The sequence below is a fragment of the Pelophylax lessonae genome (assembly GCF_965119305.1).
Source record: "Pelophylax lessonae genome assembly, chromosome: 7".
In the NCBI taxonomy this organism is placed as follows: Eukaryota; Metazoa; Chordata; class Amphibia; order Anura; family Ranidae; genus Pelophylax; species Pelophylax lessonae.
Genome location: NC_138774.1, coordinates 97,477,318 through 97,549,406, shown reverse-complemented (window position 1 = coordinate 97,549,406; position 72,089 = coordinate 97,477,318). Strand labels below are relative to the sequence as shown.

Below are 72,089 nucleotides of genomic sequence, written 5' to 3'. Positions count from 1 at the left end.
CCAAGGCATCTACTCCAACTGTGAGTGGATCCCTGGTCCTAGACACAAATTTGTCCAACTTGTTGTTGAACCTGGATACCAACAGATCTACGTCCTGAATCCCCCCCCAGCGTTGTCAAATCAATGCAAAGATCATGGGGTGTAAGGACCATTCCCCTGGAAACATATGCTGGGGACTCAGAAAGTCTGCCTGCCAGTTCTCTATTCCCGGAATAAAAACTGCCAACAGGCACTGAACAAATTCACCTCCTTCTGGGCTGACTGACTCTTAAGTGCCCCCCTGATGGTTGATATAGGCCACAACCGTGGCATTGTTGGATTGGACCCTGACAGGGCAACCCTGTAGTCTCCTAGTTCAAAACCTTAAAGCCAGAAAAACTGCTTGAATTTCCAGGATATTAATGGGGAAGCTCCTTTCTAATGAGGACCATTTTCCTTGAACAGTGGCTTCCTCCAGAACTGCTCCCCAGCCGGAGAGACTGGCAACTGTAGTCACCACTTTCCAGACTACTGTAAGAAAGGATTTCTCGCTCTCCAAATTCCTGGCTACCAACCACCAACCTGGACTCAGATGTACTCTTGGTGATAGAGACATGCAACAATCTGGATCTTTTTGCTCCAGGTTGACAGAATGTTGTTCTGTAATGGTCTGGCATGGAATTGGGCATAAGGAACTGCTTCGAATGAGGACACCATCTTCCCTAGCAACCTCATGCATAGACGTACAGAAGGATACTTCTTCCCTCTTACAATCCGGACCAGATCCTTCAGGGCTACGACCTTTCTTGGTGGCAAAAAAAACCTTTGCCTGTACTGTGTCCACAAGGAGACCCAGATACTCTAGACTCTGACCTGGCTGCAATGCTGACTTTGCTCAATTCAGAATCCAACCCAGATGTTCTAAGAGCTGAACTACCGGTAAAACATTCTGGCTTAAAGTAGAAGCCGAGTAATCTATCAGTAATAGATCGTGCAGGTATCCTACAACTGCTATCCCTTGGGATCTGTAATGTTCTGGTACCTTTGGGTACCCTAATTACTCTTTCATAAGTGTATGCGCCCCACCATTCTCTTTTGGTAAGGTGCGCATACACCTTTAAGACTGATGCTGTCATCACTGAGCGCCGGACTGGATGGCTATTTAGATCGCTAGCTCTCACTCACATGTGTTCGTTCAAACTGCTTTGTGCCTTGATGCTAACCTGTCTTGAAGCTCACATGCTTGCAAGCATACCTCACTGTCGGAACCACGCTGCGCTGATCCCTGTATCCCGCTACCGGATCATCCGCTCTTGCCGAACCTCTCCTCTGCTACATTGCTATTAGTGATAAGTACCCCACAGGGGAAACCTCTATAACCTTTATACTAAAGCTTACACTATCTAGCTCTGCATACTAAGGACTATTACTACATCTGCATTATCTAAGATTGCTAGCTCTTGAGCCTACTACCACCTGTTCTTGCACTGGGTTGATCTCTCTTGTATGTCCACCTGCTACTCTGTCATATACTACCATACATGATTGCTAAACCTATCTGCATCCCATCTGCTACTATCTTACTTTCAAGAACATTTCCTTTCAAGTGTCTGTCATCTACCATCTCTACCCAACCTGTCTCTTCAGCCTATCTTTACTGTGTTACTATATACATAAGTCACTCTAGGAAACATCTTATTGAGTGTGTGTATTTACTTGCTGAATTGAGATCATCCACACATGATGAGTCATTGAGAGTTGGGAATGGTGTCTCAGCGTTTCTCTACATGACTACTGAAGTGGAATATTTCTGCAGCTGAAAATCCACATCATACGTAAAACGCAGGAGCGTTACAGATTGAACGAACCACAAATGGATTCAGCAGAAATAACCACTCAGATGACACAATTAGAACAGCAAGTACCTGCGTTAATACACGCACTTGCTGAATTAAAAGAAGACAATCAGGCTCTGTCGCAGCAGGTAATTAGACTGACACAACTTACCACTGCTCAGTTCCCTGAACCCAAAATAAATCCTCCTTTGGTATTTACAGGCGATCGCAAAAAATTTCGCGAATTTAAAAACGCATGTGAGTTACTTTTCTTGCTAAAACCCCGTACCTACCTTACTGATCACATTAAGGTTTGTACTATTATTTCTTACCTAACAGGCAATCCTTGGGCCTGGGCAGACTCTCTTTTTGAGAAAAGCGACCAGCTTCTCAACTCCTATGCCTTGTTCCTAGCAGAACTCACTAGCCTATATGATGATACCAATAGGCAGAGTACTGCGATCTTCAATTAAGATCCTTGAAACAAGGTGGGAGACCTGTAGAAGACTTTGTCGCAGAATTCAAGAGATGGACCCTTGATTCAGAATGGAATGATGCATCTCTGAAATCCCAATTTAGGCTTGGCCTATCAGAGGCCGTTAAAGACGAGCTCGCCCGAGTGGATCTGCCAAAAACCCTGGATGCATTGATACAACTCAGTATCACCATAGATAGAAGACTACGAGAAAGAAAGGCTGAGAAAATGGGAATGCCATTATCCAGTTCTTCTCGGATTTTGGCCGTTTACCCCGTTCCTATGGAGGTAGGAACCATACGCCCACCTCTATCAACTATGGAAAGAGCCAGAAGACGATCTGGTAATCTCTGCTTGTACTGTGCATCCCCGGATCACAAGATAAACGTCTGTCCCCTAGTCTACAAAAAGAAGGGTGAGTGTTCACATGTCCTCCTAGGGGGATTGACAACTTCAATCACTAACCCTTACCTTTCTGTTTGCTTAACATTACAGTGGGACCAGAACAGGATTACTACTAAGGCCATGATTGACACAGGATCTTGTGGAAATTATATTGACATACGTTTTGCTGCTTTAAATAAAGTTCCTATTATTTCTAAACTTAAACCTGTCTCAGTGAGTCTTATTAACGGTGTTCCTTTATCTTCTGGTCCGATCACTGATCAGACACAGGCACTCCTAGTCACTACTAACGGGTCTCATATGGAGACCACTACCTTCGATCTAATACCTTCACCCCACTTTCCCATTGTTTTGGGACTTCCCTGGTTGCACACACATCAACCAACCATAGATTGGAAGGAACGGACCCTGACCTTCCTCTCTTGCTATTGCGAGGGTACGTGTTACCTCCCGTCTTTCGGGAAGATCCTGTCTGTGGTGACAGATGAGATTGCACCACTATGTTATCAGGATCTCTCTGAGGTTTTTCTTGAAAAAAATGCTCAAGCACTACCTCCCCATCGAGACTATGATTGTAGCATTGATCTACTCCCAAATAGCAAATTGCCGTTCGGTCATGTTTATCCTCTTTCACAGGATGAACTTTCCCATCTCAAAGACTATTTGGATGAGAATTTGGAAAAAGGTTTTATTAGACCTTCCACTTCTTCCACAGCAGCAGGACTCTTTTTTGTCCGCAATAAGGACTCAAGTCTCAGGCCTATCATCGACTATAGGCAATTGAATGCTATTACAATAAAAGATCGCTATCCTCTACCGCTTATCCCTGAGCTCATTGAGCAGGTGCGTGGAGCTACCTATTTTTCAAAATTGGACCTGAAAGGAGCATACAATCTCATTCGAATCCGTGATAGACACGAGTGGAAGACTGCATTGAAAACCAGATACGGATTGTTCGAATATCTTGTAATGCCATTCGGGCTATGCAACGCCCCTGCAGTTTTTCAACGATTTATAAACGATATTTTCAGAGACTTACTAGATGTCTGTGTTGTGGTATATCTGGACGATATACTTATATATTCACGATCCCTGTCTGAACACATAAGACATGTAAGACTAGTATTATTGAGATTGCTTGCACACAACCTTTATGTGAAACTGAAAAAATGCTTGTTTCATAAAGAAGAGGTACTGTTTCTAGGCTACATCATATCCAAAACAGGAATCGAGATGGACATGAGTAAGATATCCTGCATTCAGGATTGGCCTACACCAACCACACGCAAGGCGCTACAGCGATTCCTTGGATTTTCGAATTTCTACAGGAAGTTCATTAGAAACTTCTCTGCCATTGTGAGACCCCTCACACAGCTCACTAGCATTAAAAAACCATTCAAATGGTCAGATGAAGCAAATAAAGCTTTTCACCTGTTAAAGACAAGGTTTACTTCTGCTCCCATACTACGCCATCCAGACCCATCCCTCCAATACATTCTGGAAGTAGATGCGTCAAACATGGCAGTAGGAGCAATACTCTCCCAACGACCAACTCACACTTCACCACTTCATCCAGTCGCCTTTTTTTCTAAATCCCTAAGCAGTCCAGAGATAAATTACCCCGTGGGTGAAAAGGAACTGCTTGCTATAAAATTGGCTCTGGAGAATTGGCGACATCTACTCGAAGGCACCCAATTACCAATACTTATATACACGGACCATAAAAATCTCCAATATCTTCAGACTAACAAAACTCTCTAGCACCGACAGGTACGATGGTCACTATTCTTTCTAAGGTTTAACTTCCTAGTGACCTACTCACCTGCAGATAAGAACAAAAAGGCGGATGCACTATCACGACTAACTGAAGAAAACTACTTCAAAATCCCTTCCGTTCCTATAATACCTCACAAACGCATTATTGGAGTTGTCCGTTCCTTGAAGGAAGAGGTTTTGCATGGTATAAGTTTGGATTCACCCCCACCACAACTAAATACTGATGCAGAAGGCTTCCTCTACTACAACGACAAACTTTACATACCACCTACCATACGCACCAAGATCTTGGAATTATCGCATGATGTGCCTATGGCAGGACATATGGGTATGACAAAGACTCTTAATCTGATTACCAGGCAATTCTGGTGGCCTGACATGAAAACATCTATACAAAAATTCGTCTCTTCATGCAATGTCTGTGCCAGGTCCAAAATTGACACTACGAGACCATCCGGTCTACTATGCAGTCTACCAATACCCCAAACTCCATGGGAAGTTGTGTCCTTGGACTTTATAGTGGAATTGCCTCCTTCCAAAGGATTTAATACCATCTTAGTGTCAGTGGACCATCTGACAAAAATGGCACATTTCATTGCTATTCGCAGACTACCTTCGTCCAAACAAACGGCAGAACTCCTGATGAAACATGTCTTTAAGTTACATGGTATCCCAAAAACTCTTCTGTCTGACCGTGGATCACAATTTATTTCCAAGTTCTGGCAAGAACTATGTCACATACTACGGATCGAGCGGAAGCTCACTTCTCCTTACCATCCGCAGACCAACGGACAGACTGAAAGAGTCAACCAATGCATCGAGCAATATTTACGTTGTTACACTTCTTACCAACAGGATGATTGGGTGGATCTTCTCCCTCTGGCAGAATTTGCCTACAACAACGCAACCCACAGTACGACCAAGCAGAGTCCGTTCTACTTGAACTATGGGTTTCATCCCTCTATTCTTCCACCACGCATCCTTCCTTCAAATAACCCAGTAGCTTCAGACTATCTTACCCAAATAAAGGACTCTCTGGGTTTGCTTAATACTTCCATTGCACACGCTCATAGTCAACAAAAGAAGTACTATGATCTTCGCAGAAGACCTTCTCCTCAGTACGCTATCGGGGACCTCGTTTGGCTCTCAACAAAAAATTTAAGACTGAAAATCCCTAGCAAAAAGCTTGGACCTCTGTTCTTGGGACCTTTCCCAATCAAGAAACTTATTGGAAAAGCTGCAGTACAGCTTACATTGCCAATAGACCTCAAAATACATCCCATTTTCCATGTGTCGCTACTGAAGCCCCATGTTCCTGACCAAGGAATAAGGCCTACTATCCCTCCTCCTCCTCCTGTACAAGTTGAAGGTGGAGAAGAATATGAGATAAAAGAGATTCTGGATTCTCGTATCCACAGAGGAAGACTTCAGTACTTGGTTCGATGGAAGAACTATGGGCCCCAAGACGACACCTGGCTAAACACCTCTGACATACATGCCTCTAGATTAATCCGCAATTTTCATGCGAAGTACCCAGACAAACCAGCTCCAGAGGCCTTCAGGAGCCGGCCTTAAGGGGGGGGTACTGTAATGTTCTGGTACCTTTGGGTACCCTAATTACTCTTTCATAAGTGTATGCGCCCCACCATTCTCTTTTGGTAAGGTGCGCATACACCTTTAAGACTGATGCTGTCATCACTGAGCGCCGGACTGGATGGCTATTTAGATCGCCGGCTCTCACTCACATGTGTTCGTTCAAACTGCTTTGTGCCTTGATGCTAACCTGTCTTGAAGCTCACATGCTTGCAAGCATACCTCGCTGTCGGAACCACGCTGCGCTGATCCCTGTATCCCGCTACCGGATCATCCGCTCTTGCCGAACCTCTCCTCTGCTACATTGCTATTAGTGATAAGTACCCCACAGGGAAAACCTCTATAACCTTTATACTAAAGCTTACACTATCTAGCTCTGCATACTAAGGACTATTACTACATCTGCATTATCTAAGATTGCTAGCTCTTGAGCCTACTACCACCTGTTCTTGCACTGGGTTGATCTCTCTTGTATGTCCACCTGCTACTCTGTCATCTACTACCATACATGATTGCTAAACCTATCTGCATCCCATCTGCTACTATCTTACTTTCAAGAACATTTCCTTTCAAGTGTCTGTCATCTACCATCTCTACCCAACCTGTCTCTTCAGCCTATCATCACTGTGTTACTATATACATAAGTCACTCTAGGAAACATCTTATTGAGTGTGTGTACTTACTTGCTGAATTGAGATCATCCACACATGATGAGTCATTGAGAGTTGGGAATGGTGTCTCAGCGTTTCTCTACATGACTACTGAAGTGGAATATTTCTGCAGCTGAAAATCCACATCATACGTAAAACGCAGGAGCGTTACAGGATCTTAGAACCGCCAATACTGGAGCAGGGGTTTTTGTGAACACTCGTGGAGCCGTGGCAAGCCCGAAGGGCAAAGCCACAAACTGAAAATGACGGTCTTCCACCTCAAACTGCAGAAAGATGGACCTGAAAAATTGACATGTGAAGGTATGCATCTTTGATGTCTATGGATGCTAGAAATTCTCCACCTTGCAGAGAAGCCCTCACTGAGCGAATTTACTCCATTCAAAATGTGCGAATGTTTAAAAACCTGGTTCAGGCCTTTGAGATCCAGAATAGGTCTCACATCTCCGTTTGGACTCCCCAAGGACTACAAAAAGGTTTGAGTAGAAGCCCCTGAATTTCTCGTCTTCTGGAACCTCTGTAATCACTGTTTGTGACCTCAGATGGTCCAGAGACAGAAAAAAGGATCTTCTTTTTAAAGGATCTGCAGGTATGTTTGACCTTACAAACCGAGAATGAGGAAGCAACCCAGCTGTCCTGAATCACTTCTACCCAGGCATAGCCTTCGCCCCACCCAACTGGGAGGGCGTCCCTTCATAAGGTAGATTTAAAGCTAGGCTTGGTAGTCCTCTAGATCCAGGGTTTCGTCTGTCCTTGCCCTGGGAGGTTTGGCTCTAGATCCAGATGGCTGAGGCTGTCAAAACTGCCTGGGTTTAGAAGTACTGGGAACTTGAGCATTAGACACCTTAAAAGAAGGATGCTTACTTCTCCTCCTAACTGGTAAAAGCGCACTCTTCCCCCGCCCCCCCCCCCCCAAATATTTTGGATAGATTTATCCAGATCATTACCAAATAGGCGTTCCCCATGAAAGGGAAAGCCAGCTAGTGACTTTTTACACTGCAATTCCGCCGACCATCTCTTTAGCCACAAGATTCTGTGCATATGAACTGACAGAAGAGCAAAATGTGACATCTGCTGTATGGAGTCCTTAAGACTATTACTGCAAAACACAAAGCACGAGGTAAATCTGGTAAATCTTTAGCAGACTCCCCCTGAGTAGGAACACTCCTGGTCAATCGCTTAACCCTCCTCTTTTGTTAGGGTCAGAACCGACCCGTTTTCAGATTTTGAATGTCTATAAGTATCACATAAATTTGTTTATTGCATCAAGATTTTTTTACTTTGTCAGGAACCTCTATTTAAACAATGTAATAGAAAAAGAATCCTTTTCACTAAATTATAAAATACTGTGGTGAAAATTAAGACGTTCATGGTGTTAGGGTCAATTCTGACCCAGTTATAATATAGGATTTTAGGACACTAATAAGTTCCAAAACTGAAATCATAAACACTCTCTCTGCTTAGTAACACTGACAGCCAGGGAGGGGCCTATCTCTTTTCCTGCTTGTCTGCTTCTCTAAATAAAGTAAAGAAACATAGGACCAATACATTTCAGAGTTGCTGACTTTATTTTACCATTTTTTAAATTTGAAAATGAGAGGTATGCTATCAAAAGAAAGGTCTAAGGGGTCACACCAAAAATATTAAAACCAATCTTTTCAAGGATAAAGAAGCCTAACAAGGTAACCAAGAGGTAAGAAACAAATTTGATGATAAATAATTATTCAGAGGGTATTTTATGGCTGATTTAAAACACGGGTCAAAACTGACCCGTTAACATCATGGATAGTAACAGAATTCTAACATAAGAGGAGGGTTAATATGGTCTTTCAAAGAGACCACAGTGGGTCTGCTAGAAGTCTTACCAGATTGGTGTAACCAAATTTACCAGAGAAAATACAGAACAATGAGGAATACCAGAATTCCCTCCATTTGCACCTGTGGAGCAGGATAGGAAAATGTTTTGGGGGACAAAAGGCATAGAACAGAGTGTATTGCTCACACAGGCCCATCAGCAAATCCACTGCTTCCACAATTGGATCCCTGCACCCGGAAACAAACCTGTCTAATTGGATGCAAAACTTGGAGGCTAATAGCTGGCATCCCCCACCTGTGAGGGGACTGTTCCTCTTAGTCCAAATGCAGCCAGCTAAGGAAATATGCCTGGCAATTTTCTATGTCATAATTGTACATATCTGACAAGGTTGGAATGTGCAGTTTTTCTCAGGAACAGATTTACTCTTACCGCAGTGAAATCAGTCCAGAGAAATGACTGATTTGTTTTACAAAAACAGAATATTGTGTTAGAGATGTCTGCAGTAATATTGGGCAAAGGGAATTGCCTTGAAGGAGGCTACCTTCAACCCCAAGAATGTCATGTTAAAGCTGAGAGTTGGACAGCTTCTGTATTGAAGAGTTCAAACCGAAGCTTTTCCTGACGAAGGAACACTTTGGCCTGAGACATGTCCAGGACTAGACCTAGATATTCCAAGAAATACATTTGTTTCAGCGATAATTTCAGGATACACCTGAAACATTGTCTGAAATTCCTGGAAATCCAGGGACCTGTGTACCAACACACTCACCCCCCTAGAAAAGGATGTATGAGTTGAGTGGTACACACGGCCTACCCAGGAGTATCTCAAACAGCATGACAAGTCCCCTGTAAGATGGGTTTCTTGTAAGCCTATAATGGCCGGATGGTATTTGCGTAGAATGGATTGCACCGTTGCTCATCTATAATAAAGTAAATAATGTAGGTGGACCCTCACATGATATACATTCTCTAGCAAGGCAATACCGACAAGTCTTACCGAGGTTAACTGTAAGTGTGTGACATCCTGAACCTTTGTAATGTCTGGAAAGTAACAGAACGGTTGTCCAACACAGCCCTTGCCAACTGTTCTCTCAACAGTTTGAAACAGGTAAGTATAACATGTTTGTTATAAAAAAAAAAATAACCCGTATAACCACTTCATATGAATTTTGGTCCCTTTAAAAAGAAATATTATTGTACAGTGCAAGCATAAAGTATTCCCTATGGTATGCCATAATGACAAAATGAAAACAGACTTTCAGAAATGTTTGCAAATGTATGAAAAAGAAAAAACTAAAATATCACATTGGCATAAGTATTCAGACCCTTTGCAAAAACATTTGAAATGTACCTCGCATTTCTCTTTATTGTTGCTGAGATGTATCTACACCTTGATTGGAGACCACCTGTGGTAAATTAAATTGAATGGACATCATTTAGAAAGTTACACGCCTCTCTATAAAAGGCCTCACAGCTGACAATGCATACTGTATCAGAGCAAAAGCCATGAGGTCAAAAGGAACTGCCTTAAGAGCTCAGAGACAGAATTATTGTAAGGCACAGATCTGGGGAAGGCTACAATTTTTTTTTTTTTTTTTACTGCACTGAAAGATCCCAAGAGCACAGTAGCCTCCATAATTCTCAAATGGAAGACATTTGGCACAACCAGGACTCCTTCAAGTGCTGGTTGCCCAACCAAACTGAGCAATCGGGGGAGAAGGCCTTAGCAAGAGGTGACCAAAAACACAATAGCCACTCTGAGCTCTAGAGATTCTGTGTTGAGATGGGACAAAGTTCCAGAAGGACAACCATCACTGCAGCCCTCGATCGATCTGGTCTTTATGGCAGAGTGACTAGATGGAAGCCTCTCCTTTCCTACAACAGGTAGTGCAAAACACATAAAAGCCCACTTGGGGTTTGCAAAAAAAGCACCTGAAGGACTCAAACACTATGAGGAACAAGATTCTCTGGTCTGAAGTAACCAGGCACCGCTCATCACCTGCCCAATACCATCCCAACAGTGAAACATGGTGGTGGTAGCATCATGCTGTGGGGTGTTTTGCAGCAGTGGGGACTGGGAGACTGGTCAGGGTTTAGGGAAAGATGAATGGAGAAGAGTACAGAGATATCCTCAATGAAAACCTGTTCCACAGTGCTCAGGACCTCAGACTGGGCTGAAGGTTCACCTTCCAACATGACATCAATCCTAAGAATACAGCCAAGACAACACAGGAGTGGTTTAGGGACAACTTTCTGAATGTTCTAGAGTGGTTCCAGCCAGAGCCCTGACTTGAACCCTATTGAACATCTCCGGAGAGACCCCGAAAATGTCTGTCTACCGACGGTTCCCATTCACCCAGACTGAGCTTGAGAGGATTTGCAAAGAAGAATCACAGAAAATCCCCAAATCCAGGTGTGCAAAGCTTGTCACATCAAACCCAAAAAGACTTGAGGCTGTAATTGCTGCCAAAGGTGCTTCGAGAAGTACATGTGATATTTCAGTTTTTTATTTTTAATAAATTCAGTCATTTCTAAAATTCTGTTTTTACTTTGTCATTATAGGGTACTGAGTGTAGATTAATGAGAAAAACATGAAGGGGGTCTGCATACTTTATGAATGTACTGTATTCGGTAGATGCCAAGTTCTTAATGTTCCCTGATTTTAGACAAACAAAATTCAAACACCATATTTTCTGACAACCAAGTTAAATGTGCAGCTGAACATTTTTTTTTATCAGAACAGGCAGTTCAATGCAGCTAGCTGGTATAGAACACAATGTACTAAAAAGGTACAAATGTATTCTATAAAAGCTTAAGAAAAAGGAAACCAGTTATATTTTCTTTACATTTTTTAAACCTTCTATAATAGAGTTTAGTTGGTTGCCATTGCCAAAATCTCCACTTGTGCTTGATTAGAGAAAGTTTGATCTCGAACAAGATATTCTAAATGTCAGCGGTATCTTACTTTGTTTTAATCTGCTTTAATTCATTTAACCAGAATTGATACTATCAGTAAGTCTACACTGTGTAGGGCCAGGCAGTAGATAGTAAGCAACTTTCAAACCCTGGGAGACCTATTGTTCCTGATACTATTGCTTAAAGCAGGGTACACACTAGTAGAAAATCTGCCGAAAATTCCTGCCCGATGTGAAATCGTCCGATTTTCGCCTAGTGTGTACACAACTTTCAGCAGCCGATGCCGACATTTTCAACGAAAAAAAACAGAGGGACAAACACCAAAATGTTTTTCGTCCGTCCCCAGACGACCGTTTTTCGTTTAATGTGTATGCAGTACGTCCGTGAAAAATCGGATACGAAAGACCGCGCATGATCTGAAGTTGCTGACAACCCGGAAGTCTAGGAACAAATGTGCCAAAAAAAAAGAAAAATCGGACTAGAAATTTCATGAACATTTATGCACTGTCGACTAAAAACGGTAATGAGAAGACAGAGAAAAATCGGAGGATATTTCGTCCGATTTTCGTCAAGTGTGTACGGCCCTTTAGTGTCAGCTCAGATAAAATAACTAAACATCTGAGCAAGATGGTATTCATTCTGTATAATTAAGCCGTCACATTACAAAAATTAAGTACTTAAAGTGATTGTAAACAATCACTTTTTAAAAACAACCCATTCAGTTTAAAACAGAACTGAAAGGCAAAACATTTTTGTATAAATATAAAAAAAATAAATCCTAAATACCTTTTTCCCCCTTTTTTTTTATAAGTGATCACATTCCCTCTGCTGTCAGCTGCATAAGAGCTGGGGGAGAAGAATCAGCAGCACACTGAGCTTGCCAGTAAATGGCTGTGCAGTGGGGGTGTGCAAGGGCAAGTCTCATCATTGGAGGAGAGTACACAGAGTACTCAGCATAGCTGGAGAACTTACCACAGTGAGCTCTCCTGTTTAGTGTGGTCAGTTTTTAATAGGAAAACAAGGGGACTGTCAGGAACACCAGGGATTTCACACAAAGGAAGCAAAACAAAGAGAACAGGATACTTTCTCATACAAGTACATTGTACAGCAGGCACATATCAGGAATATGAAGTGTTGAGGTAACAAACACTTTAATATTTGGAATTTTGCATAAACCCAGCCATGACTGGTTTACTTAAGGTTGTAGCAAATTGAGGATGTGCGATATGCTCAGGAACATGTGTACATCTGGGATAGTCTAGGTATGTCTCCACAAAACCGATCCGCAAAATATCCTGTTTGGAAAGGGCAGCTCTAATGCAAGACAAGATTGTCTAACATCCCACAGTGATGTTCTTTGGAAATGAACATTATGCTCTGCTTCAAAAGCTGAAGTGAAAAAAAAGCAGAGAGGAGAGTTAAAGTTCTGTGACCGGCCTCGTCTCCAATCACAGAGTTTTGTCTCTGTGTAAGCAGCGAAAACGATATAAGTCACTACAAGCTCCACACCGCAGCCTGCATTTTATAAATGGGTTGTAAATTCAAACTGCAATAATGTGGAGTAACTTGCTGTGCATACAGTAGCAGATAGTGGAATATGCTCTCCGCTATAAATACAGTGGGATTTGTTCCAGCATATGGCAAACAAACCGGTAACAATTATCCTTTTTATCTACATAAAATGCAAAAAACGACTTTACAGTGACAAGTGGTTATTGCCAGATAAATCAGGTAGAAGCCTTGAAATGTCATTGAGATGGGCAGAATTCTCAATACTCAATGCTCTCTGCTAAAATCAGTTAAATGGTGGAGTATCCAGTACAAGGGTTAGATACATGACACTGCTAGATTAAATCATGAGGTTTAGAGATGAGTGTAAAAAATGTTTTATTTTAAGAACAATGCTAGAAATCAGATAATAAAGTGTATCCAAAGTCCAAGTCTTTTTTTTTTGGTTTTGAATATATTTGGGGATGATTAAAACCCCTGATCAGGTTTCTACCAATGTGTCTCTACTGGGAAGATACCCCTTCCTCTCTGTTTGTCCTGGTGACCACCAAGACAGAAATTGTTGGGGAAAAATTGTAATTGTTGACTGAACAGGAATAGGGAGGACACTTCTCATAGCAAAACTTTTTCAGATGACACCTGTTTAACTTCTTCATATCCGCGCTATAGCCGAAGTACGGCTACAGCGCGGACTCTAATTTCCGGGAGGCCGTCTTTAAACGGCCTCCCAGAGACAGGCTCCCCGCGCGCTCCCGCGAGCGCGCATTGGGGAAAATCTGTGTCGGCCGTGTCCCTTGGACACAGCCAATCACAGACCGTGGTAAATGGCCAATCACAGCGGCCATTTACCACGTGATCGGCCCATGCAATGAGAGATGATCTCATATGATAACATATGAGATCATCTCTCATCGCCAGCGCTCCTTCCTCACACAGAGACTGCAGTGTGAGGAAGGAGAGAGCCGATCAGCCGTTCGGGCACACAGAGGAATGTAATCAGGGCACTGATCACCAGCATGACCGCGCAATTGTCATTCAAAGTGTGAGAGCGCTGAAAGCTGAAAATTGGCCTGGATGGGAAGGGGGTGAAAGTGCACGGTAGGCAAGTAGTTAAAAGGGGAAAACCCCCTCACCTTGGAGAAATTTTATCTTAACTCTGGTTCCTGGGAAAGCAAGTGAAGGTAAATCGACCTAATAGGACACAGATAGCAAAAAAAAAAATAGGATTTTTATACCCATCGTAAAATCCTTTTTTTGCAGTCCATTGCAGGACATAGGAAGGCATTCATCTTCGGTTATACTACCAACTTATAGGAGGACTGGAGCTTTGTAGCAAACAGAAACGAGAGCATGATCATAAACACAGAAGGGTAGGACTTGTGTCCCTCAAAGGATTTTGCAGTGAATACAGAAATCCTAATTTTCTTTCTCATCCATTGCGGGAAATGAGAAGCCTTTATTTTTGGGATGTCTGTACTCATTGTAAATTCCATTTTATGCAATCCATTGACGGACATAAGTTCTACCCTTCTATGTTTATGATCGTATACTCGTTACTGCTTGCTACAAAACTGAGGCATGATGATGGTAGGAGGGGGTTATCCTGGGTTGGCCTACCATTTTTTTATAGTCTCTAATTTTCCTGTAGGTGGCAGTATAACCAGGAAAGTGAAAGACTTCCTGTGTCCCTCATTGGAAGAGAAAGAAAAATCCTAACAGAGGTTTTAGCCATTCTATCCAAAACAAAATGATAGTTTCGATATTAGATGAACTTTAATTTACACATCAAGGTTACTATACACAGCAAAAAATTTTAAAGGAATGTATCATCATACCACCATGTACGTTACAGAAATCTATAATACAAGTTGATATACATATTTAAATTGTACCATTAACTTGTCAGTATTGAAAGTTTAGAAGGACATGCTATACTATTTTAGTCTATAAAGAAACTTAAAAAAGAACTCTGGTCCAACCTGTTCAAAAATGTGTCTCTGTTTTTGAAGCAGAGATGTTTTTAATATGCAAATGATCTGATCTTTTAAGTCAGACACCAAGAATAATTTCTTGCGTTCATCTGTCCGGCTGTCTAAGGACTGCCATGTTCAGGATTCTTCATGATGTGTATGACGACTGTTAGAAATCCCTAATAGTAAAGGTCTTCATCACAGGCCTGAGGCTTTTCTGAAACTGCAACACAGGTTTATTATCATTAGCAGAGTTCTTTTTTAAACTTTGAACATTGTTAATTGAAACATGTTTGAATTAGGATGTGATTGGGTCACACAAAGACTAAATTATCTTCTTCCTAAATTCAGACTCAGAAATGAATATCTTCTACCTTCTGTAAATGTGATTGTCTAAAATTTATTCCCATATTGCATCAACTTATATTGCAGGTTAAATGATCATTTCAAACCACTATGGGTTTATTAACCAATATATTTATTGCTTATTCATGCAAAAAAAGTGCTAGGTAAATTTAAGGCTGATCAGTAAATTTCGGCTGCTGAAAGAAATTCTCTTTATAACTGAAGAGCACCTGTCTGTGCCTCATAAAAGTTTGACTTTAAGACTTGCTTTAACAAACTCCTCACCATCAACCGACTAAGTATAAGTGGTGAGCCTTGTTTACATTGCAAAGCCAATGGTCCAGTTGAAGATCCATTCTTTACAGCCTCTGACTTTGCACCAATCCATTTCTATGTTCAGCTTTAGCACTGAATGACACTTTGGTTTGCTCTAGCACAGTGGTTTCCAAACTGCGGCCCTGGGGCCAGATGCAGCCCTTTGCTTGCTTTATCTGACCATTGAGGCATTATTCCTGCCCCTGAAACCAACAATGGGGCATAATTCCTTCCACTGACACAAGTGACGGGCATAATTCCTTCCACTGACACAAGCGACGGGGCATAATTCCTTCCACTGACACAAGCGAATGGGCATAATTCCCTCCATTGACAACAAAAACGGGGCACTATTCCACCCACTGTCACTAACTAGTTTTCCCCCTTTTACCAAAGATCAGGCATTGTTTACATCCTTTAGCCACAGTATGGCCCCCCTAAAGTCTAAAGAACAGTAAACTGGCCCTTTATTTATAAAGTTTGGAGACCCTTGCTCTAGCACTTAAGTATTAAGTGTCAAAGATGTGCTCAAAGTACACTAAACATTTAAAGCTTAACTGAAGTGTAATTATACTGTACATTCTGAACAGGCATTACAATGACTTCCCTTATTCACCTCTGCAGCTAAGGGCATTGTGGAGAAATTATTCTTTATAATTCACAACAAAGGCTTTGAAATCTCATCTCTTTTTCCCTTTTCCTTCTATGGGGAGCAGAATCTTGAGAAACTGACAGCCTTTTATTGTAAAGGTGTTTTTAGTAGTCAGAAACTGACTGAAACCAGACTTTGGAGTCTTTGTTGTAAATGTAGAGAATCCTTGAGGATTTAACAGCTAGAGAGGTCACTGATCACTCCTTGAGCAAGTTATACTCATCTATCCACGCTCCCTCCCCACTCTGTTGGAGTTCTTGCTCTCTTTCTCTAAAGGAGGGTCTTCTGGGTATGGGGGGGGGGAGCAAGTGACCTTCCAAATGTGACAGTGCTCTGCCCTGAATGGGTAATTGTCAGACCCAAATGCTTTCATGTGGGGAGCAGTGATGGCATCCAACTTGGTAAGCACCATCACTATCCGACACCAGAACTTACCTGGGTTTGACTCCTACAGCAGGGAGGCAATGGGGGAGCATGAATTGGTGGGCACACCTTGTTAGGGAGGGGTTTTGTAGTGACAGTGATTCCTTAAAGCGCATTTAAACTCCACCCCCTTAAAAAAATATGAATACATATACGGTGTATATATATATATATATATATATATATATATATATATATATATATATATATATATGATTTTTTTTTTTTTTTTGCAGCTTACCAATCCTTGGATGTGAAACTTGCCTTAGTTTTATTTCTTCTGTTTTTTTTTTTTCCTTTTATATTCACCTGGTTTTGCTAAAGATAATTGTATCTATGGAGTGAACCATGTTGTCCCACAGGCTGGACTTTAAACAGGTTTGCCATTGTTCATCTCCATTATATGGTGGACTGATGGGATTGGTAATTTACAAAATAGTGGTAGCATTTTATACGTTTTTAGCTTATCGGAAGTGACAAGGACACTGCATTTCTGGCAAGATCAACAGTAATTTTCTTCTTATGAAAAAAACAAACCACTAAAGCCACCACATCTAGGGATTTGTAAGCAGCAATAGATTACATTTTTTTTTTGGGTGGGGGTTTAAGTACACTTTAAGAAGCATATTGCTGATTCAAGCAGACAAATCTGAAATATCAGTTTTCAGTGGAGTTTTCTTTAAATATATTTAGCAACATGAAGGTGGAAGCAACAGCAAATCTACCACTCCAGTCATTCATATACTGAGAATCTCTTTGCTTTAGGTCAGGTGTGATTATTACAGAGTGTCCTCATGCTCTGCAAGCCCAAGAGTGTTTTCACCTATGTTAGTGAAAAGCTCCAGTCATGATTTCTAAGCACCAGAAACAGTTTTTAAAATGTCTCCTGATCGCCATCACCTCCTCTTGTTCCCAGTCGTCAGGACTAAAGTTAGTGTCCTCTTCACAACTCTTCCTTTTTCAGGCTGCAGGTCTTACACACTCGCACTGGGTGATGCCACCCCCGTGAGGGGACCGGACGCTGATATTCAGAGCAAAGCTGGCAGAAGCCCTGGCCACAAGATCTGCAGTGATGTTTGTACATTTTAGGGGTGAATTGTATTTTACAGCTGTGGCAGTTGGTGATCTCCTGGTCTGGCACCCAGTAGCTGGGACGTGCTGCTTCCTTTACAAAATCTGTAAAATAGTGAGAGATTTCATTAGAGAATGACATAAGGGCTTTAAATATATGCTATGTTTGTGCTCTATATCAGTGTCTCTCAACCTTTTTTCAGTCAAGGCACCCTTTAAGAATAATGGACAATCTCGAGGCACTCCATTCTAAAATGTAAAAATGATTCCAATAGTGTTACATAATGCAGCAACATTCACAAGTCCAAGTAGGACGCCCAACATTAGAGGTGATTTATTCTTCCAAAGCAAACACACTTTTGCAAACTGGTACTGGTATTCCAATGTTTCTCTTCTCCCTCAGTTTTTTCTTCATCACTCAGCTAATGTGATCCCAGTGCTCATGGCGAGGGGCAGGGGAGGGACAAACAAGGATGCTTTGCAGATGACTGACATCCTCCTTATCAACTGATTATGCCAATGGTTGTTAGGATGCTGGCAGCTAGAAGATTGTAATGGTGCACAATGAAAACCTGTGCCTTGGTGCAACTAAACAGCAGGCTTTATCTACATGATGGTTTGTATACAATTTTTGAGCAATTTTTAGGCATTCTGCCAAGGCACCCCTGAAGAAACCTCAAGGCACCCCTGGTTGAAAAAGGCTGCTCTATATATACAGTCCTGCATGGTAAAGTGAATCTGTGCCAGGCTATGGTCATTTAGGTATTTACATATTCTTAACAAGAAGAAAACAAGCTTTAAAGTGGTTGTAAACTGCAGACATGAAATATGAACAAAGCATGTCCCTCTATGTATCAAACACAAGGCTCATGGGCCATTTTATGTGGCACTCACACCTCTCCTGCAGCTCTTCATTTCCGCTCCCACCGTGTCTCAACAGATGGCAGCAGAGAGTAGGGCAGAACTCCTCCTATGGATCCTGTGCCTCTCTGTGGAGCGGCAGCACACGCTCATCTCCACTTCCCCTGGTCTCAGCATTCAGCAGACCCCAGCCATTGCTTCCAGCCCTCCTCTAGTCCTCCTCCAGACCCTGCACTTTCTGCTTCCCAGCCCCACCAACAGCTTTTACCTGGCAGCAGCGCAAGGTAAGGGTACTGTGATGTAAGGGAGGGTGAGGGACTCTTGACTTCTGATGGTGGAGGGGCTCTTGACATCTGATGTAAGGAGGGGGGCGGTGTGCTCTGGACATCTGGTGTACAGATACAACTGGCCCTTTGAGGGGCAACCATAATGCTGATGCGGCCCGCATTGAAATCAAGATTGACACCCCTGCTCTATAGTATGTACCTGCATCAATCAAGAGCATTAAGTGTTGTTTCTATGTGCTGCCCCATTCTGTTATATGCTATATGCATGAGTCACTTCTGACAAGTTTTTTGGACACCAAGAGATAAAAAGCGGAGGGATCTCCAGCATACAGCCTGTGATTGAAAGCCTCAGCTCTGTTACTGTGTGAGGAGGGGTGTGTTCATTCCCTCCAAACAACTATTCTAGTTCTTCTCACTGAACTCTGCAGTGTGTAATATCAGTTCTCTGCCTCCTGTTTTCGGACAGCACAGACAAGCTTTATAAATTCTGAACTTTGAATGGATATAGAGAACAGAGGACTGCAGATAACCAGGTAACACTTATATAGGAGGATTTATTCAACTTCTGTGTATCTCCTGAGGCCAGTGACTCCACTGGGTATATGTAAAGATTTACAACCACTTTAAAACAAGCCCAAACATGCTAACAGCAGAAGCATTGTCAGGATTGTTCATTTTTCTCCCCTCATCATCTGTACAATGTAGCCGTGAGAATGGAAGCTGCAACACATCTGGTGAGTCCATGTCTGACAGGTGTAGATCTCGCACTGAATCAAATTCTAGAAGCGTTATCTTCCTTTTTATTGCCAGTAGCACAGCCGCCAAGGGCACAGTTTTATTTCAAGTGTACTGGCTCCAGAGCAAAATTATCTTTACATCATATCTCATAGGTTAAAAATATTACCCAAAGGATACTTCATTGCAGAAGACATCATGTCCAATGAGTTCTGAGCAATCTCTGTCACCTTGCGAGGTAACAAACTTTTGCCAACATCCTGAGTAGTACTTTGACCTGAAAATAAAATCAGGACATTAATGCTAGAAAACCATTGCATAAAAATCTACAAATTCTCCAAATCATTCAATGTCGATTTTGAGAGGTGAAAAATAGTAGGTTTAATATTTAACATTTGTAGTTATTCATTGTAACTTTCAAGAGTATCTAAAGCCAAAAGACGAATTAAAGTGTATCTAAGCCCAGTGGCTGCATTTTTTCAGAGCCGGTTCACACTGGGGCGACTTGTCAGGCAACCTGGTCGCCTGACAAGTCGCCGTGGGTCGCCTGCCATAGATTAGCACAGGACCCGTTCTAATAGGAGCGACACAAGTCGCTCCGACTTAGAAAAAGGGTCCTGTACTACTTTGGGGCGACCTGGAGCGACCTGCATTGACTTCAATGATATGAAGTCCGTGCATGTCTCTCCGAGGTCGCGGTGCGCGCTGTGCACCGCGACTTCACAGGTCACCCCGGCAAGTCGGGTCGCCTGTATGTGAACCGGCTCTTAGTCTTTCAATATTTTTATTATGTCTTAGACAATAAGTTAGTACAAAAATGCTTTCTTAGAATCAACACAATCTTTCCTCAGTCTTCTGCTTCTATGTTCACCTGGTGACCCTGCCAGTAACACTCTTCCTGCTCTAGGGTGGCTACACTCTCTCACTTTACTGTATCCAATAATGTCACTTCAAGGCAGTAAAACAGCTCCCCTTTCCTCTTCACCATATCATAGGGGAAAGGTGTTGTACAGTGACAGTCCACAGAGATAGTTGAGTGCAACTTAATAGGGCAGCACAGGCAGACTATAAGGGAAGTTATCCACACGTGATTTCTGTCAGGATTAACTTTTTTTGCTAATTATTTACAGTATCTCACAAAAGTGAGTACACCCTTCACATTTTTGTAAATATTTTATTATATCTTTTCAGGTGACAACACTGAAGAAATTACACTTTGCTACAATGTAAAGTAGAGTGTACAGCTTGTATAACAGTGTAAATTTGCTGTCCCCCTCAAAATAACTCAACACATAGCCATTAATGTCTAAACCGCTGGCAAAAAAAGTGAGTACACCCCTAAGTGACAATGTCCAAATTAGGCCCAAAGTGTCAATATTTTGTGCAGCCACCATTATTTCCCAGCACTGCCTTTACCCTCTTGGGCATGGAATTCACCAGAGCTTGACAGGTTGCCATTGGAGTCCTCTTCCACTCCATGATGACATCACAGAGCTGGTGGATGTTAGAGACTTTGCACTCCTCTACCTTTCTTTAGAGGATGCCCCACCGATGCTCAATAGGGTTTAGGTCTGGAGACATGCTTGGCCAGTCCATCACCTTTACCCTCAGCTTCTTTAGGAAGGCAGTAGTCATCTTGGAGTTCTGTTTGGGGTCCTTATGTTGGAATACTGTCCTGCGGCCCAGTCCTTGAAGGGAGGGGATCATGCTCTGCTTCAGTATGTCACAGTACATGTTGGCATTCATTGTTCCCTCAATGAATGGTAGCTCCCCAGTGCAAGCAGCACTCATGCAGCCCCAGACCATGACACCGCCACCACCATGCTTGACTGTAGGCAAGACACACTTGTCTTTGTACTCCTCACCTGGTTGCAGCCACACACACTTGACACCATCTGAACCAAATTATCTGGGTCTCATCAGACAATAGGAAATGGTTCCAGTAATCCATATCCTTAGTCTGCTTGTCTTCAGCAAACTGTTTTCAGGCTTTCTTGTGCATCATCTTTAGAAGAGGCTTCCTTCTGGGACGACAGCCATGCAGACCAATTTGATGCAGTGTGCGGCGTATTGTCTGAGCACTGACAGGCTGACCCCCCACCCCTTCAACCTCTGCAGCAATGCTGGCAGCACTCATATGTATATTTGCCAAAGACAACCTCTGGATAGGACGATGAGCACGTGCACTGGACGACCATGGCGAGGCTTGTTCTGAGTGGAACCTGTCCTGTTAAACGGCTGTATGGTCTTTGCCACCGTGCTGCAGCTCAGTTTCAGGGTCTTGGCAATCTCCTTATAGCTTAGGCCTTCTTTATGTACAAAAGAAAGAAACATATAAAAAGATATACGAATCAATTGTTTCTATTTAGAGTAGAGGGACGTTATGGAGTTGGTCCGATCCACAATGCCATACTCGCATCTTTGACCCCCTCCAGGGTCATCTCATGGGGGATCTCTGCCTCTGATGCTTTGGTCAACTTGATACCATGGATCTCAATGCTAACTATCTTTGATTGTTAGGTGAGCATTTAAATCTCATTATGTGCTTATGTCTTGCTAGATATAAAGCACATTCTACTCTAAATAGAAACAATTGATTCGTATATCTTTTTATATGTTTCATTCTTTTGTGACTAAAGGATACATCAATCAACCACATTTGTTCCTGAGGAAGCCACCTTACAATAAATTGGTAAAATGCGTCGAACCATATGACTTCTTATGATTGTGTATTACCATATGACTTTCAATGATTGTACCCTGATTTGTTATCTGATTCATCATTGCTAAAGCAACGTAATGTATTGAAACTGTTTCATGTTTTTATCTATTAATAAACTATTTTGAATGTTTTTACATTCAGGTGTGCTCACTCTTGCCATACCCAATCCAATAAAGTCCTACGGTCTCCTATCAAAATACCTGTTTGATTATATTACACAAAATATATATATTTTTTTTTGTTAATGAAAAAAGCTATTTGGTCCAGTAAGAATTTTTTTAGAACTTCAGACTTCTTTTTCTAGAATTTCTGTAGAGATTCTTAAAATCTCTACATGTCACTGATATCAGGGATGCCAGTTCATCTATTTCAAGTAGTTGTGAAGGCTAAAGGTTTTTTTCATGTCACTCACTTTTCACAGGCCCTTTATTGTGACACTGCTTGCAGACCCGTACAGGGGATGGTCCCCAGCCTCGGTCAGGAACGGGCATAGTCTGATTGGAGCAGCTGTGACAGAAACCTTCTCCGCATGATCGGCAATGATGCTTCCTCTCAGTAGGCATGAATTCTTTCCTGCAACCATGACACGCCTAGAAGAGAATAGAACATGTCATGAATTATGGAACTAAACATATCAGGAAAACTGAGGAAACACAGGAAAGATGCAGAGAAAATGGAAAAGTGTAGAACGTGTGTGATTGAGAGAATTTCGGGGTTGTTCACAAGATACAAAGGTTTCATAACATGCTTTATAAAGTACATTACAGGAAGGCATGGTATATGTGTATTGCTGTGATATGCCAGACTGACCGCACCATACTACCCCCCTCTCCCCGGACCACACCAGGCCGCACACCATACCTACCCCCCCCCCATCGCCGGATCACTCAGCCTGCCTGGATATGTGGAGGGAGGGCAGGCAGTAGCAGCACACGGCGATGGCGGCTTCGGCTTCTTCCCCCTGTCTTCTGCGTCTCCTTCCTCTTCCTCCTCCTCCATGGCTTCTCCTTTCAGCCAATCGGGAAACGGGTCTCAGACCCGCTTTCTGATTGGCCAGGAGGAGGATCCGTGTGACAATAGCGAAAATTCATTCGCTATTTTCACACAACTGGCTGGGCTCCTGCACCCCGAGCCCACCCTTTTTTTTTAGCCTATTATTAATCACATGCTAAAAAAAAAAAAAAAAAAACCCATTGAAATCCATGCGTCCGGCGCCCCACATGTAGATAAGGGGGATGCATTTGTATTCAGCCCCCTTCACTCTGATGCTTCTAACTAAAATCTAGTGGAACCAATTGCCTTCAGAAATCACCTAATTAGTAAATAGAGTCAACCTGTGTTTAATTTAATCTCAGTATAAATACAGCTGTTCTGTTAGGCTGTGGAGAAGTTTAAAGCAGGCTTAGGTTATAAAAAATACCCCAAACTTTGAACATCTCACGGAGCACTGTTCAATCCATCATCCGAAAATGGAAAGAGTATGGCTCAACTGCAAACCTACAAGACATCGCCTCCACCTAAACTGACAGGCTTGGCAAGGAGAGCATTAAACAGAGAAGCAGCCAAGAGGCTTATGGTAACTCTGGAGGAGCTGCAGGAGATCCACAGCACAGATGGGGGAATCTGTCCACAGGACAACTATCAGTCATGCACTCCACAAAGGACAAAGGACGTTTCTTGGCAGCTTCCTCTCAGGAAGGATCTGCTGTCCCATGGGACCGATCTTTCATCCTGGAGCGGAGAAAACGCCGGTGACTGGCACATATTGGAAGGTGAATGTAGGTAACCTTGATATTGATAGAGGCGAGGAAATCCCCCTGACGCAGGGATGCCACCACCGTTCGAATGGACTCCATTCTGAACTTCTGTACCTGCACAAAGCAGTTTAGCCATTGAGGTCCAGGATTGGACACACTTTGCCTTTCTTCCTGGGAACTGTGAACAGGTTTGAGTAAAAACCCTGAAAATGTTCAGAGGTCGGACCTGGTACAATCACCCTTTGAAGTAACAGGTCTTGTACCGCCCCAAACAGGCCCTGTCAGCGGTCTGGGGACAGGCACAATTTGGAAGGAAAAAACCTTGCCAGGGAACAAGAGCGAAACTCGATCTTGTAGCCGGACCGAATGAAACCAGTGAAGAAGTCCCCCCACCCCCGATAGGGATGAGGGCGCACCTTCATGCAGAAGGAGCCTTTTCCCCAGGTCTGGAGAAGCCCGCTCTCGGCTTGCCAGACCAGGTTCGCTTGGATCCTCAGAAGAGGCCCTGAAAGGCTTTGAGCCCTTGTCAGTTGACCCTGAAGGATGAAAAAACGTCTTATGAGCTGAGAAGGAAGGCCCACGTCTACAACTAGGTTCCTTGCCCTTAGTAGCCTGCGGAAGAAACAGGCGATCTCCTTGAAAAGGAAGATCAGTCAAGGCCTTTTTTGAACTCTGATCCGCAGACCAGCACTTGAGCCAAAAAAACATGCCGAAGAACCACTGCCAAAACAGAAAGGCGAGCCATCAGGGGAGCCGCATCCAAAGAAGCTTCACAGATAAACTGCAGCCCCTGGATCAGCTGGTCCACCAGCTCGGCAAAGGCAGGGGGGAGCTGTTCCCTCTCCAGGTCACGGTGAGCTTAGCCCACTCAGTCAGAGTTTGTGACACTAGGGCAATGGTGAATACTGGCCTCATTGCCGAAATAGCCAAAGCCTCTGCCTTTCGATCAGCTGGATCTTAAAGGCCGGGGACTGTTCAACCGGAATCATGGTTGCCTTGTTTAATCTGGAAACCAGAGAGTCCACCACTGGTGGCACATTCCACCCCTTAAGAAGGGACTCCTCATGGGAGTAACGCCTAGTAAAGCGTTTAGGGACCCCCACGGGGAAGCTTTGGTCATCCCCACTCTTTAGCGACAATTCTGTCAAAATAGGCAGGGAAAGGAAACACCTTTGCCACTTTGAATGGCTTGTGAGGGCCAAAGGACACCTGCGCCCGCAGCTTCAGCTGCATCCTCCATCTTCATGGTCTAATGCACAGATACAATCAGTGCAGCCACCAGCGCCTTTTCATGCGTGGTCGCAGACGTAGAGGAATCATCCTTACTATCAGAGGATTCCAGGCACGTGGTTACAGACCCATCAGGGTGACCCACGTCCGCAGAGGCCGAATCAGATCCAGGATCTGATGAGACAAATGAGGCAGGGGAAGGTGGGGGCGCTTTTTGCTAGCCCATCGCCCGCAAGCCATCTCCACCCAGGACTCCAGGACCGCCGCCAGTGCATGGGCGGATGGTTGGGACCCAGAGCGTGGATCAGGTGGGGAAATGTGCTCCAAAGACTCCATGAATCACCAAGTGGACCCCACAAAAAAGTGTAAAACACTGCTAAGGGACAACCCTCAACGCGCTGGCAGCACCATCTGGTCTCCAGGCACAAAAACACCAAGCGAGCAGAGAGGGAGAGGACCCCACCAGACTCACCACCCACAAAAACAGGCACCTGCAGCCACCAAGAGAATCTGAACTACATGTGCGGCGATCAGAAAGTAAAATGATCCAGGAGTCAGCACCAGGGGACGAGGAGGGGCTCCCACCGCCCACGGGGCTCCACTATCATGGCTGCCGCTATTTCCAATAGCAAACCACAACAAAATGGCCGCCGGACTACACAAACATGGCTGCCGTGTATAGAAACACAAAGGCTATTACAAAATGGTGGCCCCACACGACACCATGAGGTGTACAGGGACCCAGGAGGGAGACCAGGCCTCAAGGACAGATCCTGGCAGGACGAGGGACCCTGGCAGGAGCCCCCACCAGATACAACTCCCCTATGCACAAAACGATTGTCTGGTCACTGGCGGCGCAGCCCCCCTGCCCCCATCGCCAGTTAGTGCCCTGCCCCCATCTTAGGAAAGTCGCCAGACCACCCAAATAGCCCCTGCATGGAGGGGGGAGCAGAATGATTGACTTGGCAAGGGAGGGGGCTGCCTGCGGGAAGGAGGGGAACCCGGGGGTCCGACCGTTCCAAGGAGGGGCCCACGTCCACCCCAAAACTCTCCAGGGGAAGAGGGGGGACAGCTACTCACCATACCAGGAACCAGGCTCCGGACAGAACCCCTCTCCATCGAAATGGGGGGCTATCAGCCAGAAGGGATTCTGCGACTCAGGCTAAAACCCGACCGTATGTGCCCTCACGAGACATTTACCTCACAGGACAGCTCCTGTCCAGGGGGGTATGTCGCGGCCAACCTAGCACAGAGCTGAGTTCTGCACGCGCTCGCTGGGCAAACTGGGGTGACCACTTGATGTAGATTATCCAGCCTGTCGCCCAGTCCAGCAGTTGATTGTAGATCTCACAGGAAAAAATCTAGGAGAAAAACATTTTCTATCTAAAAAGTTTTGGCAGGACTAAAGATCCCAGCAAGGAAATAGGCCCTTACTCCTGACTAGGCAGAAAAAAAACTGATTGGCTATAGCAGAGAGAGGGATTATTCCCCCGGGACTGCCCATGGGTGTAGCCAGAATTATTTTCTGCCCAGTGTCCTATTCCTGTAGGGGGCAGAAAAAAAACAATGGTTATGAATATCAGGAGCTGTGTCCGTCAATGAACGAAAGAGAAACTTGCTTTTTTATTCAAAAACAGCTTACAAAAACAAAATTAGATAAAAAGTGGACACTCGAGGAAGGAAAAAACTTACAGTAATCTCAGCATTTGGTCGCCAATAGGCAGGAGCCACATTATCGATTAGCCATGAGGTGACCATATTGGTGGGGCCGGTGCTGTACTCATTCACAGACTGGAAGACTAAGTTCACTCCATCGAGCACACGCTGGGCTGCATTGTGTTGGTCCAGGGAGTAAGAATCACTCTGTAACAGAAAACACATTTACAGGAGTAATAAAGCGTACACATCTGACTCAGCCACGGGTCTGATACTGGTCTATTAAATCTGAACCTTTCCTCCACTCGGATGTTCTCAAACCAAAAATCCTGATTAAGGGCCTGCACCATCAGCCTGCTTTTACCACTATTATCCAGAAAATGGTTCACATGTGATCCATCAGAGATTACTTTCACTTTACTATGAAGGCCTTGACTTCTTGGCCCACCAGCTTATTGCTTAATGAGAGTGCCTTACTAGCCAGCAAAACTAAACTAAATGGCCAATGCCCAGTTCCGGGGTATAGCCTATAGGGAATGAGCAACTTTTTTCTCAACGTTCAACTTCCTGTTAATGGTGCATATTTCCCATAAGTCAAGTTGTATGCATTGTGCTTACTACCTATATAATTCTTTATGTACACAAAGGCTTCAGAGATATAAATTGTGTCCTTATAGTGTATGTATAGCCAAAACATATTTTGTTTAGTTTTTTTAATAGAATAGGGAATCAGTTTTTTTATGTCTGTGCCTTGCTGGGTAGACTTTCCTTCACCTTCTGTCCTTGAAATGCAACAGAGAGCAACAGCAAAACCTCAAAGTGATTAGAAGATTTCTCCTTACCTCTTTCTCTCATGACAATGGTAAGATTTAGCATTTTGTTGTACGTTATTTATTGGTGACAATGGTCACCAGGACAAACAGATGGTAAAACTATGCAGTGGGACACAGAGAGCAATAAAAAATTGGAAGGTGGTTTAATCCTTCACTACTCTATCCAACACAAAAAAGTTTTGCCTTTATATACAGTATATCTTAAAGCGGAGTTCCACCCAAATGTGGAACTTCCGCTCATTTGCTTCCTACACATTTGGCACCTTTAAGGGGGGAGGGGGGGGGGGGGGAAACGGGTACCTGTAGGTACCATTCACCACTTCCGAGAACGGCGCCGCGGCGAAGAGAGGACCCCTCCTCCTACCCTCCGCCGCTGAGCCAATCCGAATCTGTAGCGTGCTTCGCGCATGTGCAGTAGGGACCCGCCCGTGAAGCCCCAAAGCTTCACTGCCGAGTTCCTTTACCGGCAATGGCGGTGGGAGCACCCGACAGCAGATGGAAACATCGGCTGGGGTGCCGACATCGCTGGACTCCAGGACAGGTGAGTGTCCTAATATTAAAAGTCAGCAACTACAGTATGTGTAGCTGCTGACTTTTAATTTTTGGAGGCGGGGGAGGAACTCCGCTTTAAGAAATTTTAGAAGTTCATTGCTATGGGTATCCGTCTACAGTGATATACAGGGATTTCCAAAATGCTAACAAAATGTTTCCCACTGGAAAGAGTGGATACTTTACATGTCTGCATACAAGCTCTTTATTTTAGCTGTTTAAAGTGGAACTTAATGTGGAAGTTTAGGCAAAAACTAACCTACTCTCTGACACATTCTAATGAGGACTAATTTATCTAGCCCTGTAAAGCAAAAAATGCTGTACTTACCTGTTCTGTAGCCGATCCGGTTGCAGATGCTGTGTCCAGGAGAGAAGCAATAGCTGGGAAATGATGTCACCCATAGAGTTTCTATGGGGCTCTTGTTGTTAGCTGCCTCTCCTGCTCACACCTACACAGTGAAGCTGCCACTGACAGCACAGAATGGGACCGGACGGGAGTGGCTGCAGAACAGGTCAGTACAGCAATTTTTTTCTTTACAGGGCTAGATAGATTAGTTTTAGAATGTGAGAGAGAGTAGGATTATAGTAAGTTTTTTGCCTACACTTCCACTTTACCCATCAATTTAACTGTTTTCCAAAACAATTATATTCAAGGCATGTGAATGATAACTGTCCCCGTTGCTTACTTTCTCAACCAAACTGTCAAGCCATCAAATGGCTGGTGTTATAACTGATCAAAAGAGCAGCACCATGGCAACTTCTGGTCAAACAGAGGTTAGGATGGCAGCTTCCTGGATAGGAGATTTTAGTTCTGCCTTAAAGCCAAACTCCATGTTTGATTTAACTTTATATAGTTAAAGTGTATGTAAACACCATTCATGAAATTTACCCTGGGCACATATTTCTGTAGTGCTTACTTATCTCTCTCCAAAACCCAAAGTCTTGTGTCTTTCTGCTGCTCCGTTCCTCTGTTATCAGCATGATAACATCTGACAAGTTCTACGACACAGGAGATAAAAGCAGCTGGAAATTTGTGTCGGGGTTGGTGTATAGAGATAGATTAGCAGAGATCAGGTGTATTCACAGCACAGTTCTGCATGTTTCTTCCCTCCTCTGCCTATGTGGAGGGGGGGTTATGTGCCTTTCCTGTAATCATCTCACACACAGTGTATGCCAAGACTCCACACCCAGTGCTGGAACAAGAAGAAAAAACTCTAACACAATGTTTACTTTCTAAACCATCTAGAAAGCTGAAGAGAGCAAATATACAAAAAAATAATGTATGTAGGAAGATTTGTTTAATCTCTGTGTATCATCTGAGGCTGCTTACTTCACTGGGTATATGTGAGGGTTTACATCCACTTTAACCACTTGCCAACTGGCGCACGACTATGTACTGCGGCAGTCAGCCTCTCCTGGGCAAAGTGACGTATGGGTACGTCACTTGCCCACGAGCTTGTAGGGGGCGAGGCTGCACCCCCAGCGGCGCGCTCTAGCCCCCGCTCCTTCTCTTCCTTCCTTGCGCGTGTGACCGGCGACTCCGTTGTCCGCCGGCCACTCGCGATCTCGCTCAGGAGAGGGAGAAAGACAGACGGCTGATGTAAACACAGCCGTCTGTCATTCTCCATAAGATCATCACTGAGGCTATGCAATCCTGCTATGTAGGATCGTATGTCTCTGTGATGATCTTACAAGCCACGCCCCCTGACCGTTAGAATCACGCCCCTAGAGACACACTTAACCCTTTAATCACCAATAAAGTTAACCCCTTCCCTGCCAGTGTCATTTTTACAGTAACAGTGCATATTTATAGCACTGATTACTGTAGTATGTCACTGGTACCCCCAAAAGTGTAAAAAATGTCAGTTCGGGGTCCGAGCTGTCCGCTGCAATGTCGCAGCACCGCAAAAAAAAAAAAAAATGCAGATCGCCGCCATTACTAGTTAAAAAAAAAAAAAAAGACATAAATCTTTCCTGTAGTTAGTAAACGCGATAACTTTTGCGCAAACCAATCAAAATACGCTTTTTGCGATTTTCTTTACCAAACATAGGTAGCATAAAACAAATTGGCCGAAAATGTTAAAAAATTTTGATTTTTACATTTTTTTTGGGGGGAATTTCATATACAAAAATGTGAAAAATATTGCTATTTTTGCAAAATTTACGCTCTTTTTTTGTTTATAGCGCGTGAACAAAAAATCGCACAGGTGATCAAATACCACCAAAAGAAAGCTCTGTTTGTGGGAAAAAAAGGACGCCAAATTCGTTTAGATACAGCGTCGCATGACCGCGCAATTGTCCGTTAAAGTCACGCAGTGCCGAATCGCAAAATACCCCCTGGTCAGGAAGGAGGTAAAATCTTCCGGGGCTTAAGTGGTTAAATCTAAACAATTTCCTTCAACAACAGGTGTGCTTGCTGTCACTGCTGTATAGGCTGTATGCGGCATCAGCTACATACAGTATACAGCGCTGTGTTCCGACAACATGGCCAATACTTATCCCATTTCTGGAACATAAATTGGTTTAAGCTGAGCACTGCTCAGCCATTCAGAGGAAGCCTTATATGATCCAAATGCCAAACTATCAAGCATCAGGTAAATAGGGAGAGTGCCTGACATATCTCAGGAACACAATTACATTGGGCAAAAACAAACTTCAAACTTCAGTCTGGCCTTTCTGTTAATATCCCCAAAACAATTGCTGGGGCTTCCGCTTCCACACATAAATGTGATAATCACTGCACCAAAGCCAAACATTCTCAGATTAAACAATGGCCATTTTGTCTACATGTACTTTTACCAGCCATTATTTACTTCTTTGGGTTTTTGATACTTTCTGAAAAACAAAAGTTGCCTTTGTATACTGTAAGAAGAGAATTATATACCGTAATCATATGGTCAGGCAAAAACTCTTCTATAAAAAGGGAATCTATGTAATACAGCTAAAAGAAAAAAAGGCGTATTTAGAGAATGTATAAGATTTATAAAAAGCCTCTTAGTTTTATTTGAGGAGAAGATTAACATCGTTTCACACAATCTTATATATTCAGAATGTTATCTTTAATGGCTGTGGTGTATAAATGCAGAAGAGAACGGTGCTAATCCAGTGTTAGGTAAGCAGCCTAGCTGTTGCTGGACATCCAGAAAATAATAATGGTCCGTGCACACATACAGAGATGCTTACTTACCACTAATCATCATCCTTCTCTAATATATAGCACAGCTGAATAGGACAACATCCATTTACCTCTGACCAGACGTGTCTAACTTCTTGTCGTACAACAGATCCATCCGGATCTCTATTTCCATACCAGTACTGCCGGCTACGATAGATAATCCCGCAAACACGGCACTCCAAGACATACCTGCAGTTGGGATATACAGAAGTTCTGGATCTCATTATATTTGTCAAAATTTGAAATACAAATTTTCAGTTTTAACACTGTGGACTTTACTTACAGTACCTTGGAAAAAGTATTCATACCCCTTCAAATATTCCACATTTTGTCATAGTGGTACATAATTGTGAAGAGGATAGAGAATGAGAAATGTTTTTTTACAAATTTCTAGAAGTGTGGCGTGCATTTATATTCAGCCCCCTTTACTCCGATATCCCTAACTAAAATCTAGTGGAACCAATTGCCTTCAGAAGTCACCTAATTAGTAAATAGACTGTGTGTAATTTAATCTCAGTATAAATACAGCTGTTCTGTGACACCCTCAGAGGTTTGCTAGAAAACCTTCATGAACAAACAGCATCATGAAGGCCAATGAACACACCAGACAGATCAGGGATAAAAATATGGAGAAGTTTAAAAGCAGGGTTAGGTTTTAAAAAAATATCCCAAGCTTTGAACATCTCATGGAGCACTGTTCAATCCATCATCTGAAAATGGAAAGAGAATGGCACAACTGCAAGCCTATTAGGACAAGGCCGTCCACCATTAATCAGAGAAGCAGCCAAGAGGCCCATGGTAATTCTGAAGGAGCTGCAGAGATCCACAGTTCAGGTGGGAGAACCTGTCCACAGGACAACTATTAGTCGTGCACTCCACAAATCTGGCCTTTATAGAAGAGTGGTAAGAAGAAAGCCATTGTTGAAAGAAAGCCATAAAAAGTCCTGTTTGCAGTTTTCGAGAAGCCAGTGGGGGACACAGTAAACATGTTTTAAAAGGTGCTCTGGTCAGAGGAGACCAAAAGTGAAAATTTTTACCTAAAAGCAAAACGCTATGTGTGGCAGAAAACTAACACTGCACATCACCCTGAACACACCATCCCCACTGTGAAATATGGTGGCGGCAGCATCACGTTGTGTGTTGTGGGGATGATTTTCCTCAGCAGGGACAGGGAAGCTGGTCAGAGTTGATGGGAAGATGGATGGAGCCAAACACAGGGCAATCTTAAGAGAAAACCTATTAGTCTGCAAAAGGCTTGAGACTGGGGTTGAGGTTCACCTTCCAGCAGGACAACAACCTTAGAAAAAAAGCTGTTCATTCGAAGGGATTGCATGAGGACTCGAGGGCATACAATGCGATTAGAGGAGAAGCGTTTTAACCTCAGGCAACGCGGGGGGTTCTTTACTGTTAGGGCAACAAGATTGTGGAATTCTCTACCACAAGAGGTGGTTTCTGCGGGTAGTATGGTGGCTTTCAAAAGACTCTTAGACTTACATCTCAAGGATCAGAACATTCAGGGGTATGGGAGATGATTACAGCCACACATGCCTACACAGGTTGAACTGGATGGACTATTGTCTTTATTCAACCTCACCTACTATGTAACTATGTAATACTATGTATGTAACCTGCCAGAACTACAATGGAATGGTTTAGATCAAAGCATATTCATGTGTTAGAATGGTCAAGTCAAAGTCCAGACCTAAATCCAATTGAGATTCTAAGGCTTGAAAATTGCTGTTCATAGATGCTATCGATCCAATCAGAGAGCTTGAACTATTTTGCAAAGAAAATAGGGAAAACAATGTCACTCTCTAGATGTGCAAAGCTGGTAGAGACATACCCAAAAAGACTTGCAACTGTAATTGCAGTGAAAGGTGGTTCTACAAATTATTGACTCAGGAAGGCTGAATATAAATGCAGGCCACACTTTTCAGATATTTATTTGTAAAAAAATTTGAAAACCATTTATCCTTTTCCTTCCACTTCACAAATATGTGCCACAAAATCCCACTAAAATACATTTACGTGGCCGGGGCTCCACTGATACAGGTGGTTGACAGAAGACTTTCAGACTGGACATCTCCATTGACCCAGGTGACCATCACGGTATGGGATAGATTGACTATTCAAGGGGAGTACACTACTAGGACTTCCCCACTGACACCTCTCAGTCGCTTTCCGTGGTTTCCCCCAGGAGAGGATATCATTTTTTTCTGCTCTTGGGGTACGGATGAAAATACATTGCGCGTTAAATTTGCTCCTGAGGGGCAGTTACTGCCAGTGGCTATTCTGCAACTGTTATGGGGACTTATCAATGTCATCCTGGAGGCATGGTCATTTGGACTTTTTAAATTACAGCTGGACATTACGCCCACAGGGTACGTTATCCCCCTTTGAATCCTGGTGTGTACGGCCCTTAGACTCTAGACATTTTCTATCACACATATATAAGTATGTGTATGTGTTTGGGGCATATTCACAGACAAATCCATATTTTATCAAAGAATGGGAGAGGTAGTTGGGGACTGAGTTTTCTCCTCCACAGATCCAGAAAATTGTGCACCTGGCCCATCAGTACTCGCATTAAAGAATCCTTGTACAAATTCTTGATTAGGTGGTACAGAACAACCTCCCACCTTACTCAGGTGTTTCCAGGGTCTGATCCTAGTTGTTGATGTGGCTGCTCCCAACTTGGTACATTCCTTCATCTTTGGTAGGATTGCCCAAAGATTAGGGTTTTCTAAGTCAGAGCGACTTGTGGCGCTCCTATTAGAACGGGTCCACAGCTTCTCTATGCCAGGTGACCTACGGTGACCTGTCAGGCGACCAGGTCGCCTGACAGGTCGCCCCAGTGTGAACGGGGGCTCATACTTCTAGTATTGTTCCTCTTTTACCAATATTTAATTTATCTTATTGTATCATTGTTTTGTACAAACTTTCAATAAATAAAGTTTATTTAAAAAAAAAAAAAAATAGAATACATTTACGTTTTTAACATGATAAAATGTGGAAAATTTCAAGGGGTATAAATACTTTTCCAAGGCACTGTAATGCATGAAAATGTGGTGCAAAGACCTTTAATTTTGAATTAATCGATCATTTTACACAAACCTACTAAATGGACATAATTGAAGCTGAATTCCAGGTATGGATTTTTTTTTTTTGCAGTTACATTGGTCCAGCTTGGACTAATGTAAATATACATATTTCATACCTGGTTGACCCCTTTGTAACAGAAGAATCCCTGCAGTACCCCAGGCTACATTTTTGATCCTCATTGTTTTCCAGGTGCTCTGCTCCTGTGCTGAGTGGCTGCCCTGTTGCACAGTAACCACAGGTGGTCATTCCCTTGGCATTGATGCCATTTTTCTCAATGAATGCAAAGTGTTCTCTGACTGGACCAGGTGGACAAGTGGGCAGTACTGTCGCAATACCCACCTCGTCCAATCAGAGAATGCTTTGCATTTATTGAGAAGAATGCAAGATGTTTTCTGAAAGGCACTCAAATCAAGCGAGTGACCCTCTGTGCTTACTATGCAGCAGGGCAGCCACTTGGCACAAGACCCACAAGACAATGGTGGCTACTACATTGATTCTCTGCTTCCACGGAATCAGCCAGGTAGGAAATATGTATATTTACATTGGCCCATGTTGGACCAATGTAGTTGTGCTGAAAAAAACAAAAACATATCTGGAATCCACCTTTAACATGTGACATCTGTACAACAGTACATTAAATGAAAATCAAAAAATGACAACGTACCCAGACCAAGCAAATTTCGCAAGGCCCAGCAAAGGACTGTCTGTGGACGCCACACTTTTGGGGATTACAATCAGCTCTCTTCCACCCTCATAACATCGCTATTGAAAAAGAACAAGAAGCAATAATTATTTTAGCCTTAGATGGAAAGATCCACTTGAATTCTTCAAGTTTTATTAATCCGTATATATTTCTAGTATTTATATTTATTTTGCTATCCAAAATGAAGAATATTTTGTCTTCTATTAACCGCCTGCCGACCAGTCGCCATAGTTTTACTGCGGCAGGTCGGCTCTATTACGCGAAACGACATACCTGTTTGTCGTCTCGTGTAATAGACAGTGGCCGCCGGAGGCGCGCACACGTGGTGATTGGCCAGAGGGGGAGCCAATCAGGGGTCCGGTGGACACCCGCAATCGCTCCCCATGGAGACAGAACGGCCGTCTCCCTATGTGAAAAGGCAGACCGCCGTTCTGTCACAGATGAACACAGGGATCCTGTGTTCCTACTATTTAGGAACACAGGTCTCTGTGTTCATCTATTGAGTGCATCCCCCACACAGTTATAAAGCACTCCCTAGGAGCACACTTAACTCTTTGATCCCCCTGGTGTTAACCCCTTCCCTGCCAGTGTAATTAGTACAGTAACAGTACATATTTTTAGCACTAATTACTGTAGTAATGTCACTGGTCCCCACATAAGTGTCAACAGTGTCAGTTAGGTGCCTTATCTATCTGCTGCAATGTCGCAGTCCCCCTAAAAATCGCTGATCGCCGCTATTACTAGCAAAAAATAAATTAAAAAAGGACATAAATCCATCCCCTAGTTTGTAGACGCAATAACTTTTAAACAAACCAATCAATATACATTTTTGGGGATTTTTTTTTACCAAAAATATGTAGCAGTATACATATTGGCCTAAATTGATGAAAAAATTTGATTTTTTTTAATTTTTTTTTATTGCATATGTTTTATAGCAGAAAGTATAAAATATTGTTTTTTTTCAGAATTGTCGCTCTTTTTTATTTATAGCGCAAAAATATAAAAATCGCACAGGTGATCAAATACCACCAAAAGAAAGCTCTATTTGTGGGAAAAAAAAAAGGACATCAATTTTATTTGGGTACAGCATCGCACGACTGCGCAATTTTCAGTTAAAATAACGCAATGCCGAATTGCAAAAAGTGGCCTGGTCATTAAGGAGGTAAAACTTTCCGGTCCTTAAGTGTTTAATCTAGCCTCAAGTGCATAAGACACAATTCTGGACCATTCAGCTATGCTAATCAGCAAAGGAGCCCTTAATCAAAGTTGTTTCTATAATTTTAACAAAAGCAGAGATTTGTATTACTCGTATTTCCATTACTTCCTGACGATTTGACAGGCGTCAGAAAGAACAGAAAGCGAAACTTACCTTACAGATCAAAACTTTATTGTTATATTCATGGGCAAACTGGCACAAACCATCTGCCAGGTGAGGGACTCCATCCTTCATATGATTCATCCTGTTCTTGCAGCGTGTCCTGTAGGTTATAAAGAAATTGTTTAAAGAACACAAACTAATGTACTGATTAACAGAGAATACTACTGCTCCAAAGTCATGCTACATAAAGGGGGAGCTGACATTTTGTGAACTCTTAACTGCACAACATTTAGTTTGCTAAAGCAATGTGTAGCATAAACAATTGGCATGGATTTTTATTTTTCATTTAAAACTAATGTCACTATTTTCCTTCAATGCTAAGATGAGTTCTTCCTGTCTACATTCACTCACTCCAGCATTACCTGCACATCATAGTTCAGGACCAGCTTCTTGATAGGGACAATGATTAACCATGCTTGCTTAAAGCGGTTGTATACCCCGCTTGGTGATTTTTACCTACAGGTAAGCGTATAATAAGGCTTACCTGTAGGTAAAATGAATATCTCTTAAACCTGCATGGTGATGTTAGTATAGCGATCTACCCCGCTGTGCTATTGTGCTCTGATAGGGGCACCACCGCCTCTTCGTCGGCTGGCTCCTGTTGAACCAGCCAATATTCGGCCCGTGTGTACTAACCTTTAATCACTTTGATTGTTTAGTTTGTCCTGCCCCAGGCTATTATTAACTTTACTTATCTATCATCATAGTCCTAATCTACCCTACCTATTGATAGTTGGAGGGGGCATTCCCAGTTCCTTGAGTACCCACCCCTACAACTACCTTTACTTGTTGGAGGGATTTTCTGTTAGACAGAAAGCTGTAATATACATACTGTACATGTTATATAATAAGAAATATGGATGTAAATGTAAGATCCTTAAGTATGCTTTGTATATGCGTTCCCTCTTATAATAGTTTTATTTATTTATCTAACTAACTTAGATGTTACCTCCTATGACACTCCTGATGAAGTAGCTCCAAACTGACTGTGAAACACGTTGAGGCAAGCCGTTGAAGTCTGGGACCCACGGAGATTGCCAACGACTGGGTTTCCTCCTTTCTGATGCTTTGCCAGGCTCTAAGTGCAGCTGTCTTGTGTTCTTTGTTTGTGGGTCTTTCTGCCTCTAGTTTTGCCTTCAGAAAGTGAAATGCATGCTCATTTGGTTTGAGATCAGGTGATTGACACAGCTATTGCAGAATATTCCACTTCTTTCCTTCAAGAGCTGTTGGGTTGCTTTTGCAGTGTGTTTTGGATCATTGTCCATCTGTAGTGTGAAGCGCTGTCCAATCAATTTTGCTGCATTTGGCTGAATCTGGGCTGACAGTATATCTGTAAACACTGCAGAATTCATCCAGCTGCTTCGGTCTTCTGCCACATCATCAATGACCCAGTGCCACTGGAAGCCATGCATGCCCATCCCATCAAACTGCCTCCACCATGTTTTACAGATGACGTGTTCTTTGGAACATGAACTGTTCCAAGCCTTCTCCACACGTTTTTCTTCCCGTCATTCTGGTACAGATAATTCTTAGTTTAATTCGTCCAAAGAATGCCTTTCCAGAACTGGTCTGGCTTTTTTAGATGTTTTTTGGCAAAGTCTAATCATGCTTTTCTATTCTTCAAGCTTATGAATGGTTTGCACCTTGTGGTAAACCCTCTGTATTTGCTCTCGTGAAGTCTTCTCTTAATTGTAGACCTTGTCAATGATACGCCCACCTCCTGGAGAGTGTCCTTCACTTGTCTGGATGTTGTAAATGGGTTTTTCTTTACCATAGAAAGGATCCTGCGATAATCCACCGCTGTTGTCTTGCGTGGACGTCCAGGTCTTTTTATGTTGCTGAGCTCACCAGTGCGTTCTTCTTTACTCAGAATGTACCAAACTGTTGCTGCTATCTCTCTGATGGATTTGTTTTGTTTTTGAAGCCATACAATGGCTTGCTTCACTTGCATGGACAGCACCTTTGAACCCTTGATGTAGGTTCACAGCAATAGATTACAAATACCTCACTTAGAATCAACCTTTTACTTGCTTAATTGATGAAGAAATAATGAAGGAGTAACCCACACCTGGCTATGAAACAGCTTTTGATTCAATTGTCCAATTACTTTTGTTCCCCTGAAAAAGGGGGAATGGCTATTATTAAGAGCTGTAATTCCTAAATCCTTCCTCTGATTTGGATGTACCTAACCTCAAATAAACTTTCAGCCCAAATCAATTATACAACTATAGCTTGAATATGTTTTGGTAAATACCTGAAAAAAACTAAAATTGTGCCTGTGTCCAATTATATGTGGACCTAACTGTAAATGGTAAATGTGTGCTTCATGCAGCAGTCATGCACTCTCCACCTAGTGCAACCACAGATGGAAAGTGGTGTACAAACCCATCCCGATGATGTGTGATTCATTTGTTCCCCAGTAGGACAAGCGCCGCTTTATAAATGCATTCATATTATCTATGGTTTAATACAGCTAAATTGCTTTCACGCAGCCATCTCATCTCAAGCCTTTCTTGACCTTGCCAAATCACACAGAAAAATAACCTTGAATGCTGCCTATTTACTTTAATCTGCCATTGATAAGCTGTATAACAAATATAATGAAAGATTATATAAGACTTATCCGACAACCATATTATCAATTTCTCAGATGTGTTTTCTAGGATTAATAACCATTCTCTGGCCCTCACACAGGGCAATGCAGGCCTCTGATTTATCTGGTCTAAGTATTAGTTTCAACAACTTCATTTTAATCTGCTTTACACAAGAACTTCCCCTCGCATATTAACCACTTGAGCCCCTGAAGATTTTACCCCCCTTCATGAGCAGACCATTTTTTTGCTTTTTAGCACTGCGTTACTCTAACTGGTAATTTTGCAGTCATGCAGCGCTGTACCCAAAAAAAACGTTTAGCATTTTATTCACACAAATAAAGCTGGTGGTGAGATTTTTTTATTTTTTTGCAATATAAATGAAAAAAGAGGGGGGGCGTGACCGGATGTAGAGCGGACCAGACGTGCCTGCCTGGAGCTCCGGGGACCCTGACTAATCCTTCGTTTCACACATCCTTCACCCCGCTTCTGCCTGCCGTTACCGGACCTGTGGAGGGTCGGGACACCCGTGGGCTACGTCCGACATGCCCGGGAAGGGCAAATCCGCGGCCGCCGCTGCGAAACAGAAGCCGGCCTCCCCGCCGGCGGTGCCTCCGGACGCCATCTTGGAAGGCCTGCGTGCTCTACTTACCAACATGGAGCTCCCGGCGGAATCTGTTGCTGCTCCATCTGCATCCATCCCGGTCCAGGCAAGTGACACTGTCATGATTTTATCTGCCATTGAGCAGAGTAAGACTTCCTTATTGGCCAGGATCGATTATTTGGCGGAGGAGTGCAATCTTATCCGGGCTGACTTGGACAAGATTAGGGGGAGGCTTACGGACACTGAACAGCGTATCTCCTCGGCTGAGGACCTCACTACCCAGCACTCTGCCTCCCTTTCCTCCCTTCAGCACACAGTTCAGATGCTATTAGCTAAGGCGGATGATGCCGAAAACCGCCAGCGGCGGAATAATGTGCGGGTGCTGGGACTGCCTGAAGGGGCTGAGGGGGATAGGCCTGCTGAATTTGCCGAACGTTTTTTCAAGGACCTCCTACACCTCACTGACCTGGCTCCCACCTACGTCGTTGAGAGGGCGCATAGAGTCCCTACAGGCCGTGTGATCCCTGGGGCTCCCCCTCGCCCCTTCTTGGTCCGCTTCCTGAACTATCGTGACAGGGACCGTATACTGAGTGAGGCCCGCAAGCATGACACTTTGCCTTACGAAAACGCTGCAGTTCATCTATACCCTGATTTCTCTGCAGAGCTTCAGAAAAAGAGGAAGACCTTTAATGATGTGCGGCGGAGGCTCCGTGAAAAAGAAATCAAGTATTCCATGCTCTATCCCAGCCGACTCCGTGTGCAACATGCTGGCTCTGTCAAGTTTTTTGATTCTCCTGATGACGCGGACGCTTGGTTGCTCGGCTTGCGGTGAGCTTCCTTGTCCCTACTCTGTTGGCCTTGCTGGCTGGACTCCCTGTTCCCCCCTCCGTCCCCCCTTTTTGAGTTGTCTTGTTGGACTGTAACTGGAGGGGACCCCCTCTCCCCGGATGATCTCTGACTCTCCACATCAATGCCCCTGAGTAGTTTTATTTTTTGCCCTTATTTTTTGCTATTTTCCCCCTTTTTTCTACATATGTGTCCCTGGAGCTGGGGCTGGTGACGGCCTCTATTGGACTTTTCCCACAAGACTGCTGTTCCTGGTCCTTGGGACTGTTGGGACCGTTGGCCGGCCTTGCCTCTGGTTAGCCCTCCGGCTACTCCCCTCCTGGCCTAGTGCCAGATGACTATTGGCTGGGCATTTTCCTAGTCGATAGTGTGTTGTTTTTTCTTCTAGGTTTTTGGGATGAAGTTGGCCTGTAGCACTGTTGCTCTCTGGCTGACAGGGGTTTATATGTGTTCTTGTTTCTTGTCTTTTCTTTTTTTTCTTTTTTGGTTTTTGGCTGCATACCCGTACTGTGTTTTACTATTCATTGTGCAATGTGCTATTTCACTGTGTGTCGCTGACTCCTTGTGGGTCGCAGTCCGAGCTGCTTGCTTCCCTGCATTAGATACTGAGGGGTGGCGTGGTTGGTCTCTCCTCTGGCCCCTAGCTCCCCCGCCGCTGTTCCTATTTCTCCTGCCCCATATTCTCTCCCAGTGCTATGGCTGACCGCATTAAGGTGCTATCTTGGAACGTGCGGGGCCTTAATAGCAAGTTTAAGCGTGCTTTGCTATTCAAATATCTCCAATCCTCTAAACCACATGTGGTCTTCCTCCAGGAGACTCACCTGACGGGGAGTGCTGTATTGGCACTACGCAGGCGCTGGGTGAGTCATACCTTCCACGCCACCTACTCCACTTACGGCAGGGGGACCTCCGTTTTGGTACATAGGGCCCTGCCCTGTCGTGTTGAGAGGGTTATAACGGATCCCAAGGGTCAATATGTTATCCTAGCTCTTGAGATTGCGGGTAAACTGTTTATTTTTGTCAACGTGTATGTCCCCCCACCTTTTTCTAGTGCTGTGTTGTACCACATTTATGATCGCTTGGCCGAATTCTCGACCCAGCGCATCTTTGTGGCTGGGGATTTTAACAGCATCCTGGATGGTGACTTGGACACCTCGAATGCGAATCGTCAATCCTGCTCTGAGCTGTGCACCTGGGCCTCGACCTTGCAGCTCACAGAACTGTGGAGGTGGAAACACCCGCAGGATCGGTTCTATTCTCACGTGTCCTCGTCACACCACTCCGGCTCCCGTATAGATCTTGCATTCTGCTCTCCCTCAGTCCTGCCATTTGTGCTGTCGGCCGGCTACCTGCCCGCCGGTCTCTCGGATCACTCCCCGCTTGAGATTCAGCTGCGGCTGGGTGATCCGGGGGAGCGGGGTGGCTGGAGGCTGGGCTGTGGGTGGCTTCAGAATCAGCGGGTGGTGGAGGGGGTGTCTGGTAAGATTGCCCACTACTGGGAGGTTAATGACCTCACCACGTCCGCCTCGGTGTGTTGGGATGCTTTCAAGGCCACTATTCGTGGAGACTATATCTCCGCTATTAAGGCTGCGCGGGTGGAGTGCGCCTCGGCGAGGACGGATTTGGAGGCAGTGGTTAAGGAGTCCGAGGCTGCGTTTGCCTTGGATCCCTCCCCTGAGGCGTACTCCTCCCTGGCCCAGGCTCGGAGGGCGTTGCACCTACATGTGTCTTCGGCCGCTGAGGCGGAGGTGGGGTCGCTGCGGGCCAGGATATTCGAGTCCGGGGACAAGAATGGCAGGCTTTTGGCTAACTTGACCGCGGACTCTAGGTTCCAGACGGTGGTTCCAGTCATACAATCTGCGGATGGCAGTGTCCTTCGGGATCCTGCTGATATTCTCCTGGAATTTCGTGATTTCTATGAACGTGTGTACCGGGCGGACCCCCCCCCCGCCGGGGGGTCGGGACTTGGGGTCTCTCGGGGAGTTGGCGCTGCCCACTCTGGCCCCGGAGGACGTGGCTCTCCTGGAGGCGGACTTTACATTGGAGGAGGTCGAGCTGGCTATTCGCTCCCTCCCCCCTGGGAAGACCCCTGGTCCCGATGGCCTGCCGGGGGATTGGTACAAGATGTATATCTCTGAACTAGCTCCTAGGCTTTTGAAGACCTATGCATCTTGCCTTGACTTGGGAGCTCTCCCGGAGTCCATGTCTTTGGCGCACATAGTCTTAATTCCTAAACCGGGGAAGGATCCTACTTTGTGCTCGGCCTACAGGCCCATTTCTCTTTTGAATTATGACCTGAAGATACTTACCAAACTGCTTGCTAACAGATTGATGAAGGTCCTTCCCTACTTGGTCAACATGGACCAGACTGGCTTCATGCCAGGCAAATCCACTGATATTAACATACGCAGAGTGTTCACTCATTTGCAGGTCCCAGCGGAGGCTCAGAGTACACGTGTGATGGTGGCGCTTGATTTAGAAAAGGCATTTGATTCGGTGGACTGGTCCTATATGATGTTAGTTCTGGAAAGGTTTGGTTTTGGCCCTGTTTTTTGTAAGTGGGTTGCCATGCTTTATGCTCACCCCAGTGCTCAGATTAAGTTGGGGGGGAGGCTGTCTTGTCCCTTTTCGATCGCGCGGGGCACTCGCCAGGGGTGCCCTCTCTCGCCTGCCTTGTTTTCCTTGGCTGTTGAGCCTCTGGCGGCGGCTGTTTGTGGTTCCGGGGCGGTCGGGGGGATCCGGGTGGGGTCCTTGGAGGAAAAGTTGGCGCTTTATGCTGACGATATTATCCTTTTCCTCCGGGATCCCGGCCGGTCGCTCCGTTCGGCCCTGGATCTGTTGGCAGTCTTCACCACCTTGTCTGGTCTGCGAGTGAACTGGGACAAGTCGCTTATCCTTCCGGTGGACGCGGGGGCCCGTGCCCACGCGGACCCGTCCTTGCCCCTGTGTTGGACTGACAGGCTCAAATATCTGGGCATAGTGATATCCCCTGACATTCGAGACTTTTGTGACCTTAATTTATCTCCCTTGCTGTTGAAATTCGGGACCAAGCTGCGCTCCTGGGCTAATCTCCCTTTGACCCTGATTGGCCGCATTAACCTAGTCAAAATGAAGCTGTTGCCCCCTCTCCTATATGTGCTTCGTCACTCCCCAGTCTGGATACCGAAGGCCGTTTTTCGTCGGCTCCACTCTCGCATCCTTACTTTTATCTGGAATTCTCGCCCTCCTAGGCTTCGACTGACGATCCTACAGCGACCCTGGACTCGGGGGGGACTGGCGTGTCCGGATTTTTTCCGTTACTTCGTGGCGGGACTTTTGACGCATGCACACAACTGGCTGATCTCGGATGCCTCCAATGCAGCGGTGGCCCTGGAGGCAGGCCTGCTGGGCTCCTATGAGGCTTTACGCAACTTGTTGCTGCGTGGACCGAGGGCCCCGTACCCTGTCACTGTCTCGATGTTGGCAGTGATTAGGGCATGGAAGTTGCAATCGCCCTACATTCGGTTGGGACCTGGTCGGCGTTCCCCGAATTCCCCCCTATGGATGAATCCGGAGTTACCGGAGTTTTTCTCCATCCCGGATCCCTCCGTGTGGGCCTCCAAGGGCATTCTGTCTCTCTCTCACATCTGTCGGGGGGAAGAGCTTGCGTCGTTCGACCAACTGAAGGCCAATTTCTCCCTACCCAATTCCCACTTTTTCAGGTACCTGCAGCTCCGCCATGCCTTCCACAAACAGTTCGGTAATTTTTCTTGCGACTTCACGCTAGCTGACTTAGAGGCCATTCTCCGAGACGAGGCTTTAAAAAAACCGCTCTCCACTATCTATAGTACCCTGCTCCCCAGTGTGCACTCGGGGCTGGAGGTTCTGCAGGCCTTCTGGGTGGCAGAGGCTCCCGGCCTTGATGCGGAGGACTGGGAGGACGTCTGGGATTACCCATTCCGTCACCTGGTGGCCGCCAGGGACCGCCTTGTGCAGTTTAAAATCCTTCATCGGTTTCATCTAACCCCGACCCGACTGCACAGGGCCTTCCCTGATACGCCTGCGGTCTGCTGGCGCTGCGGAGCGCCGGACGCCGCGTATACACACATGGTTTGGCATTGCCCACCCCTGGTGGAATACTGGACCCGGATTCTGGACTTTGTTGCTCGAGTGACCACCATCCGCGTGCCTCTAAAGCTGGAGTATTGTATTCTGGGGCTTGTAAATGATCTGGCCCACTCTGTAGCGTCTCACACTCTTTTAGGACTTCTGTTGTTCTACGCTAGGAAAATGGTGGTTCTCCACTGGCGGAAGCCTGCTGCACCCACCGTTTCCTCGTGGAAATCTCTTGTGAACTCAGTAATCCCACTTTACAAAGCAACCTATGCTAACAGGGGTTGCCCGCAAAAATTCTCAAAGGTGTGGGACATTTGGTTGGAGTCTGATGATACTACCAATGATGCGGGGGGCCCTGCTGTGTCGACTTAGGACCCCTAATTGTATTTGCTATTGCTAATTATTTTCCCTACATGCAATGGACTCTGTTCAGATCTTCTTCTCCATTGAACTGATGGACCTTCACGCAGTGAACGGATTGCTCCTGTCACCGGGATCCTTGTGCTTGAACACCCTTATGACGTAGCAGTTGGGTGCAGCCTTGTCTGGGGTTGTTTTTGCCTTTTGTTGCTGTGTATTTTATTTTATTTTATTTTGTTCTTTTTTGTTTTGTTGTTGAGCCAGGGAATGCCCAATGGCTATGTTTTTTGTATGTTGTTCTTTTTGAAACAAATAAAAAGAATTTTCAAAAAAAAAAATAAATAAATGAAAAAAGACCCAAAATTATGAGATAGAAAAAAAAAACCCAGTATATTTTACTTTCTGCTACAAAACGTCTCCAATAAAAACAATTGTAAAAACTTTGGTCAAAATGTATTCTGCTACAGGTCTTTGGTAAAAAAAAAAAATCCCAGTAAATGTATATTGATTGGTTTGCCTAAATGTTATAGCATCTACAAACTATGGGATAGATACTGGAGTTTTTATGTATTTATTTGTTTTATACTAGTGATGGCGGTGATTAGCGACCTATAGTCGGACTGCGATAGTGCAGCAGGCAATCTGACACTAACTGCCACTGACATCACCAGTGACACTAATACAGTGATCAGTGCTAATTATATACACCGTCACTGTACTGACAGTGGCTGGGAAGGGGTTAACATCTGGGGCGATCAAGGGGTTAAATGCATGCCTGACAAGGTGTACTGTATGCTGCTTTTACTGAGTAATGTACCACTTGTTACTACCTGCTTTGCAGGGAGAAAAAAAACAGCACATTGCTTCTGTAGAGAGCCCTGTGTTGTTAACCAATACAGGGCTCTCTTCTGTCATTTCCTCAGCTGATCAGCAAGTACCGGCCATAAATAATTGTGCATAATTTATTGGCTGAGACCCACTGATCGGCCTGTGCTGCAGCGGATGATAGCACAGCGAATAAAAGCAGAGACGTACAGATACGTGATTGTTCCTGTACGAGTCAACCTGCTGCAGGTAATGTAGGTAATGTAATGCGGTGGGTCAGCAAGCGGTTAACGCAATTTCAGGTAATTTTCTAGCATTTTAAATCTCCAAATTTCATTACATTTCACAAATTCTTTGTTCAGACATTTCCTGTTATGAGGCAACAGTGCTCCATCTCCCAAAGTATGCTCCTTTATCAGCACCCTTTTACATGGGCTTCCAATGCAATGGGGGCTACAAAATGATTGGTATTTAAAGCCATATTATTCAAGCGTGGCCCACTGTTATCACCATCAGCAAACCCACCCTGAAAATTGCCATCTGTAGTACATGCATGTAGATAGGAAGTGGATGAGCACTGAGATGCAGCAAGGGATAAAGATAAAAAAAAACAATTATCAAAACTGGAGCAGCCAGAATCTGGAACAGTTGTGCATTTCAACGAATCAGCTTCTGTCTTTCACTTCAAATATTAAAGTGGAGCTTTAGTCAGAAAATTAAAAGTGATAGTAAACCTCAGACATGCAATATGCTGCTCCGTTCTTCTGCAATCAGTATAAATCACTTCTGACAAGTTCTCCTGACACCAAGTGAAGAATACTCTCGGCTCTGTTCTGTTGTGCAGGGGGGGGGGGGGGGTGTCCCTTCCATCCAATCAGCTTTCAGAGCTTTCTTTACCGAGCTCTGCAGAGTGTAATTTCAGCACTCCGCCCCCTTTTTCTGGCAGCTCAGACAAGCTTTATAAATTCTGGACTTATGTAGAGAAGACTGCAGATAAACAGGCACAACATATGCAGGAAATTTGTTTAATCTCTGTGTATCTCCTGGGGCCAGTCACCTCACTTGGCATATATAAGGGTTTTCAAATATTTTAAGTCCTGATAGATCACTTAAGGCTGGCCCATTTTGCAGGTATAGCTATGTAAAACATTAAAAATAATTGCCTATACTGTTTAAAATCCAATAGTACACTGTCCCTCCATCAATTAACTTGGGTACAACCAGCCAGTCAGATTTTTCACATATGATTACTGCCAGCTGCTATAGCTGCTAGCAGTAATCATTGTGTTCTACTGGCAGGGAAGGCTCTCTGTCGGCAGAACATAATAGCACTGCAGGTTGGATTCCCCTATCAACAGTCAATGTGTTGATAAGGAAATCAAATGATTTTCTTTCCTTCCACCCATGGTAGAAACATCTATGGTTTGTCTTAAACTTCCAAAAATAGTGTCCTGTCTTATCTCCCTAATTTCTTCTCCTTTCTCCCTCATGGCAGCCTGTGATCTTCAGCACTATAAAACTTCTGTCAGCCTTCCTTTCTAACTGAGCCAAGACATACAATCAGGGCTGAAAATGTACATATTTTAATTGAAGAAAATTACATATAGTTTTTGAGACCAAAGGAGAGAAAGAGAGAGAGTTTACAAAAAGGAAGGGATTGCTCTGGGCTTCAACAAAGTATCAGCCTCCAGCATGACGAAACAGGGGCAATGCCGAAGGCAATTTACAGAACACACTAATTTTGGTAGCATCATTTTTAATGTGGACTGTACATTCTTTTGTTAAAGAACATTATTGTTATTAAACTGTTATGGGTAAAGTTCCACTTTAAGCCCTTGTTTAACCAATGCGATTTGTCATGCGATTTGGCAGTTCAAAAATCGCATGACAAGTCGCAACATATTTTTGGCAACTGAACTGTTTAAATCACTGTGACTCAAGTCGCAGCAACTTTGAAAAAGTTTTCTGCACTACTTTTCTGCGATTTCATTGCAGCTTGCAATAACTTCTGTTAAATGTCGCAAGCCGCAATGTAATCTGAGATCCAAATTGCACTGATTTGTGGTTTTGAGTGCCGGTTTACACTTGTGCGATGCGGGAAGGCTGCGAATTCGCAGCCTGTTCCCGCATCGTAGCCGCACATCTGGCAGTTCACACTACCATATGCGATACGCAGGGGGTGTCAATTAAATGTTAACGACAGCCCCAGTTTGATCGCATATCGCAGTGCGATCTGACAGTTCGCACAGGATCGGATCGCACAAGTGTGAACCACTGTGCGATCCGATCCTGATGCGACTGAAAAAAAGGGTCCTGTGCGTCTTTTGTGCGGGTGCAGTGCGAATTTCAGCCATACAAAGTGTATGGCTGAATTCGCATCCGCACAGGAGATCGCATGTAATGAAGGAGCAGTGCGCTCCGAATTACATGCGATCTCCGCAGTCGTACATATGTGAACCGGCACTGAAGTAGCGTGATTTCAAAGCCGCACTGGTGTAAACCAGGGTTACCTGAACAAGCTAAAGATAGAAGCTGATTGGTTGCCATGCACAGCTAGTCCAGATTCTGTTTGATCTAATTTTGATTAATTCCCCTCACAGTGTTTTATATAACTAAACATCAATATTATATATCATTCAGTTAAAGTAGTAAAGTAAACTACGGGCAAAACTTTATTTAATTTTGGATAGAGCAAGAGAGGGTTATGTCAATTTTTTTTGCCATCCGTGTCCTATTGTGAAGATTTCCCTTCACTTCCTGTCCCATAGCCAAACAGGAAGTGAGAGGAAATCCCTGCAAATTAAGTGAATTCCTAGGGGACCCCAGAACTAATGTCCCCATTGAAAGAGTTGTCGTCTTATACTTTTCTGGGGACAGCCCAAAATTTTGGGGTTTTCTTTTACTTTCAATGATAATGGTAAACAGGACAAATAGAGAGGGCGAAACTCCCTAATGGTGACACAGACTGCAATACAAACTTATAGGTGTTCTAATACCTCTGCACTCTTTTCAAAGCCTTTAGTTATACTTTAAGGTTTACATTCACTATAAAGAGACAATATAATGGTTCTTTATATGTTTTCTTTAGTTATTATGGTCATTACTAAATTTTTGGTCACTTAATAAAAAAATACTGCAAGTGATTATTTTGTACTCTTATTTTCTTTTTTTTTCAAAACAGTGAGGTTTATTGAAATTTTTGGTACAATACAAAAATAAACCGTGCATTGAAACTGCAATCAGGTTCATAACACATTGGGGTACAAAAAATACAAATATACAAAATAATCAGCACCGAGAGACAGAACAGGCATAGTAAAAAAAAACAAAACAGTAGTCAGTGGCTCTCCGTCGATCCAACCCTCGAACAGAAAATATTGAATTACCAGGGGCGGCCAACATAGAATAGTTACCCACTGCATTACCGAGTCGTATCAGGGCACTGCACCCATTTGTCCCAAATCTTGTTGAACTTCTGAGGGCACCCCCTATGTTTATACAAAAGTTTATGAAATGGGATGACACCATTAACCTCCCTAATCCACAAACCTAGAGTAGGAGGAGTAGGTCTCATCCACCTCCTGGCTATCAGTTTACGTACTATAAACAAAGTTTCCTGAAGAAATATGACAGTGGATTTGGGCATCTCTCCATCTGGGTAAACCCCCAGGAGACACTCCTTAGGGGAGAGTTGCAGAGGAGACCCCATCTTGTCATGGAGGAATGTGACTACTTGTTGCCATAGAGTCTGTAATTGGGGACAGCTCCACAAGAGATGAAAGAAGGAGGCGTCAGGGTCTCCACACATAGGACAAGAAGGGACCAAGTCAGGGTGATATTTGGACAGTCTAAGTGGGGTGAGATAAGCCTGGTGTATTATGAAGGTCTGAGTTAGGCGATCCGACAGTTTTGGCGACACTCTGCGGCACGTCTCTAGGGCATCCTCCCATTCCTCATCCTCCATGGCCCCCACACTGCGCTCCCAGCGGGTCTTAAGTGCAAAAGCCAAGGTGGTCGAGGAAGGTGTGTGAAGTTCAGAGTAGAACATGGAAATAAGGTGACTGGGTGCTGTACTTTTAACGATCTCAAGGGTGGTAACCGATTCTAGCTCAGGAGGGCCATCAGGGAATTGAGATCTATAGGCATGGGAGAGCTGTAAGTATCTGTAGTGCATGGGGCCCTGGATCGCAAACTGATCCTGCAAGGCCTCGTAAGACCGCAGACCAGTGGTCGTGGAGATATGGCTAAGGAGAAGGATGCCCCTCCCGCTCCATATCGACAGGTCAGGGATGGAAAGGAACTCGTGTAGTGCGCTGTTATGCCACAGAGGGGTGAATGTGTGAAATGGAGGGCACCGAAGCCTGGACGCTACCACCTCCCAGATCCGACAATAGTGGTATAGAAGAGATCTGGGGCACAAGGGCTCCGGTGAGCCCCTGACACCCCTAAGGATAACTAGGAGGGGGTCCCCGAGGGGATGAGCCCACCCAGGGCAGAGCAGGGTCAAAAAACGTTCTCTATCCGTTTTATCTATATGAAAGAACTGGGACAACTGAGCTGCCAGATAGTACAGATTAAAATCCGGCAGGGCCAATCCCCCTAGGTTTGTAGGATTCTTGAGTTTGCGCCAGGAGATCTTGTGCCGGTCAGCACCCCAAACAAAGGTCTTGAGGAGTGATTCCATCTGCTTAAACAGCTTGAGTGGCAGGTAAATAGGAGAGTGCCATACAACATAAAGTATTTTGGGAAGGAGAATCATTTTAATTAAATTGACTCTACCCATCACTCCCAGAGGTAATTTGGACCATACTTGAATTTTAGCCTTAAGCAGAGGGAACAGGGGTTGAATGTTATCCGGGACATAATCTGCTGAGTTAGCTGTCACTTGAATCCCTAAGTATTTAATGCGGGATACACATTGTAGGGCTGGGCTTGCGGGGGTGATTGCCTGTGGGCTCTCGTCAAGCGGGAGAATTTGTGACTTATCCCAGTTTATCTGAAAACCGGAGAATCGTCCATACCGTTCAATTAAAGAAAGGGCCGTGAGTAGGGATTCCCGAGAGTCCTCCAAATATAACAAAGTGTCATCTGCATACATGCTGATCTTCTCCTCCAACGGTCCCTTACGTAGGCCTCGAATCCCGGGATGTGCTCTAATGGCCATCGCCAGAGGTTCCGCGGCCAGGGCATACAGCAGGGGGGAGAGGGGGCACCCCTGTCGAGTGCCACGGGATAAAGGGAAGGCGGTCGACTGCCAGCCATTTGCCAGGACCCTAGCTACCGGGGCGCTATATAAAAGTTTGACCCACTTAATAAAATTAGGTCCAAAGCCGTACCGGTCCAGACAGGTCCACAGAAACGGCCACTCTACCGAGTCAAATGCTTTAGCCGTGTCCAATGAGACCACCACCCTGCCACCCATTCCGTCGTGCCGTGCCTGGAGATTCATAAATAACCGGCGAAGATTAAATGAGGTGTTCCTCCCAGGCATGAACCCGGCCTGGTCCGAGTGTATGAGTGAAAGGATCACCTTGTTAAGGCGAAGGGATAAAATTTTCGCAAGGATTTTAGTGTCTACTGGGAGCAAAGAGATGGGACGGTAAGACTCTGGGGCGTGTACATCCTTGCCCGGCTTGGGAATGAGCACAATTAGCGCCTCCCGCATAGAAGGGGGTAAGGTTGCATCTTTGAATAGAGATTGAAACAAAGCCAATAATTTAGGAGAGAGGAGTTCCGAATATTGGGAGAAAAATTCAATCGGGAGGCCGTCCAGGCCGGGGGCCTTAGACCTAGGGAACTTGGACACGGCTGCTGCAATCTCTTCCACAGAGATGGGTGCCTCGAGGGTCGCCAACTGGTCGGGTGTCAAAGTGGGAAAGTCAATAGAGTCCAAAAAGTCATGCATGTCAGTGCAGTCAGCGGGAGCCCTAGAGGTGTAAAGAGTACTAAAAAATGAGCGGAAACACTGTGTCACCGCAGCAGGATCAGCGATCTCATTACCCAGGTCATCCTTCAAAGTAATAACTACCGGGGGCCTATCCTCACAATGGACTAAATATGCGAGAAGTTTCCCCGCCCGCTCACCATGTGCAAACAGATTCTGCTTCTGAAAAAACATCTTAGATTTCGCCCTCTCGTAGTCAAGTTGGGAAAGGACTTTAGAGGTCAATTTATACTGAGATTCATGTGCCGGAGTCGGGTCCCCCAGAAAGGCCTGTTCAGCTTCAATTAGATTTGTCGTTGCCCTGGAGATCTCCTCAGCAGCCCGCGCTCTAACAGCCTTGATTTTGGAAATCATAGTGGATCTGGCGAACAGTTTGAACGCCTCCCACACCGCAGCCGGGGAGGCAGTGCCCTCATTGTCAGAGAAGAATTGTGTCCAGGTCCCCTCAATGTCGTTCCCATCCGACACCAAGGGGAGCCAGGCAGGATTCAGGCGCCAGGCCGGGGGAGGTCTATTGCAGGGCAAGGACAACAGTATCCAATAAGGGCAGTGATCAGACAGAGTCCGTGGGGCGAAGCCTGCCGTCAGTAACCTGGGGAGCAGGGTTCGAGACAGCAATATCAGATCAATGCGTGACATAGAGTGGTGTGCAGCTGAAAAACAGGAGTACGCGCGCTGCGCGGGGTATTTGCTGCGCCAAGAGTCGGCCAGACCAAAGCTCTCCAACAATCGGGAGAACCTGGTCGGGGACGACCCCGGCGGCACCTGGGAGGCGCCACCGGACCTATCCAGACCCGAGTCCATCACATTGTTAAAGTCACCCAGCCAGATCACCGGGGCCCCTGGGCTCTGTGCCATAAACGCCAGTCCCTCCATAATAATCACAGCAGAGTAAGGGGGGGGCACATAGAAAGCCATCAGTAACATCAATTCCCCATAGACTGACGTTTTGAGAAAAACATATCTACCCATTGGGTCGACCTGAGATCCTAGGAGCTGGAATTGTACCGATTTGGCCACCAGTAGCGCCACACCCCTGGAGTGTGAGCTATAAGCAGAGTGTTGCACCCAACCAACCCAGGGACGTTTGAGGGACTGTTGTACACGGCCCTCCAAATGTGTCTCCACCAGAACTATAATATCAGCCCGTACACGGCGTAGGACATTAAAGACAGCCGTTCGTTTAATCTTATCACGCATACCCCTGACATTCCACGTCAACAATTTCAATGCGGCCATGGTAGGGGTAGTACAGTGCGCGGAGCGGAGGCTCCCAGGATCTCAGGCAGTAAGGCCGCGGAACCAACAAGTCCACGGTCACACACCAGCGGCGATATACAGCAGCAAAAGAGCAAATAATTATTACTTGAGGTCAATGTGCATAAAACAGAAACAGTATAGAGATTGTACCAAATATAAATCATAAACAATGGTAACACCCCAATCCCCCCTCCCTGCCCTGCACCAACCCCAACTTGTGCGGGCATGTTCCCAAACAAGTGCCTCAACCAGAACAGGCCCACATGCGACTGGAAAAGAGCGAGATCAGGAGGCCAGGGACCCCCAAGGTATGCAGCAAAAATACAGCAAAATACAAATAGAATAGACAAGGGGGCCCGGGGGCCCAGGTCCAGCAGAAGTCGCAGGGGGCAACAGGGGAGTTGGGCACAAACACACGCCTTAGCGGGTGTAGGGGGCGAAAACCAACAGGTGTATCGCTGGGTAGCAAAGCCTATGGGCAGGTGGAAGTCCATAGGAAGAGAACAGAGAAATCAGTTCCATCTGTGGAGCTAGGGCGCTCCGCCGGTCAAACACAGGAGCAATAGTGCAGGAAAATGAGGGGGGAGGGGGGGGGGAAGGGGGATGCAAAGTCTTGAGTTCCGCAGGATCTACAAAACCCCCTCCTCCGCTCTTGCAGCAGCTTAAGGTATAGGCCATCAGGGAGAAAGTATCATGAAGTCGCCAGGGCAAGGTGGTCAGGCTCTAGCTTCCAGGCCTTCTAGCCAGGAGATGGCGGCCTCCGGATCCTCAAAGAAGTGGGCTCGGTCCTCGCCCTCCACTCTAAGACGGGCCGGATACAACATGGAGTACTTGATATTCTTGATACGCAGTCTGCGTTTGACCTCCAAAAAGCTCTTGCGGCGCCTCTGGACCTCAGCAGAGAAGTCGGGGAAAATCGCTATTTTGTGGTTTCCAAATGGAATGTTCCCCTTAACCCTGGCCAGGCGCAATATGGCATCACGGTCTCGGTAGTTCAGGAATTTAGCAATGAACGTGCGGGGGGGTGCACCCTGAGGGGGGGGGCGCCCTGAGAGGCGATGTGCATGTTCCACAACAAAAGTGGGTGAAAAGGATTCTCTGCCATAAGTCTGAGTGAGCAATTGTTCCAAATATGATGAGGGGTCAGCACCTTCAGAGCCCTCCGGGAGGCCGATGAACCGCAGGTTACAGCGGCGCAGCCTATTCTCCATGTCATCTTGTTTTTGGAGGATAAGGTGTACTTGTTGCTGCAGCCTGTCTGAGGAGTTTTGCAATGGGGGGAGGGAGTCCTCCACCTCACTAATTCTGTGTTCAGCCTCACCAACTCTGTCCCTCAGCTTCTGCATATCCTGACGCATCAAAGATATATCTACCTTCACCTCCTCGATTTTAGTAGTCAGCATGGTCTGGCAAGTAGCAATCGCCTCCAAAACCTTGGATGTAGCAGGGCTCTCAGGCTCCTCCACCACGAGCGACGGGCCGGCGCCATCTTGGATCGGGGCCTCCTTCTCCAGCCTCCGGAATGCAGCCAGTTTTGCCGCAGCTTCAGAGCCTTTCTTCGGCGGAGACATGCGGAGGTCGGTGCCGCGGGTGTGCGGGAGGTGAAGGAAGGATTATCGTGCCCGAAGGGCTGCAGGATTAGCGGTGAAGGATATCGGTCCGGCGGAGCTCCTCTCACACACGTCCTCTCACATGCTGCGCCAGGCCACGCCCCTCTTGTACTCTTATTTTCAGCCACGCCTTTCCCAGGCTATCCTTATCTGTTTTAATGACAACTTCCTGTTTTACTGTACACAATATCTCAAGCTGAAATGTACACACACAGTGGAAGGAACAGCTCGTCGCCATCTTCCTCTCCTCAAAATCTACAGCTGTGTATATTTACACTTTTTTTTTTTTGCATAAATACCAAAAAAGCACTATATACAAAACAGCGCAGAGGCCCATACAGCGTGCAAGAGCCGTTTGTTTATGTGTGTGGAGCAGTGTGGAGCAGCGTGCAGCTGCCTATTTTAGTCAATGTAGATGCATTGACTGTACAGATTCACCCGCACATCCGAGTTTGATATGCATGCTGGGACGGGTGTATAGCCCTAAATGCACTTTGTCTGTGTTTGGGGCTGTGCACCTGTTCCTGCATGCATATCAAACACGTGTTGAGTCCGTACAACCGCTCGTTCTCCATTGGCCAAAACAGGCTGCCTGCGCACCGCTCCACACTGCTCTAAATGCAGAAACAAAACAGCTCTCATACGCTGTGTGGGGCCCTGCACCCATGTGAATGCACACTCAAATGTTTAAATTACCTGCAACTGAGGCACCGCAGGGAACAAGTAAAGTATTCATCGGGGAAGAAAGAGGTGATGTGAACCTGATCATCTGGAATATTCCCAGAGAATCGCTCACTTAGACTCTGCAGGAAAATACAACAAAAAATTTCATCAAACTGTGGGCATAGGATTGCGTATATGGAGGTTTTTTATTTGTGTCTATGTTTTTTTCAAATGGTTGATGAATTTGTGTCTTTTTTCAACCAAACTAACTATGTCCCTCCTTCACTGATCCGCCCAAGACACAGAGACAGGTAAATAAATGTGATGTGAATCTGATGTGAATGTGCAATGTATATGTAAAGCGCTGCGTAAATTGACAGCGCTATATAAGTACCTGAAATAAATAAAATTAAAAAAAAATAAAATGGAATCAGGAAAGTGTACTTCCTTACAAACAGTCGCTGTTTTCTTCCATTTCAGGTTGGGAAATAAAAGCAATGTTCTAGCTCACAGATGTAAAAGTGGGCCAATTCTTAAGGCCTCATGCACACTGGACATTATAAAAATGCCAGTAGGGTTAGCTGTAGAAAGCTGTAGCTGTTGAATGAGTTTTGCAGCATTTTTTCAGTAGTGTTTTTTAGCAAAACTATACTCCCACAAAAGCTTATGGCTCAAAAATGCTGATAAACGCTGAATAGCTGCGCTTTTTTTAGCGTTTTTCAGCTTTTATCAGCATTTTTTCAGCCAGAAAACGCTCCTGCTAAAAAACGCTCATAGCCTATGTGTGCATGGACACATAGGATAACAATAATAAGCTGGGGATTTTATTGGCTGCAGAAAAAAAATGTCTAAAGCCAAAAACAGCAGATGTAAAAATGTCCAATTTGCATGAGGCCTAAGGGCTCTTTCACACGGGCGGTCCGATCAGATCCGCCTGTCAGTTTTTTAGGCAGATCTGATCGGATGTCCCATTCAGCCCTTTCGAGCAGCGGATGTCAGCGGTGACATGTCCGCTGACACCCGCTGCCATCCGCATCCGATCCTGTCCGTGAAATCCGGACGGATGGAAACCCTATTTTCCATCCGTCCTGGGAATCGGATCGGATGAGAGCGGACAGGCGGTCCGCTCTCATCCGATTCCCCATAGAGAGCAGCGGGGGCTGTGACACCTCCCTCTCCGCACTGCAAGCGGAGACGGAGCTGTCATCCGCCGGCTCAGCGGGGATCGCGGATCGATCCCCGCTGAGCAGCACAGATCCGCCTACGGAGGCGGACCGTGTGAAAGAGCCCTAAAGGTTTGGAAAAAAATAATACAGCAACCACCTAACAGATGAGACATTTCTGTACCCATCTGTAAATCGGCCACTTGGTTTCACATGTCACCCTATAATTTATAAAACTTCTTTAGGAAAATATAAAGATAGTTTAAAAAAAATTGGAAAAAAGGACATAATTTTATATTAGGTCAAAAAAGGCTAAAAAGCAGGCTATTGTTTTAACAGATTGACAATCTTTCTCTTCATCAAATGAGGATATCAGCTAAAAAGCAAACCCAACACTCAAGAGAACTAGATAACGTTTATCTAGGTTCGATTCCCCCATCAACACAGACCGTGTTGACAGGGGAATCCCTACCGCCGAGCCATTGTATTTTCCCCGTGGGGGGGCAGGGGAAACTGTCCATGATAGGAGAACACAGTGATTATTGCTAGCTGCCATACCAGCCGCTAGCAATAATCACATGCAAATCCGGCAGGCTGGTTTGGGTACATTCAGCCTGCCCATACATTGTTCGGTTCTTGGCCAGTTCCTGCTGAACCGGCTGAGATTCGAACCCTCTATGGCTGGCCCTAGCCACTGTTATTCTTTTCCAGTAAAGACCTACTCAACATTGGATGAGAATGAGTGGGCACTTACAGGAAAAAGAAAAAAAAAAAAAAAGATTCTAGTGCCAGCATCTTCTGGTGCAGAGGATCCCATCACAGGACAGATGTGTTGTATAGAACAGGTCATGTTAAAAAACATGAGGGACACCTATTAGCAAAGGTATGAAGGCATAGAGCACACCCCCTGCCACAGCCTCTTAAAGAAGAATTATACAAAAAATGATCGGTTAAACCCACAAGTGTTTTTTTACCACTACCAATTCTTTATGTTGGCTTTTAGAATTTACAAATGCAGCAATTTAGAAATTGGATGAAAGGTTTAGCACTGTGAAACACTTTTTGATAGATAAGTAGTGCATTTTATCTACAACTATATAGATCAGACCAATATGACTATGTTAACTATGACTAATAGGACTATGTTCCAAATGAAGGATAGTCCCTCAAAATCAGGGACAGTTGGGAGCTATGCCAAAAATGTTATATACTGCAGCTTACCAATCATTAGGTAAGGCAGGGAGGAATGAGCACAGGGGGCACCTTTGGACAGCAGCATTGTAAGTATAGGGTAATGGGAGTGTTAGATGTGCTAGCAGATTTATATACACTAACAAACTGAAGCCAAACTCCAGCGAGTACTTTATAAGCAGTTACAGTTTTTGTTATCCTGTGGTATAAAAGTTTTAAATAAATAAAATATGGATTTTTTTCTACAGCTTACCTGTAAAATTCATTTCTTGGAGTACATCACGGGACACAGAGCCATATTTATTACATATGGGTTATACGCCACCTTCAGGTGAATGGACACCGGCAACCAATTCAGACAGGAAGTCCCCCTATAAAACCCCTCCTATAGAGAAGTACCTCAGTTTTGTAGCAAGTAATAAATACCGCATTTGAGAGGGGAGGTTACCTCTGTGTCGCGTGATGTACTCAAAGAAATGTATTTTACAGGTAAGCTGTAGAAATAAATCCATATTTTTTATCCTCCATCACGGGACACAGCAACATATTTATTACATATGGGATGTCCTATAGCAATGCACCTAAGGGGAGGGGGACACCATAAATACCGCCATCAGACCACAAAAGGTCTACATAGCTGCCTGTAGAACACTACAGCCAAATTCAGACTCCTCCTGGGTCCTAACATCCACTTGATAGAATCTAGAGAACGTATGCACTGACGACCAAGTCCAGGCTTTGCAAATCTGAGCCATAGAAGCTTGATGGTGAACTGCCCAAGAGGCACCTACTCTTCTGGTAGAGTGTGCCTTTACCGGAAAAGGTGGAACCTTCCCTTTAAAACCATACACCTGGATAATAACCTGGCAAATCCAATGAGAAAGCGTAAACTTAGATGCTGCCTGCCCTTTCCTGGGCCCTTCTGGCAGTATGAACAAAACATCAGTCTTACAAATCTGAGCCAACATTTTTAAGTAAGTCTTAAGAGCAGGTACTAGATCAAGAGAATGTAGTAACCTTTCCTCCTCTGTTTGAGGATCTGGAAAAAAAGAAGGCAGTACAATGTCCTGATTTAAATGAAACGTGGACACCACCTTGGGCAAAAAACCTGGGTGTGGACGTAGAGTCACTTTATCTTTATGTAAAATCAAGTATGGCTCTTTAAAAGAAAGAGCTGCTAGTTCGGATACTCTTCTGGCTGAAGTTATTGCAATCAAAAAGACCAATTTTCTGGTCAAAAGAACCAGGGGAATATGCCCCATGGGTTTAAAAGGCTGTTTCTGTAAAACTGCCAGTACCAAATTTAGATCCCAAGGACACAATGGTGGCTTCACTCGTGGAAGCATACGTAACATTCCTTGGATGGAGGTTCGAACCAAGGAATGCGAAGCGATCGTTCTCTAGAAAAAAAAAGGACAAGGCTGAAATTTGACCCTTAATAGTGCTCTAGGCTAATTTCATATCTACCCCTATTTGCAAGAAAGCTAGAATTCCCCCGATCACATATTTTCAGGGATGCCATTTACTGGCCTCGCACCAGGAAATGTAAGATTTCCAGAATCTGTAAAAAATGCCTCTAGAGACTGGTTTTCTAGCATTTCTCAGGGTATAAACTGCAGGGCCAGATATACCCCACTATCTCCAAATTAAGGCTTCAATAGCCAAGCCGTCAAATTTAAAGACTGTAAAAGCAGGGTGAAATATCGGACCTTGAGAGAGCAGGTCCGGACGCAGTGGAAGAACCCAAGGCCTTGCCACTGCCAGTTTTTGAATTTGTGCATACCTCTTCGGCCATGCTGCAGCTATCAGGATTACTGGTTTCCCCTCTAGCTGGATTCTGTGTAACAGAGGCGGTAGAAGCTGAACCGGAGGAAAGGCATAGATCAGGGAAAACACCTCCCAAGGAGTCACCAAAGCATCCACTCCGACTGTGAGCGGATCCCTGGTCCTGGACACAAGTCTCCTGAACTTGTTGTTGAACCTGGATGCCAACAGATCTACATCTGATACCCCCCAGCGATGGCAGATCAATGCAAAGATCTCGGGGTGTAAGGACCATTCCCGCGGAAACATCCGTTGACGACTCAGAAAGTGTGCCTGCCAGTTTTCTATTCCTGGAATAAAAAACGCCGATAGGCATGGAACAAATTTTTCTGCCTAGGATAGGATAATATCTACCTCTTTCTGGGCTGACCGACTTTCGGTGCCTCCTTTATGGTGTATATAAGCCACAGCTGTGGCATTTTCAGATTTTACCCTGACAGGGTAACTCCGAAGTCTGGGTGTCCAGAATTTTAAAGCCTGACAAACTGCTCAGATTTCCAAAATATTGATGAGAAGACTTTTCTCTACCCAAGTCCACTTTCTTTGGACAGTAGCCTTCTCCAGACCAGGGAGACTGGCATCTGTAGTCACTACTTTCCAGACTCCTGGAAGAAAGGATTTCCGTTTTTCAAAATTTCTGGTTAACAACCATCAACTTAGACTCTGATGTACTCTTGGTACCAGAGACATGCACTCCAGTCTAGGGACTGGACCTTTCTGGTCCAGGCTGACAGAATGTTGTTCTGCAAGGGTCTGGCATGGAATTGAGCATAGGGAATTGCTCCGAATGAAGACACCATCTTCACTAATAACCTCATGCAAAGACCTACGGAAGGATACTTTCACCTTCTTACTGAACAAACCAAATTCTTCAGGTCTGTGACCTTTCTTGATGGCAAGAATACTTTTGCCTGTATTGTATCCACAAGGAAACCCAGATATTCCAGACGCTGGACTGGCTGTAATGCTGACTTTGCCAAGTTAAGAATCCAACCCAGACATTCTAAGAACTGAACTGTCTGGAAAACATTCTGGCTTAGAGCCGAAGCCGATTGATCTATTAGTAATAGATCGTCTACATATCCTATTACTTATATCCCTTGAGACCTTAGAGCAGCCAATACTGGAGCTAGGATCTTTGTGAACACTCTTGGCACTGTGGCCAACTTGAAGAGCAGGGCCACAAACTGAAAATGACGGTTTTATACTGCAAAGCATACAAACCTTTGATGGGCCTGAAAAATAGGCATGTGAAGGTATGCATCCTTGATGTCTATGGATGCAAGCAATTCCTCTCCTTGCAGGGAGGCCATGACTGAACGAATTGACTCCATACGGAAAGTGCAAATGTTCAGAAACTGGTTTAGAGCTTTGAGATCCAGAATAGGTCTCATGTCTCTGTTTGGCTTGGGGACTACGAAAAGGTTTGAGTAAAAACCCCTGAATCTTTCATCCTCTGGGCACTTCTGTAATCACTCTTTGTGACCTTAAATGGTCCAGAGCCAGAAAGAGAGATCTTCTTTTTAGAGGATCTGCAGGTATGTTTGACGTTACAAACCGAGGATGCGGGAACACCCAAAATTGCAGTTTTTATCCATGCAAGATGGTGGAAATAACCCAGTTGTACTGAATTATTTCTACCCAGGCCTTCAAGAACCGTAGTAGCCTTCCCCCCACCACCCGATTGAGTGGGGGCGCCCCTTCACAAGGAAGGCTTAGAGGTAGACTTGGTAAATCTCTGGGCCCAGGGTTTCTTTTGACCTTGCCCGGAAGGCTTGGTCCTAAATCCAGAAGGCTAGGGCCGTCACAACTGCCTGGGATTAGAACCCCTAGGAGTGTGAGTGCTGGGAATCTTAAAAAAAGGAAATTTGCTTTTCCTTGTAACAGGTAGCAATGCACTCTTGCCCCCTTAAATCTTTTGGATATATTTATCCAAATCATCACCAAATAGGCGTTCTCCATGAAAAGGTAAGCCAGCCAGCAACTTTTTGCACGGTAATTGTGCAGACCAGCTTTTTAGCCACAGGATTCTGCGAATATGCACTGACAAAAGAGTAAACCGTGATATTTGCTGTGTGGAGTCTCTAAGAGTATCTACTGCAAAACAAAGTGTGAGACAGATCTGTCAAATCTTCCACAGACTTTCCTTGAGAAGGAACTGTCTTGGACACTCGCTTCATACGGTCTTTTAACCACTTGCCGACTGCCTAACGCCGATCTACGTCGGCAGTCAGCCCCTCACAGGCAAAGTGACGTAGGGCTACGTCACTAGCTTGTGAGGGTCTAGGGAGCGAGCGCGCGCCCCCGGAGGCCACACTCCCACTCCCGCGTGGTCACGGACCCCCCTGCGCGTGTGACCGGCGGACCCGATGTCCGCCGGTCACTCTGCGATCGGCGGGGGAGAGGGAGAAAGTCAGGCGGCTTGTGTAAACAAGCTGCCTGTCATTCTGCCCTGTGTATGAAGGATGATCATACGGTTCTACTATGTAGAACCGTTGATCACTCTTCATACATCTGAAGCCACAGCCAATCACAGTAGAAAGCACGCCCCTAGGGACACACATAGCCCCTCCCTTTCAAAAAAAGTTAACCCCTTCACTGCCAGTGTATTTTTACAGTAACAGTGCATATGTATAGCACTGATTACTGTAGAAATGTCACTGGTAACCCCAAAAGTGTCAAAAATGTCAGTCAAGGGTCCGATCTGTCCGCCGCAATGTCGCAGTACCGCAAAAAAAAAAAAAAAAAAAAAAAAAAAAATCGCAGATCGCCGCCATTGCGCGTTAAAAAAAAAAACGACAAAAATCTTTCCCTTTGTTAGTAAACGCGATAATTTTTGCGCAAACCAATCAAAATACGATTTTTGCGATTTTTTTTACCAAACATAGGTAGCATAAAACAAATTGGCCGAAAATGTTAAAAAATTTTGATTTTTACATTTTTTTTGGGGGAATTTCATATAAAAAAAATGTGAAAAATATTGCTATTTTTGCAAAATTTACACTCTTTTTGTGTTTATAGCGCGTGATCAAAAAATCACACAGGTGATCAAATACCACCAAAAGAAAGCTCTGTTTGTGGGAAAAAAAGGATGCCAAATTCGTTTAGATACAGCGTCGCACGACCGCGCAATTGTCCATTAAAGTCACGCAGTGCAGAATCACAAAATACCCCCTGGTCAGGAAGGGGGTAAAATCTTCCGGGGCTTAAGTGGTTAAAGGCTGTCAAACTCCTATAACTGCCACTGCTGGTTGTATCGCAGACCCTGCAACAGCAAAGGAGGCTTTTAGTAAAGATTGCAACTTCTTATCTGCTGGATCTTTAAAAACCTGGGCATTATCTACAGGACAAGTTAAACTTTTGTTAACTGAAGAAATGGCAGCATCCACAGTAGGTATACTCCATTTTCTTGTGAATTTTTTCTCCATAGGATACAATAGTGAAAATTATTTGGGAGGAACAAAAGGGAGGCAATTTGTATTCAGACCGGATCATTTCAGTGAGAGACTGAATTAACAATCTCTGGGATTGAGAGGCTGAATATGACTCCTCAAATTCTAACTCCCCAGAAGTTGAGACCTCAGCCTGACCTTCTACAGGGTCATTTACAGCTACTTCTTCCACATCCTCTGCCCAATCCTGAACTGAATCAGAAGGTGGCTCAGGTGGGGGGGATCGATCACGTTTCCTCCTATGTAATTAATATGGCTCTGTGTCCTGTGATGTACGATAAAAAAGCTGATCATTGTAAGCACCCCTGCTGGTGTTAAATGGTTTGTCTCATCTTTGTAACTGAATCATTCTGCTAGAGAGCTTGTTCTTTCGAAGAAAAAAAAAACAGACTTCCTGGCCGGATCACCAGATATAAATAGAAAAAAAGAAAGCCTAAAAAACAAAATGAATGCAGCCATCACATGTAAGAAATGGTAAGCTGAAATATAAAAAAGGGTTTCTTTTGGGTTGAATACCACTTTAGGGTTATCATTAGAGTTAGGGGGAGGGTTACAGCTAGGGTTATGGTTAATATGAAAGGTGCGTGCCTTCAGGTTTGGGCATCCAGCACTTTTGGTGACAAAAAGTAACAGCGGTAATCACCCGGTGTTAAGAGGTAACACCTTGTATTTCCAAGTCATACCTGTAAGGCTGTGAAAACATGGGATAGTGGTCTGGATGAGCGAGTGGATGTATCCCTAACTTTCTTCTTCACCCTGTCCATCAACTGAGAGAAGTCAGTGGGTGGGACTACGGTCTTTGTTCCCACATAGTGGATTGAGCTAAAGGCTTCAGGAGGAGTCCCCAACTCATGGAACCGTTTTAGTAGGTCTGTCTCTGCCTGGCCATGGACCTTGCTTCCTGCAGGGAATGAGACAATATGGAGAAGATAATGCAAGGGTATTATATACCAAAACAAGAAAAAAACAAATAAAAAAATAAACAAAAACGAATATTTAATGAATGTATGGACATCTGAGGGCTGAATCACTCACTGGTCTTCTATACCTTTAGAAACTGTAGCAGTGACATTCCAGTGACATTCAACTCAAGCAACCAACCTGACTTCCATGGTTCTAAAGCCTAAACATTTTTTACCTTAATGCAAGGAAGGTAAAAACTGTTTAGGCATCAGTTTTGGCCCCTCACCCCCCTTTTACTTATTTGAGCCTTTGTTCGATCCAGCCCTTTGGATGTATGCAGCTCTTCTGTCCTCTCACTTCCGGGTCTCGCTGGCTTTGCTGGGGCATCGGGAGCCATTGGCTCCTGCTGCTGTCAATCAAAGCCAGTGACAAGGAAGTGTGGGGGGGGGGGGGCAGTGCTGAGTCCGGCTTTCTGTGTCAATGGATGCAGAAATGAGGCTCAGCAGCGAGCACACACAAGTGAGCCAATGATAAGTGACTTCCCATGGCACTGGACAGAGGCCAGGAATTCCAGTGGGGGACCTGAGAAGAGGAGGATCGGGTGCTCTGTGCAATTCCATCGCACAGAGCAGCAAAGTATAGAGCTGTTTGTCATTTTATTTTTATTTTTTTAATTTTTCCTTTACAATCACTTTAAGGCCCCTTTCACACGTCCGGTTTGTTGTGACTTCCGGATTCCTGTGGCATGAATCTGTGAATTTCTGCTGCAGAATGACTGGGTTATGCGATTAGCATCGGCCGCTCAGCCCATTTAAACTAATGGTGGGCTAAAAGCAGCCGCTGCTAAAGGCACGTAGCCACACACAGAGCAATTAGCTGCAGTTCCCGGACAGATGTCTGAGCTTGGACCCAGGCAAAATGTTATACTTGCCTGCTTTGTACAATAGTATTGTAAAGAGCGCCCCCTAACCTTCTCTTCTGGGGGGGTCTCTTGTCAAATCCTCCTCTTCTCAGTGCGCCACAACAGGAAATTACTTCCTATGGAGGTGCCCCTACCAGGTTCACTTGTGAGCCAGAAGGTGTGCATCTATTGACGCAAATCCTGTGACACTGGAGCAGAGAGAGGGGCCAAGTCTCACTGTCTGTGTCAACAGATGCAATAGCGGAGCGAGCACGCATGGGTGCCCCCATGGAAAGTGGCTTTCCATGGGGGCAACCGACAAAGAGAAGGGGCATGGAGCACTGGAGGGGGACCCTAGAAGTAGAGGATCAGGGCTGCTCTTTTTTTTTTACTGGCGTATTGGATCAAGGGCAGAATCGTGGTCCAGAATCATTGCAAATCGTGGGATGCCTGTGCAATTCCCATGACTTGCAATGTCACCCCAAACGCAGCGTGAATTTGCCGCAATTGCAGTCTGAGGAATCGCGGTAAAATCAGGCAAACAGAATCGCGGGACACCTGTCGCCCAAATAAAGTACTATAACTTTTTTTGGGCGACAGGCGCCCTGGGATCCGATTTTGCCCATGATCTGATACGCCTGTATGTGAACGGAGCCTTACTGGAGACATCTGGGGTCTATAAGTCCCCAGATCTCTCCCCCTGCCCTTGAAAGCATCAGATAAAAAAAACTAAAAAAAAAAAAAAACATTGATCTGAGGCTTTAAAGAAAAAAAAATAATTGTTTAAATCCACCCTTAACCAGAAGTGACGTAATGCTGTCACTCCTAGCGCCCGATATCATAGAGGTGAGGAAAGACGATCTGGTCTCTCCTCACAGCCGCACAAACCGCAAGATCGTTTCCCGGGCTTAACGGTGAGAACCGTAAATCTGAGAAACACAAGTAAGCGAATCAGCCGCTCAGATCGATTTTAGTGAAAAGAGACTCGTCGGCTAGAAATAGAGCAAACCCTGCAGCTTGCCCACAGCAGATCTAAATGTGAAAAAAAAAAACACTTGCCATGCCATCGCTGACAAACACATAGAACTCATCAGAGTACTTGTTTTACCAAACCTTGGATTACAGTTTGACCCTGGCTTCTTACCATAACCCAGCAGATCAGTCCGAGAAGTCTCATGGAAAATTGTGAGGGATGGTCCAAGACTGGACAGTGTTACCTCCAGCCCACAGCGACTAGATAAGGCTTTTAGCTCGGGAGTGAAGAACTTCAAATAAGCCTTTGAGGCATTCCCCAAAAATTGGAACATGTCGTTGTGTAACCTCTCTGCCCTTGTTCTATATATCACTAGATCCGACACAGCCAGAACCTTCAGGAGGAGACGTAGGCGTTGGTTCTGTTTATCTGTGGCCCCCAGGAGACCTTCTGTATCCAGCAGAACCAAGGACAATTCTGGGTAGTATGAAGCCCATACCCCCACTGTGCAGGAATCCTGGGAGGGAGAGGTCCTGAAGATCTCCAGACCCCCAAAAAACATGTGGTTGAGGGTGTGTGACTTGCCATCTCCGGTATTACCGAAAATACTGAGAACTTTGACAGGTTCTTGTGGACTACATCCAAGTCTCTTGATAAAGTCAGCCACATCTTTTACCTGCAAACAAATAAAATGGAATTATACAGTCGCATTATTGAAAGTCATCCAAAGCAGGCAGGTCATAATGCATTTGATATTACCTCATAATGGGTAAAAAAAAAAAAAAAAACTTGACATGTTATGCTTGTGTTATGTTACTATATTATTCCTCTTATGCAAAGGTCGTCAACTGTTGTTCATGTTGGGCCAGAACAGCACACCATTGTTCTGAGATTCCAAAAAGGATGTATTCCCAATACAGAATTCCGTATAAACACATTCACTAAAACACTAAGACATTAACACCTAAAAGTCTACACGCTGGGACACCATGACGACAAGTCCGACTCCCAGCTCCGCAAACGCCGTCGTCTTCCGAAGATCCGACTAACTATCGTAGGAACAAATAAAAAGCTAGTAGTGCAAGAAAACACTGTTGAATAAAATAAAAGTAATAAAAAAACAGAAGAAAGGCCGAGAGCGTAGCCCCAGCACAGGGAAGCCTATCTTACTCCTAACTAGGCAGAAGACAAACTGAGTTGGGAATGCTGATAGCAGGGGGGTATTGGACCAGTGGTACGGCCCCTATAGGTGTGTTTATGTAAATTGTTTTGTTTCTAACAAGTCTTATGCCTAGCTTGCTCCTATGGATAAGAGGTCAATACCCATTGGTGAAGACTAAATGAGTGGGTGGCGACTGTCAGAGGACGTAAGAGAAAGGATGTATTCCCAATACAGAATACCGTATAAACATATACACTAAAAAACGAAGACATTAACACCTAAAAGTCTACATGTTAAACGCTATGGGTGGGGGTCTATTTATAAAAAATTTCCTTTCGTCCGGTTAACAGTTAGGCCCCTTTCACATGAGGCGGATCCACTCGGCGGACTCCGCTAGCTCAGCGGGGATCAACGAAGCCAGGTCCGTCTCTGCTCACTGTGCAGAGATGGACCTGTTAGAGTCCCGCTCTCCTCTTTGGGGAGATCAAATGAAAATGGACAGCCTGTCCGTTTTCATCCAATCCCATCTGCTGGATGGATGGCAAACGTATCGCCATCCGTCTGTTTTCAGCGGATCTTGTCAGATCAGATGCCAGGCGGATGTCAGCGGACACATCTCCGCTGACATCCACCTCCCCATAGAGGAGAATGGGTGGCCCGATCAGGTCCGCCTGAAAAACAGACAGACGGACCTGATCGTGTGAAAGGGGCCTTGGTGTAAACAATTAATCAGTGATAGCCACCATCTTCCCAGTTCTGCTCAGATTCTGTGTGAGCGGCTTCCTCTTCGCAGAGTGGGGTAGGTAGTGGTGCCTTTGTCTTCCCTCTTTATCTGTATTTTTTATTTACCGTAGTTATTTATTTTATACTTTTTTTTTTCATACTCTTCTCTGACTAGGATTAAAAACATACAAAGTATTTTTTCTTCATTCAGAGGAGAAAGACCGTACAGGGATGGGTTTTATTGCTGTAATAGCAAATCTTAGGCCATTACAGCCATAAGGTGATTGAGAGCCAGTCCTTTTTAGTATAAGGCCAGGAGGTGTCGATGACAGCTTGGTCCCCATGCTGGGAGGCACTTTCAGAGCAAAGGCAGAGCACATACTGTTTATATACAGCATCTCAGAAAAAGGCCCACTTCCACATATGTGTGAGCTTGGTAGAAACAAGCTGAACTCTAGATAAAGTAAAACTGTGACAGTGTGGGGTGAGGAGCGCCGATAAACAGCACTTCTGCATTTACATGTGACCAGCCATGATTGGACACAGCAGATCACATGAGTAAAGAGCCACAACATTGGCTCATTACCAAGATCGGGGTCGCCGCATTTCCTAGGAGCATGGCGCGGCCGTGATCGCCACACTGCGTGCCCCCACAGGTGCTCGAGAGTGGCTGTTCTGGGGCGCCGTCATATGACATCCTGCCAGAACGAGAGCTACACTGCTCCGCCATCATTAGACGGTAGGCAGGCGGCAAGTGGTTAAATAAGGACATGTGTGTTCCAGTGCATTTTACCATGTTCCAGTACAGTCCAGTGCAGAAAAAATGCAGCATGTTCTACTTTTTGTTTCTGGAACTGACTGCCATTGAAAACCATATAACCTAATATTCATAAATTTTTCATGCAGAAGAAAAACGCACTGGACTGCCTGTGGTGTGAACCGAACCTTAAGCTGAACTCCAGGAAAAGCAGAATCCGGTCTTGTTGTGGGGGGCCCCCAGGACTGCATGCCTGAAATACTCCTTTATGTCTCCAGGACAGGAAAAGCAGTATTCGGCTCAGTTCACACTGGTGTGATGCGGGAAACCCTGCAAATCCACTGCAGGTTCCCGCATTGCACCCGACTCGCAGGCAGTTCACACTACTATATGCCAACTGCTGGGAGTGTTAATACAAAGTTAATGACACCCCCCCCCCCCAGATGAGTTTGCCTATCACAGTGCGAACTGTCAACTATCAATTGCGAACTGTCAATTGCGAACTGTCACTCATGCAATCCGATTCTGGTGCGGACCAAAAAAAGGGTCCTGCACGAGTTTGGTCCAAATGCGATGCGAATTCAGCCATACAATCTGTATGGCTGAATTTGCATCGCACAGACATCACATGTGATTTGCACAGCAGTGCGAATCAGATGCAATGTCTGACATTGCTATAGTGTGAACTGGCACTTAGGACTCACTGAGGCGGGTGATCAGAGGCGGGCTAATGCAGACAGCGGATCAGATGGGAGGATCACCTGTCTAATGCAGACAGCGGATCAGATGGGAGGATCACCTGTCTAATGCAGACAGCCGCTCAGATGGGAGGATCACCTGTCTAACGCAGACAGTGGCTCAGATGGGAGGATCACCTGTCTAATACAGACAGCGGCTCAGATGGGAGGATCACCTGTCTAATGCAGACAGCGGATCAGATGGGAGGATCACCTGTCTCATACAGACAGTGGATCAGATGGGAGGATCACCTGTCTCATACAGACAGTGGATCAGATGGGAGGATCACCTGTCTCATACAGACAGTGGATCAGATGGGAGGATCACCTGTCTAATGCAGACAGCGGCTCAGATGGGAGGATCACCTGTCTAATACAGACAGCGGCTCAGATGGGAGGATCACCTGTCTAATGCAGACAGCGGATCAGATGGGAGGATCACCTGTCTAATGCAGACAGCGGCTCAGATGGGAGGATCACCTGTCTAATGCAGACAGCGGATCAGATGGGAGGATCACCTGTCTAACGCAGACAGTGGCTCAGATGGGAGGTTCACCTGTCTAATACAGACAGCGGCTCAGATGGGAGGTTCACCTGTCTAATACAGACAGCGGCTCAGATGGGAGGTTCACCTGTCTAATACAGACAGCGGCTCAGATGGGAGGTTCACCTGTCTAATACAGACAGCAGCTCAGATGGGAGGATCACCTGTCTAATACAGACAGCGGCTCAGATGGGAGGTTCACCTGTCTAATACAGACAGCAGCTCAGATAGGAGGATCACCTGTCTAATGCAGACAGCGGCTCAGATGGGAGGATCACCAGTCTAATACAGACAGCGAATCAGATGGGAGATCACCTGTCTAATACAGACAGCCGCTCAGATGGGAGGATCACCTGTCTAATGGAGACAGCCACTCAGATGGGAGGATCACCTGTCTAATGCAGACAGCGGCTCAGATGGGAGGATCACCTGTCTAATGCAGACAGCGGCTCAGATGGGAGGTTCACCTGTCTAATACAGACAGCGGCTCAGATGGGAGGTTCACCTGTCTAATACAGACAGCGGCTCAGATAGGAGGATCACCTGTCTAATGCAGACAGCGGCTCAGATGGGAGGTTCACCTGTCTAATACAGACAGCAGCTCAGATAGGAGGATCACCTGTCTAATACAGACAGCAGCTCAGATAGGAGGATCACCTGTCTAATACAGACAGCAGCTCAGATAGGAGGATCACCTGTCTAATGCAGACAGCCGCTCAGATGGGAGGTTCACCTGTCTAATACAGACAGCGGCTCAGATAGGAGGATCACCTGTCTAATGCAGACAGCGGCTCAGATGGGAGGTTCACCTGTCTAATACAGACAGCAGCTCAGATAGGAGGATCACCTGTCTAATGCAGACAGCCGCTCAGATGGGAGGATCACCTGTCTAATGCAGACAGCAGATCAGATTGGAGGATGGGTCTGATCAGCTGTCTCAATCAGCCCTAATACTGCTTTTCCCGTCCTGGAGACATAAAAGAGTATTTCTGGGCTTGCTGTGTCACCCCCCCCCCCCCCCCCCCCCCCATAACAAGGCAGGATTCTGCTTTTCCTGGAGTTCCCCTTTATTCTAAATCCACCCTTCTATCCTCTGATCTTTTATTTCCAGGAAATAATTGTTTTCTAAGTTTGATTAGTGCAGATCTCCTCCCTGCATTGTGTGTTGTTGTGACTCCAGGGAAGTCACGTGTTGGAGGAGATGACACAATGGTGGTGATCCTCCTCCATCCATCCCTCCCATCCCATCCATTGTATTCACACTCTGACATCATCACTCTTAAAGTGGCAGCAAAGCTCACTTCTCACCTTATATTAGACACAATAAGTACACCCGATGTACTAACTCCACAATGAGTGTGTATACAGATCACACACACTACATACACCCCGCACCGCCTGCCTACCTGCAGGTTCTCCTCCTCATCCACCAGCAGGAAGCTGAACTCCTCCTCCTCCTCCCCGGTCGGGGTCTTCTTTGGGGTGAGGGGGTCCCCCAGCAGTACAGCGGACATGGTGGAGGGGTGTCGGAGGATCACAGTCCGGGGACTCGATGGACACACATTGGACTCTGTGTACTTTCACTTTCTATGTTTACATAACATACCGGACGGCTGCACTGCCATCTAGTGCTGACTTCGCTTATTACAACAATGACGTCTGGGGTCTTCCTGTCAGGGCCTCAGTCACATCACATGACACCGACCTCCAATGAAATTCTATACAAATAAGATTTAGTTACCAGATGACACATGTAGGGAATCTGTACGAATTACGTTTACGAAAAATATGCCGAAAAGAAGAAACATTTCATATATTTTTTATATTAATGTAAAGAAACATTTTTATATATTAATGTAAAACTCTGTGCTTAGTGTAACATTATAGTAAAAAACAAAATCTTTTTATTTATGTAGTGAAAAATGTTATGTTTTTTTTTGCACCAGTTACCAAGTGCCTACTGGGCAATTTCACCCCCTTCCTGCCCAGGGCCAATTTTCAGCTTTCGCACTTTGTATGACAGTTGCGCAGTCATGCAACACTACCCAAACTACATTGATATTTTTTTCGTGGTATTTAATCGTCACTGGGTTTTTTACATTTTTGCTAAACAAACAAAAAAGAGCAAACATTTTGGAAAAAAAATTTTTTATTCTGTTATAAAATTTAGTAATTTTAATAAGCTTTAAAGAACTTTTCAACATAAAATAATAAAATAAGAATAA

General features: G+C 44.9%; 1 protein-coding gene across 1 annotated transcript; it reads right to left on the bottom strand.

Annotated features, from left to right (window-relative positions):
- Nucleotides 1-17,312: 17,312 nt before the first annotated feature.
- LOC309560195 (zinc finger FYVE domain-containing protein 1-like) lies at nucleotides 17,313-71,460 on the bottom strand. Its single transcript, XM_082263768.1, has 12 exons — nucleotides 71,271-71,460; nucleotides 66,113-66,617; nucleotides 63,848-64,065; nucleotides 55,568-55,674; nucleotides 36,728-36,836; nucleotides 35,320-35,417; nucleotides 31,625-31,742; nucleotides 27,033-27,203; nucleotides 22,766-22,943; nucleotides 19,801-19,908; nucleotides 17,406-17,853; nucleotides 17,313-17,354 (listed from the first exon to the last, which is right to left on the bottom strand). Exons 1-11 carry the CDS (start codon nucleotides 71,376-71,378, stop codon nucleotides 17,621-17,623), a joined length of 1,953 nt encoding a protein of 650 aa, XP_082119894.1. The 5' UTR covers nucleotides 71,379-71,460; the 3' UTR covers nucleotides 17,313-17,354; nucleotides 17,406-17,620.
- Nucleotides 71,461-72,089: the final 629 nt, after the last annotated feature.

Excerpts from the sequence above, each read along its gene's own strand:
- LOC309560195 (XM_082263768.1), bottom strand. The coding sequence starts at position 71,378 with ATGTCCGCTGTACTGCTGGGGGACCCCCTCACCCCAAAGAAGACCCCG. Across the intron at positions 66,618-71,270 it reads ATGAGGAGGAGAACCTGCAG|GTAAAAGATGTGGCTGACTT; the intron begins GTAGGCAGGCGG and ends ATTTGTTTGCAG. Across the intron at positions 36,837-55,567 it reads CTGCGGTGCCTCAGTTGCAG|GACACGCTGCAAGAACAGGA; the intron begins GTAATTTAAACA and ends TATAACCTACAG.